The 55,298-nt window shown below is 35.7% G+C and overlaps 4 protein-coding genes and 1 long non-coding RNA gene across 6 annotated transcripts; 2 read left to right on the top strand and 3 right to left on the bottom strand.

Annotated features, from left to right (window-relative positions):
• Positions 1 to 7,928: 7,928 nt before the first annotated feature.
• LOC132627030 (photosynthetic NDH subunit of lumenal location 1, chloroplastic) lies at positions 7,929 to 9,702 on the top strand. Its single transcript, XM_060342081.1, has 7 exons — positions 7,929 to 8,194; positions 8,288 to 8,371; positions 8,702 to 8,775; positions 8,849 to 8,971; positions 9,087 to 9,158; positions 9,235 to 9,331; positions 9,406 to 9,702. Exons 1-7 carry the CDS (start codon positions 8,080 to 8,082, stop codon positions 9,507 to 9,509), a joined length of 669 nt encoding a protein of 222 aa, XP_060198064.1. The 5' UTR covers positions 7,929 to 8,079; the 3' UTR covers positions 9,510 to 9,702.
• A 3,242-nt stretch (positions 9,703 to 12,944) lies between these two features.
• LOC132627031 (uncharacterized) lies at positions 12,945 to 17,763 on the bottom strand. The gene is made up of 4 exons (XM_060342082.1): positions 17,608 to 17,763; positions 13,854 to 13,957; positions 13,616 to 13,763; positions 12,945 to 13,151 (listed from the first exon to the last, which is right to left on the bottom strand). Exons 1-4 carry the CDS (start codon positions 17,624 to 17,626, stop codon positions 13,117 to 13,119), a joined length of 306 nt encoding a protein of 101 aa, XP_060198065.1. The 5' UTR covers positions 17,627 to 17,763; the 3' UTR covers positions 12,945 to 13,116.
• Positions 17,764 to 22,278: 4,515 nt separating this feature from the next.
• On the top strand, positions 22,279 to 23,978 carry LOC132627032 (serine/threonine-protein kinase Nek4-like). 2 transcript variants are annotated; one of them, XR_009577748.1, is made up of 4 exons: positions 22,279 to 22,822; positions 22,929 to 22,995; positions 23,411 to 23,689; positions 23,820 to 23,978. XR_009577748.1 is itself a non-coding variant. In XM_060342083.1 (3 exons), the coding sequence occupies exons 1-3, from the start codon at positions 22,737 to 22,739 to the stop codon at positions 23,492 to 23,494; spliced, it is 237 nt and encodes a 78-aa protein (XP_060198066.1). In that variant the 5' UTR covers positions 22,283 to 22,736; the 3' UTR covers positions 23,495 to 23,978. The 2 variants fall into 2 exon arrangements, 1 of the variants encoding a protein (XP_060198066.1); XM_060342083.1 differs by having other exon boundaries at positions 22,283 to 22,822; positions 23,411 to 23,978.
• Positions 23,979 to 26,443: 2,465 nt separating this feature from the next.
• LOC132627033 (uncharacterized) lies at positions 26,444 to 28,689 on the bottom strand. The gene is made up of 4 exons (XR_009577749.1): positions 28,177 to 28,689; positions 27,895 to 28,054; positions 27,364 to 27,514; positions 26,444 to 26,675 (listed from the first exon to the last, which is right to left on the bottom strand). It is a non-coding gene; the product is annotated as an uncharacterized LOC132627033 (long non-coding RNA).
• A 727-nt stretch (positions 28,690 to 29,416) lies between these two features.
• On the bottom strand, positions 29,417 to 32,473 carry LOC132627029 (G-type lectin S-receptor-like serine/threonine-protein kinase At5g35370). The gene has a single exon (XM_060342080.1). The coding sequence runs from the start codon at positions 32,167 to 32,169 to the stop codon at positions 29,554 to 29,556; it is 2,616 nt and encodes an 871-aa protein (XP_060198063.1). The 5' UTR covers positions 32,170 to 32,473; the 3' UTR covers positions 29,417 to 29,553.
• Between the last annotated feature and the right edge of the window lie 22,825 nt (positions 32,474 to 55,298).

Genomic DNA, 55,298 nt, shown 5'->3' with positions numbered 1-55,298 from the left:
GAAGTCATACGCGGATAAACGGCGTCGACCGTTGGAGTTTCAGGTAGGCGATTGGGTATTCCTGAAGGTATCGCCTATGAAAGGCGTGATGCGGTTCGGCAGAAAGGGTAAGCTCAGTCCGCGTTATATTGGGCCTTATCAGATTGTTCGAAAAACTGGAAATGTCGCCTATGAGCTAGATTTGCCATCTGATTTGGAAGCGGTACATCCGGTATTTCATGTCTCTATGCTTCGTAAATGCGTCGGTGACCCTTCTAGAATATTTTCTGCTGATGATATTCAGGTGATGGAGCAACTATCGTACGAGGAGCAGCCCGTATCTATTTTGGATCGTCAGGTAAGGAGGCTTCGGAATAAAGATGTAGCCTCTGTTAAAGTACTGTGGCGGAACGATAATAGGGAGGAAATGACATGGGAGGCCGAAGAGGAAATGAAGAAGAAATATCCTCATTTGTTCTCTATACCCACAGGTAACCTTAAATCCATGCTTTAATTTATTCCAATATCAATCGTGTGTCATATGTGATGTCTGTAAACATGAACTCCCCCAAAGTATTTTCAAACCCTATGAGATTAATTTAACATTCGAGGACGAATGTTCTAAAGGGGGGGAGGATGTTATATCCCGTATTTTTGAACCTCGGAGCATCTGCTGGGGTGGGGCCCACATACCGAGATTTTTTTTTGGAACATCTGAAAAGTCATATGAATCACATATGTAAAGTTAAACATAACTCATGAAGTACCTTTGGACCAAATCAAAGTGGAAACCCTCCAAACGAATATTTTTAAGAAAACGTTTTCGGGTGACCTGACTTTGGGGGGCAAAAACTGTATTGTAAGTTTGGAATTTCGAAAATACCTTGAAATAGAAGTTGTAGATAATTGAATTAGCTTTCCATCCATAGGTCGTGGGTTCCCAGGTGACGTCGGTACAAGGAGATATGAACGTTTTAAGGTCGAAAGGTCAGTGGGCTAGGCCCAACTCGGGACCAACCGAGTTGGCCCAAAAAAATGAAAAAAAAAAAAATCAGGCCCAAGTGAGGAGCCATTCGGCCATGGTCCATAAAAAGGATCCAAGCCCATGGAATTAAGTCATGTGGTCAATGAATAAAAGACCACTTAAGCATCCAAATTCCATAGAACTTTCAAGAGAAAGAATAGGAGGAAAAACAAGAGAAAAACAAGAACAAAAAGAGGGCATTTCGGGTTTGGCCATAGAAAAATCACCCCTCAAAATCTTGCCTCTAAAATTATTTTCTTGTTGAATTCCTACTAAATTAAGTGTCCTCTACAACTTGGTGTAATTGTTTTGGAAGAAGGAGCACTTATTTCTTCAAGTTGACAACTTGTTCAAGTGAAGAAGTTTGTAGAAAAAGGTAAGAATCAATTCCTTTTTCTTATGTTATGAAGGTTTGTTTATGTTGTGGTATGTGGAAATGAGTAGAAATTATGGAAATAAGGAAGTTTGCAAAGTGGGTATGTATATATATATGTAGCCATGGGTGTATATATGTTGTATACATATATGAGTTGAATTTTATGTTGCATTCTAGTTGTGGTTATGATGGAAATTATATTGGGAATGAAAGTTGAATGAATTTTGGTTGAAGTTGGAATGTAGATGATTATGTCACTTTAGAATAATTTTGTGATATTATGGAAATGAAGTTGTTAAGATGTGAATTATGATTATGGTTGATGAATTTGGAAGTTGGAAACTTGTTATGAAGTTGTATGCCAAAGATTTGATGTTTTGCATAAGTTATGATTTTGGCGAAAGATTGTATATCATGTATATCGAGTGTATATCTTAAGGAAAACGATATGAAATGTTTCTAGAACTATATGGTGATGATCATGATGGTTGTTGAATATGAAATTATTGATCTTAGTTGAAAGTTGGGTTGAATTGAAGATTATGTCAACTTGTGAGAAAAATGACTAGTTGAAGGATATTTGTGTTTTTAATGTTCATTGTTGATATTGTTGTTGTCGTTTGGGTTGTTGTTGATGATTTATAGCCGAGTTGAATTCTCGGGGTGTCATATGTATAGGGGAAGTGCTGCCGAAATTTCGGTAGCCAAATATGCTTAAAGTTGAAATAATGGCATTAATAATTCACAATTGGTAAACTTGACCAATTGCAGTTTTTCGACGAAACGGGAAGTGAGTTTGGAAAGGCTTAAGGAGCGCGAAAGGTATGTAAAGCAACCCCAATTCTTCCCTTGGCATGCCCCTAGTGTGTTAGGGTCGGATCCGGGCCTCGAAGGACCTCTTGGCCCTCGGAATCCGCAAGACAAAATTTCAGTTTTTCCTTCAGTAGAATTGAACCATTTTGATACGCTTTTTCTGAAATTATGCAATTTTGCTCTAAATTATTCAGAAAGTCATAGAATGTTTGTATAACCTTTTTAGGTGATACTATATGCTTAGAGGGCACAATTTGAGCCCGCCGCCTTGTTTGTCCCAAGGCGGGCCCGCTATTTACGGTTTTGCCCCTAATGTGTTAAAGCTTCCTTTTTAAGCGATTTTTGAAAGAAATGTTTTAATTACCCTACTAATCGCTTAACGAATATTATTTTAAATATTCTGTTAAATATTATAAATTATTTTGACACTCGGAATGACTTCGGGAAAGTTATACTTCTGTAATTTATTATGATATCCGAAATACATTTATTATGATTCCGTCCGATCCCATTGGATTTGTTTGTCTTCGATACGCTTCATCGAGTCTTTGAAAACATTTATTATATTTTTAAATTGCATTAGTCTCTCACTACTCCACTCGTGGATGTCCCAATGTTTCCCACACTGAGCCCGGGCCAGGATATGTTGTCAAGCGTAATTCTCTGCATTGTTCGCCGCGTCCCGATGTGAGGGGGCAGGTATACGCGTACATGGGTCTGTGGAGTATGATGTGCCATGTCCGCCTATTCTGTTCTGATCTGTTATGGCCATTTTGATATGACATTATATGATACGGGGCCACGCCCCTTTTTCTGATTCCTCTGTATAGTGGCACCAGCGTCGGGAGGGTGGCCACATTCTGTCTGCCGAGTCTCGTGGCAGGGACCGGATATGATATGATATGACATGACATATGTTTCTGTACGCATTCTGTCTGTTTTGGAAATATGCATTTGACACTCTGGATTCTGTACTCATTTTCTGTAACCATTATGATTTGACTTCTGTGATTCCGCTTTACATATTCAGTACATATTTCGTACTGACCCCCTTTCTTCGGGGGCTGCGTTTTCATGCCGCGCAGGTACTGACGACAGGTTCGCTGATCCACACGTTTAGGATCCTATTTCTGCTATTTGGGGCGCTCTCTTCTACAAAGCCCATCTTTTGGTACAGTCTGTCACTGCTATCTGGATATGTACTTTGTTCAGGGTATGACGGGGCCCTGTCCCGTCTTATGATTATGATATGTTCTGTAGAGGTCTGTGGATACATCTGTGTGGGTTCTGTACATATGTTTGGGATATTCTGTTCTGTGATGGCCTTATCGGCCTATGTGTGCCAAGTCTGTTTTTCTGCTAAATTCTGTAGCGATCACTAATATTATTATTATATTATTATTCTGTTAATATGCTAATTTGGGGTATCGGGTACGTATAGGTGCCCAGCTCGGGCACTGGTCGCGGCCCACGGGGTTGGGTCGTGACAGAATAGGTCTCTTTATTTCTTTTCATGTTTTATGCCTTCGATTAATGAAAGTTCTTTCAATGTTAAATGAATTGTTATTGTTTTATGCCTTATACTTACTAATTTTGCAAAGCAATTGCACAAGACTAAGAATTGCACAACAACAACATTACAACCAACATTGCCAATTCATTCCACAAAATGCCAACACTAATAAGTTGTTTACAACACTAACAAGTGCAACCCCGCTAACAATATGCCAAAAGTACCAAAACTTACTACTACAAAATAACCCCTAACGACATGCCAAACTACAATAAGAGCTTAGGGCAACTTCATTGAAACACCTCTAAAAAAAGTTTTGAAATAGAAAACTTACTACTACAATACAAATACACAATAACGAAATCAAAAGAACTCTCTCCCTTTTCTTGGACTTAGCCAACTTGCTCTTCATTTTTTCTCTTTTTCCTTCATCTTCTTAATGTCTTCTCCAAAATTTTCTAGTTGAATTTCTATGTTGTTCATATCAATTTTGCTTTCCACGGAGTTTGTTGACGGAGAAGGCTTGTAATCATCTTTTACAAAAGCCTCTAATGATGCTTCAAGTTCATCAATTCTTCCCACCAATTTAAGAATAACAAATTTGGATCTTGGATCAATGTCAGCATCCTTCCAAAGATAAAAATCACATGATCTAGCACCCTAAAACGTAATAAAATCAATAAAACAATTCAGTCTTTTCAACTCTTCAAAGTTCAATATTTGAAAGGCAAATTCACTTCTTCAAAGTTCAATTTTTGAAATAAATTTCACTTACACCATAATATAGACAACTACAATATATTCTATCAGGGTTCCTTGGGGTCCAAGAAGTCAACAATGGCAAAAGAAATCCATATTTGCATCGCACATCCTTCAACTCATGACGACCATATTTGAAACCGCCGAAGGTGTTGACGACTGATGTGCCATGAAATTATGGCACCTCTAATGCTTTTTAACTCTAAGTTTTACTTGTTTTCGAGTAAGTTTGTGTTAGTTTGATGTGTTTAGTGTATTGTGCAGGTATTTCTAAGTTAGAATGCAAGGCAAGTGAAAATGAGGGATTTTTTATGTTCAGTACTGGTTTTGCACAAAGTACGGACTGTCTTCATGTCCTTGGTCCTTCTTCTTGATCGTCGATACGCAAGGAAAGTCCTGCAGCTCAAGAAGGTTGACGATATGCAGTGCTTACAGATTGACGGACCGTCAACGTGTTCGACGGTCCGTCGATTCACACCGTCAATATGCATTCTGCAGAAAAAGAGAGAAATGTCAGACCGTCAATATGCACCGTCAACATGTTCGACAGTCCATCGATGTACATTGACGATTGAGATTTTGTAGCTTGATTTGTGTCATCAGATCGTAAATATGCACCGTCAACATGTCGACGGTACCGTCAAAGTGCAAAGACGGTCCCTCGACTTGCAGGCTGACCTGAAACTAGATTGGGATTAATTATTCCGAATTTGACTTGTATAAATACCTGATAGAGTTTTATTTTTCAGACAAGTTGTTATTTTTAGACTTGTGTTGGGACAATATTGTTCTTAGAATTTTTCAAGGTTTTCCAGACAATCACATTCGTTTAACTTTCAGTTTTATTCGTAAGTTTCAATAACAAGTTCAATTATGCAATCTTCAATCTTTATTATTTATTCGTTACCATGAGTAACTAAACACCTTTACTAAGGTTGTGAACCCAAGGATGGGTGTTTTGTGATTGCGGATTATGATTGATATACGCATAATGAGTTGTTAAGGTTCATTCGTTCTTCGTTTTAATCATAGAGTTAGTCGTTGCAAACATTAGCTAACACCATAAACTTTGGTTTATTTGGGAATGGCGCCAAAAACTTGTTGCTCCCAAACACACACGTAAGTATACGTGGTCGTACAAGTAATATAGGATTGTTAAGTCCAGATATCGTACCCACAGGGACTTATGATTAGCTATTTACTAAATTAAACGATACTAATTATCTACACAAGAAGTAAAATCTCAAGATATAATTATTAACTAACTAAAAATAAAATAAAACAAATAATGAACTTCAACCAAGAAAGAGCGGATTTTTATCGGAGAATAGATAGTTTCTAGGGCTATGACCACTAACAATCCAGTTGAGTCTTCAAATCGTTCTACCAATGGGTTACTAGTTGACGTTTGATGTTAATTTTATGAGTATCTTCTGAGTTGCTTACAAGCCTGTAGATGCTACTATAACGCCTATATTCCTATGGTTGCCAGAGGTAACAAAAACGCATTTACTTCTCCGTATTCAACTAAGCAAGGCTAAAGGATTTATTCCTATCCTCATTCGCGAAACGATTAATCGAACAAACTCTATTTATCTTATTACTCATGCAAATTCCCTATCCCTAGTTCAATTTATACGCAACAGATAGTGTCTAACTATTTCGTCAAATAATCAAACAATTAAGATCAAGAATAAATAAATAACCCAAAGACGGAAAATCAATAGATATAAACGATAATCAAACGTCAACTTTCATGTTTGAGCCAAAACACTAGAACTAAAGAGTTTAGCTCCACATAGACATGGAGTAAAAACAACAATCATCCTAATAAAAACGTCAAAAACGAGTAATACAGAGAAGAGAAAGTAAAACTCTGTAACTCCGGTCTCCACGGACGGCTCTAAGCTCTCTCTAGGTCCAAAGTTCTGAACTAAGGGTTCAAGCTATCTAAAGTCATGTAAAAATTATAGCTTATGGAATATTTATAGATTCAGAAAAAAAACCAAACAAAATAACTGAATCCAAAAAGAATTGGGAGAGTTTTTTTTTTTTGTCCGAAATTTGTTCAGTGCGTAACTTCCCGGATTCACCGTTGCAGTGAAGAAAGTGTTGCTTCTTTTCCTTGGTTAATTGTCAATCATTTCACCCTAAATAGCCAATGATTAGGCATCATGATGTCTACCACTTGTCTCCATTCTTTTTCTCGTTTATTTTCAAATTCAGCACGTCTTTGTCCTCTTTACCTTTTTTCTTCAGCTTTTTATTGAATTTTGCTCCAAATTTTTTTTAATTTCACCTCACTTTATTCCTATATAATAAAAATATAATATTAAACACAAGTCAATATAATAATACTCAAACGACGATTAAAAATATTAAAATGTGAGGCAAATAATGGTTCAATATATGCATTTTTGGCTGAACATCAATGACGGCGACAGAAAATTACGGAGGGAAACGTATTGATTGCCGGCGGAGGGAGAAGAAGAAGATGACGACGGATTCTCAGTCAAGAACAAGGAGATGACGGCTTTTTCTCGCCGGAGAAGAAGAAGATGAGAGAGGGAAGCCGGCTGTGAGGGAGAAGAAAGCGGTGAGAGAGAAGAGAGAGGAAGAGATGAGAATTGAAATTCGTAATATAGCTACGAGCGGTAATATATATTTAGTTGTTGCTATGTATGGTAATATATTTAAAGTATAGTTATTATACTTAAATATCTCTTATACGTTAGCTACAGCATGTAAAAATTTCATATTTTATCTTGGGCACCCCATTGTTCAAGCTACAGAATCTGGCCCAAATTTAGCTCTAACATATGAAGCACAGTCTATTTTTTTATTTTTTTTTCTGTGAAAGAGAAATAGAAGCCCATTTGAACCTTGGCAAGAAAGGTCATCCTCTGGAAAAAATTGCACTTTTGTCTGGTCTTTAATTTTTGCTTTTCAAATGGGTTGGTATTTAGTTTTTGCTATGTAGCAATTGAACTTATGGCTAGCGGGGCATAAGTCTTTTATTGGGGCATAACTTGTGCAATATTATGATGCATAAATATAAACTTATGCCATGAGAAAAAGTTACTCCCTCCGTCCCAATTAATGTGATCTTTTATCTCTTTCCGAGAGTCAATTTGACTAAATTTTGAAAAATTGTATATTAGATTAACTCAATATTTTAAGATTAAAATTTATATATTTGAAAACTACATGAAAAGTACTACTTATAAGTTACACCTTTTTCCATATCAATTTGGTGAAAAAATACATCTAAAATTATCGACCAAAATTCGTACAATTTGAATCTCGAGAAGCAAAAAATATCATAGAAATTAGGACATATGGAGTATTAATGTTATGAGTGACAAAAATTAAAGATCAACAAAAAATAGGGGCATATATGCCCATCCTCTCGTTTAGTTTTCATCTTATCCTGTTGAGGAAACGAAAAGCAAGAAAAAAGAATCACACGTACGTGAAAAGTGATTCTATTAGGAGAAAAATAATCATGAGAAAACATCATGCGCTTAATTCTGGGCCAGTCAAAAGAGGGCATTATCTATATCCAACATAAACCTTTATGAGAAGCAAAAATAAACTGATTTTTTGTCTGCAAAAATGGCAGCTACTTCACTCTCACTGAGTCTTGGGCTTCCATCAGCAGCCAACAATTTGAATAGGCATGCTGCATTGAACATTATCACATGCGAAAGCACATCCCCTAATCAAGAGAGTAAGAAAATCGAAAATCCTATCTTTTGAGGTAAACTTTTCCCAACCGTACGTTAGTGTTGATTTAACAAAAAATTTCTAATATGTGTTACAGGAAGTTGCACGAGGAGACCATTTCTATTGGGAGCAGGAGCTCTTTCTTTGAGTTTATTACCCGCGAGTGCCCTTCTTGCACAAGGTACTCTCTTATTCTCTCCGTTCCAATTTATGTGATACACAAGAGTCAAAACTTCTTTATTTTGAAGGTGAACTCGGACATACAATATTTAAGTTTTTTGAAAAATAAGTTACCTAATAGAAACTACATAAAAAGTAATATAAGTTATAATAATTAACAATTTAAAAGATTTAAACGACATACGAATAAATAGCGATCAAAGATTTTCTTATTCGACTCTCAATAAACGAAAAATATCATATAAATTGTGACAGAAGGAGTATATATAATTTTGATTGTCCTTATCTTCTTGGAGAATGTCACTTTATAAAGTTCAGATGGTGTCTGCAGGGAAACCGGAGAACTATGAAATCTTTGTTGACAAACAAGATGGCTATTCATATTACTATCCGTCAGATTGGAGGGTATGTAAATGTAACGTTTCTAAGAATCGAATTTCTTGGAATGACACTTCTTTAACTTGGTTTGTTAGAACAGGAATTTGATTTCAGAGGTCATGATTCTGCATTTAAGGATAGATACCTACAACTTCAAAATGTGCGACTAAGTTTTATACCAACTGATAAATCAGATATCCATGATTTGGGGCCAATGGAAGAGGTAATTACTGGCTGCTATTCATCTATATAAATGTATATAGTTAATGAGGAGGAAAAAAAGAAAAAGACCTGTCTGCCAAATTTTCTTCTTTCTGATTTTCTCTTGATTCCAAAAGGTTGTGCCCAATCTTGTAAAACATGTGTACTCTGCACCAAATCAGGTGGCAAACATAATGGAAATGAAGGAGGTATCATCTTTCTCTACTATTTAGATACACAGCGTATGGAACTTTTCACGTTATTTTTTCAAACTAATTAATGTAGAGAACTACGGACGGGAAAAACTATTGCACCTTTGAGTATATATTGACATCTCCAAATTTTTCTCGGGCAGCATTCGCTACCATAGCAATTGCAAATGGTAAGCAGTCATCTGTCTCCTAGATTTACATCACGTACAATTTTACAGGATTTAAGATGTTCACTTTTGTACAGGGAGACACTACACACTAATCGTGGGAGCAAATGAAAGGCGATGGAGAAAATTCCGTAACAAACTTAAAGTGGTGGCTGACTCATTTCAGGTCCTGGACATTTAGAATTGCTCTCAAATGCTGCCAATCATACAGTCTTGTGAAACAGGCAGTCATGGATTGTCTATGTATGCTTTTGCAATTGAATAAATATATATACACGCACACTTGTCTAGGCAAAGGCGATCGAACTAAATTACAAAAATGTTTGCGGAACACAGGTCGCATAAGTAAATGAATTTCACTGGAATTATCAAAATGAAGCATGAGTGTTTGATGTTATTTTTTATTGCGCTATTCAACAAAAAACAACCTTTAACATGATCACCTTTTCTGCATATGTCAATAGTTTAGACGGTATCTAAATAGTATATAAGTAGCAGTGCTCTCTGAGGGTAAAGAATGTCCCACTTTGCAACATTTTCTTAATTCGTGTTCAACTTGGATAAGTTTGCTTCTAAATGCACCTAAATAGTATGTTCCATCGACCGAAAGAAGGCATGCTTTGTCAACCACACAATATCCCCGTCTCCCCCTCCAGTACTCCATCCCTCCATTTCATCCAGTTCTACCCTAAAAACTTTACGCGTGTCCCTTCATTCAATTAATGACCAGAATCAATTGGTTAACCAAATATAATAACTATAGTTACTTGTTTTTCCTCTTCCCTCCTTACCCATTTGTCCAGCAACGAAGACGATACAATAACACCAACATACAGATTGCAAATCAAAAAGCCACTCGTTCTTTCATTTTTTTCTCAGCACGATCAAGCAATAACACCTTTTCCCTTTAATTTTTTTTTTAAGAAAAAGAGGAGAACAAGATCCATAGGGTGCAATTGAAATATAAAATCTCAGAGATCCGAACAAGGAAAGTGAACTTCATATACTTAGAATTATAAGGGTCAAATCCAAAATCTAGGTTAGGCAGCAATTGGGTTCTAACAAGGCTTTGGGGTCTTCTTCATAATAGCAATGTTTTCAAATTGAGGTTTCCCACTTTCTCCAAATTAGAATTATAAGGGTCAAATCCAAAATCTAGGAAAGGCTCATGGATACTGGGGGGGGGGGGGGGGGGGGGGGGAAGGAAAAATGGTAGATGTACGATTTGTCTTTCTTATGAAATCCCTATGTTTCTTGGATTTTTCTTTTCCCCTTGTTGTAATGAAAATTGGGACCTTTGATCCCACTCTCTTTTTCCCTGTATTTATTTTTTCTTGAGATTCTCCCTATTCATATATGTTTCATTGTAAAATCTTCAGACTTCCAATAAAATTAATAAATTTTAGCTTTTAAGGATTTTAATCTACACACGTAAATTGTGATGTTGCATCTTGTTTTTTCTTAGACGGATTAGGAAGGACGAAGACAACCCTGCTGTAAACTAGCGGGTAAGGAGAAAAGAGAAAGAGCAAGGAACCATAGTTAATAACATTTGATTACTCAAATGAATCTGGTCCATGAAAGTCTAGGGTAGAACTGGATTAAATGGGAGGGATGGCGCACTGGAGGAGAGCCCCATCCCAATATCCTTGAGTGCATATTTTTGGAATGTATGTGAATAATATGAAACAGCTAATTTCAATTCATATAATGTTGGGCCCAGAGAGAAACTCTGGGAATTTTCTTTTGATTGATGAATATTAAAAAGTAAAACTTACTCAAATGACTACCTTATTGTAGTTTTCTACCGTTTATAGTTATCCTTTTAAATATTATCATTTATAGCTATATTTTAACAAAATAATGTATGCTTTCGCGTGTATTTGTTGCCAATAAATGCATAAGAACACAGTAAAAAAAAAAAATCCTTAATTTTAGCCTTTAACGGTGAAGCTATTAAATTAGATATTAATATATTTTTTGGATGTATTTTAGTAATTTTTTTTTTTTGCTTTGATTTATTTCAGTGATTTTTTATTTTTTTTGCTATAATGTATTTCCGTTTTTTTTTTTATGTATTTTACTGATTTTTTTTATTGTTGTTTTTGATGTATTTCAGTGTTTTTTTTTTTTTTTTTTTGATGTATTTCAAATACATTGTGTACATTCCAACTACATATGAAAGCCAAATATATTCAAATTTTCGTGTATTTGAACATTCAGATACAAAGACAAAAAATTCAAATACATGACAAATACATTAAAAAAAATAGTGTGTTTGGCTAACCCTCAGGTCTTGGCCTGGTGGTAATTGGCTTGAGCCTTAGGGTTTGCTCCCTTTCAAAGTCTCAAGTTCGAAACTCACTGGGTGCAAATAATTTCTGAAGGTCATCGGACTGGGGTAAAACCCTGAATTAGCCGTGGTGCACTTGCGGGAAACTCCTTGCCGAGGGCCTGTTCACCCCAGGGATTAGTCGGGGCTCAAAGAGATCCGGACACCCGGTGCTTAATAAAAAAAAAATGTGTTTGGCTATTAACAAAATACACTAAAAAAATACAAAGACAATATTCGAAAACAGTATATTTGTGAGATGTAGATTTTGAATGTATTTGTATTTGGCTTTTAACAAATACACACGGCCAGATTTGAGACACTACCACCACCAAAAACCCCAATCTCTCCACCACCACCAAAATCCTAATCTGAGACACCACCACCATAAAACCCCAAATCTGAGACACCACCACCACCAAAAAACCCTAATCTTTCCAAGACCAATAAAACCCTAATCTCTCCACCTCTACGTCATCTTCTCCGCCGCCATCTCAAAATCAGTGCCATCTCCGCTACCACCAACAATACACACGGCCATATCTGAGATACTACCACCACCAAAAACCTAATCTGAGACACCACCACCACAAAAACCTCAAATCTGAGACACCATCACCACAAAAAAAAAAACCCTAATTTTTCCATCACCAATAAAACCCTAATCTCTCCATCTCCGCGTCATCTTCTCCGCCACTATCTCAAAATCAGTGTCATCTCCGCTACCACCAACAATACACAGCCAGATCTGTGTCATCGGGTAGAGTGAAAAGAGAGAGAGAGAGGGGTGAGCATAGAGGGGGAGGGAGAAGAGAGAGGGTGACGGCGCGGCCATGGTGGTGATGGTTCAGAGAAGGAGAGAGAGATTTTTTAGCGTTTTGAAAAATGAAAAATCTAAAATGGATAATGATTGGGAAAAAAGAAAGATATATGTGTTTGGGTATGTATTTTTGATATAGCTCATTTATAATTTAAAAAAGTTAATTAGGTACTAAATATAATTAAATAAAAAGATAGTTAATATGAATAATTAAGTCTTAAAAAAAATTACAATGAGAAAAAATTCCTATTAACAACAGAAACTTGGCAACTTCATCCAGAATTTTAAGCAAGGTGATGAAAACAGTCATGTGCTTCTTTACAAAGTCCATTATTAGGCATCAACAAGAAGAAGGTGCTAAAATGGGAGAAAGCTCCAACAAGCTCAAAGCAACAGAAATATTCGGATGCAATATCCTTTTTTTAAGAAACTAAATATTAAAAAGAACAGCACGGAGACATAAATACAAAAAAGAGAAAAATATCTTGAGTTTAACTTTTAGGATGAAAGACACATAGAACACGCTTCCAAGTTTTGAATGCAAGCATAAGTGCAGAAATCTACATACAATTCACTACATATATTTATGGAATAAGATCCCAAACCATAGATTCTCAAAAGTGGCATAGGCAGCATTTATCCGCAGCAAGAACCACAGGCAGGAAGAGAGCCTGCAGTAGGAAAAATGGTCGGATTAAATAACAGCAGAAATTCTTTTAAACAAATAACTAGATGCAATCTTAGGAAGAAGTATAATGAAAGAATATTTCCGGAAACATTTGTGGAGAACATGTTCGGATAGTCGGTAACTTTTTGGAAGAATTGTTTAAGTTGTGCGTGAAAGAAGAGTTAACAACAACAACAACAACAACAACAACCCAGTGAAATCCCACATCTTGGGGTCTGGGGAGAGTAGAATGTACGCAGACCTTACTCCTACCAAGGTAGAATGGCTGTTTCCGAGAGACCCTCGGCTCAATAGAAGCGTGAAAGAAGAGTTCTTCTATGAAAAATACCCTAAAGCCCTTCTTCATGGGAAAACTTTTTTGGAAGTTTTGCCAAACGTTTCTCCAAAAGTTCAAAGAACATTTCAGTAAACAAACGCCAAAAAGATCGAAGAAAACAATTAACATACTGTGGTCGATGCCTCGGACATTATCCAATCCACGGGGTGGCCCACGTGGACCGCCACCATATGGACCACTTCCAGGACCTCCAGGACCGCCACCATACCACTTCTTGCTGGATCCTGAACCTTTTTTGTAGCCATCTGTTTTCTCCATCTGTGAAGGTATTAAAGTAATTAATACCGAGACTACAAAAGCATGATTCTAGCATATAGTGGTTCTTAACCAGGAACTGAACATCATTACCGAAAACATAGTTACAAAAAACACATTAATGAAGTTGATGATGGACCAAAAGAAATCAGTGATAGTCTTCAATCGCCATATAGAACGCTTGGATTTTACCACACCTGCAAAATGAGGTGCTTATATGATAAGAGATCTCTCACTACATAACAAGTTAGTATATGTATCCAAACATAAAACCTCATCTATTAAATGTTTCCCTATCAGAGACTACATTTATCTATAAGAAGACCAACTGGTAGAGACAGAACATGACATATGATTTCCTAACTGACTTGGATCCAGAGATAAATTTAAGTTTCTTCTAGCAAGAAGCCAAGGAAGGTCAACTGAATCAGCCAAAAGCTCAGAAACATTGTTGCTCTCAAACACCGTTATAAATGAATAAGTATAACCACACAATTGATCAACTTACTAGTCTCAATCCCAAATTAGTTAAGAGTAGACGATATTCATCCTCTATATCCATTTGGCTATATTTGAGCACATTTCAGTTCAAAATCATAGTAGTAAATAATTTACTTTTTAAAGGTTAGCAGTTTTCTATAACAAAAGTTTCTCTAAATTTTACATGTATCTTTTTTTATTTTGATGAAGTAATAAATTTTATCAATAATGTGGGCATGGGACGCCCCACATACAAGAAGTACACCAAAAGTAGAAAACCTATAAAAATATATGGTTTTCCACATATGAACGACACCCAATCATCTATAAAGCCTACCTGCCTCATACAAGGTAGAGGTAACATCTACGTACACCCCACCCTCCTCACACCCCACTCGTGGGATCAAACTGGGTATGTTCTTGTTGTTGTTGACACTCAAATCACCTATACAAAAAGGAAACTGACAGGTGCACCAAAAGGAAATAAGAGATAAGAGGCTATTCCTCAATTCTACAAAGTTCATCTCAGCATCTTCAAAAGCTCTCATGTCTCTTCCACTCCAAATGTCCCACATGAGAGCTAGTGGAGCAAACATTTCATGCGCTTCATCTTCTCCACCTACCGCAATTTCAACTGAACATTAATCTTACACAGTGCTTGGCATAACCCAAGATATTCTAAACTACCACAAGATTTCCCTCCACAATCTCGATGTTACCGACAATGAAGGAGAAGATGGTCAATATCTTCGACCAAGATCTTACACATAAAACACCAGATTCGAGTGTCGGATTCGGCAAGATCTAAATTTTAAGATTCGGGGGTGCGTATCCAGTTATGGATACGGGTGCGGGGATTCCGCTGTAAATATGAAAAAATACAAAAGGCATATGAAAAAAAAATACATTCCAAGAATAATGCGTTGTACAAAGGGGTCAATTTTATTATGTTCAACCAGTAAATATGTTCATGCTTTTGTTTAAAAATATAAATTAATTATCAAAAAATTGGCATGCTAATAATTATTTTAAAAATTATCCCTATATTGTATAAGAAAGAAACATTTATAAATAACATAATTAGGTGTCTTTCAATTTTGTGTCACAAGTAGCATATAATGGAAAATAAAGGGGATAAAAATAGCACATATAAAGAATAAAGGGGTTATTTTTGTACGTTAATACAATTAAGACTTTTAAGAGTCCTAATTCAGCTTGTGCACGACTACATGTCTCCTCCAGTTGTAAGCCGTCGTCTTCTTCATATTCCCCAAATTTCCTTTTCAAGCTTTTATAGAGCAAAGTTTTCAAGCCACTAGGTCGTCTCTTTCACAGTCTTTCATTCTTTCCTCAAGATAGAAAGAGAAAGCCATTCAAGGCCGAAAACAAACGCTCCATCTATATCACTGCTTCTCTCTGCCATCCGACCTCAACACAACCTTGTATTCTTGGTTTATCTAAAACATGAAGAACATGAGATAAAAGTACTATAATATTGAAGGTATATGTCATTTTCCTTATCTTAAATCTGTTTTATTTTTAATTTTGAGAAATCATAATCTCAAATTTTTCCCCCAAATTTGTCGACGAACTCCGGTCAAAGTATCCGTATGTAATTGACTGTATCCCAGACGTTTGCCGTCCCCGCACCCGACATATCCCGGGTGGGAACGGCACCCAAAATGGCAAGTCCGTGCAACTTAGCCCAAATGTACGGCCATCAAGATCACACTTATCCTTATTCAAACCTAATATGTGTCCAAAAACAACAACAACAACCAGCCATAATTCTTACTAGTTAATATAGTATAAGGGACTTTACTTCCATTGTATTGTACTGTTAGGTTAAGTTTGTATCAATATGGAGGGATTGCAGGTCTTTGAGAAAAATTCGATAGTGGTTTAATTTGACCTTGTCCCATTTTAAGCAACTTCAATCACCAGATTACGCACCCTCAGACTGCTACTTTTGAAAATCCACATACTGCAAGTCCAAAAACCATCTCATCTGGCATTCTTTCATATTATTCGCTATGCTACTATTTTCCCTTTCTGTCTAATGTTATCGTTTCTAATCTTGTGTACTGTATGACCTCACATCCATATCAGCATCCACATGTTTACAATCTTCATCTGGTGGATACGTCTCAATCCCTTACAATATTGCTAGTCTAACAACTGTTTTATAAAATCGTCTTTCACTTTGTTAAACATATTTCCTACTGCATAGCACTCTTGCGGAACTTCTTTCGTCTCAAACTTTCATCATATTACTTTGATTGAATGTGGTATATCCTCATCTATCATGTCTGGTAGATGAGCCTATTGAGACACTGCTCGCCTTATGGGGGCTAAGCTGTTTATATCTACTTATCCTAAAGGAGAAGTGGAAATAAAAATATACAAAACTCAGTATTTTGATCAATCCCTTTTACTAAAAACTTGATACAGTTAAATCTCTATGCATAACTAACAAGTTAACAACATTGATTGCACTTTTACAATGACCTAATGAAGTTTATTCCTAGGATTTATCAGCACAGTATGCTATCTGATATGTATATTGTTCTGGTTCACGGAATGGGAACGAGTTCACAACTTACTACTAGATCAAAAACAAAACTTCCTCAGACAGGTTTCTTTAGATTTGTTTAGATTATATGACAATACCCATTTAGAAACCTTAATTCTAACAATTCTCAAGTCAGAGAATTATTATTATTTTAATGACAGGGGAACCCGCAGCTGCTACCGTTCGGATGCGCACAGGGTAATCCCCGCTCCTGTGCAATAGCCCCAAAAACCACACAATTGACATAACCCGCACTAGGCAAGCCCCCGCGACGAGCTCGACTAAGATTATACCAAACCCATAAAACAAATAACAAATCGAAATAATAGATTCATCTCAGATGGTAAACCATTTAGAAATCAAGATTGTCTTTTTAATTTTTTTTTAGTTCAATATTGCAAAATTTCAATGGAAAAACAACATTAAGAATTTGGATTTTGTATCTAAAAAGGCCTAATTAAGCAAAAAGATCCTAACTTTAACTAAACTAATCATACTCATTAAATTACAACAATATCAAGAACCAACAAAAAGAAAATGAATAATAAAATATCAGACAACAGATGAAATCAACAAATGGGTATCAAAATTTACCCTCAATATGAAAAATTACGCAAATAATTTACTACCCCAGAATTTGTTTTACTTGATAACAAATCACCAAATCAAAAACTTTTGAAAAAAAAAGAAATCCTTAGCAATTCCAATCAACAAGTAAAGGGTTTACAAATAATAAGGAAAAAAGAGAAGGGGGCTTAAGGATGAAATTGAATAAATAAATAATCGCAATTTTACCTCTTTCAACGTAAGCCATGTTTTGTTGAAGCTCTTTCTTGCAAAATTCCAGAGTGTTGCCAACGTTGCTTAACTTTTATTATTTAAGTGGTACGTCTTTTTCTTTTCCTCGTGTTTTTCTCCGTTCTACGTTAGTTCAGCAAATAGTAGATTGACACGTCATCGAGTTTTCTGTCTTCGATCAAACTAGACAAAATGACAAAAATGGCCTCTAATATTTTGGAGTAGGTTTAAAATAGCGTCTAGAATATTGCTCGGAACAATTTTGATTTTTTAAGTTTTGTCAATACTCAATAGTTAACACTTTTTGTTTCCGTCATATATTTAACGAACTCTAGATTTGATGAAAATTTTGAAGAAAAGTCTCATCAAATCATCGAAATTGCGACACGAAAAACTGTACTTGACATAAAAAATAGACCAAAAGTAGCAACCCAAAAAAACTACACGGGAACTAATTCTTTTTCTTCCACAGTATTTGTCAAATTTAATCGTTAAATATTTGAAGGAGACAAAAAATATTAATTTTTAACAAACTTTTCTATTATATATAAGTGTGGAAGAGGAATCAACACAGCATTGACTGATTGTACCAAAAGCTTTATAAATTGTACACACAATGAATGTTTGTATCAAAAGCTATACAACTTATACACTTTAACCAACTATTTTTTTATCCCACGTGGACATATATCATAGTACTTAATATTTATTCTCTTCTCATGTATAGACGTATGCACTTCAATTTTAATTCTCTGACCCATTTATTTCCTCTTTGCACTTTTACTTGTTCACTTTTGACTTTTCACAATTTTGCTGAATATTTATTCTTTTCTCATGTATAGACGTATGCAGTTCAATTTTTATTCTCCTACAAATATTTGTTTCCTCCGTGCACTTTTACTTGTTCACTTTTGACTTTTTACTTTCTTTAAGAAATAATAAATCCTACATGGACATATGTCATAGTACTGAATATTTATTCTCTTCTCATGTATACACGTATGCACTTTAATTTTAATTCTCTGACACATATTTATTTCCTCCGTGCACTTTTATTTGTTCACTTTTGACTTTTCACGTTCTTGCTGAATATTTATTCTCTTCTCATGTATACATGTATGCACTTCAATTTTAATTCTCCGACACATATTTATTTCCTCCGTACACTTTTACTTGTTCACTTTTGAATTTTCACGTTTTTTAAGAATTAATAAATGAAGTACTCCCTTCGTCCCATATAACTTGGCCACATTACTTACTTTTCACGTTCTTTAAGAATTAATAAATGAAGTACTCCCTTCGTCCCATATTACTTGGCCATATTACTATACTTGACTTTTCACGTTCTTTAAGAATTAATAACTGAAGTACTTCTTTCGTCCCATATTACTAAAAATATATGTCTATTTTTCTATTTTCTATTTTTCTTATTTTATATATAACCGCCCAAGGTGGACGAACACAGCAACAATAAGTTGTACAAAAAATAACTGAGATTATACTCTAAGCCGAGACTAACATGTGTACATTTCAAAAGTTTAACATTAATACTACCTCTTGTGTGTTTACCTTTTAAATCCCCACATGTCCGCAGTGTCTCAATTGTCCTTTCATTTTCTTCATTTGACATATACTCCCTCTGTCTCAATTTAAGTTTCTATGTTTGACTAGACACGGAATTTAAGAAATAAAGATAGATTTTTGAATCTTGTGGTTCTAAATTAAAAATGTGTATAATATAATAAAATATCCTTTGAATCTTGTGATTATAAACTTGACATGTAGGATATTTGAATTGTCAACTTACTAAATATAAAAAGAGGCGGACATAACCAAAATAAGATAAATATTAACAACAATTGAGAAATTAAGGGGGAAAATAAGAGAAAAAAAAATATGGAGACTTACTAAGAAGAATCACAGTATCCTTTCCAAAATATACAAATCATAAAGATTAACCAAATTAATTATGTTGGACTCCGTGTATCGCACGAGCATAGTTTACTAGTAAAGGACTAAATTGTTTAGAAAATACTTTAGAGGCTATTTTAAACCTATTCTCAAATATAAGGGATCGAGCTAAGGAAAGCTGAAGGTGAAGCAAAGACTACATGGTATCGAATTAAGAAGACAGAGACCAATTTATGCAACAATTTTTTTTTTTAGTCAGTTCTAAAAAGTATGACATATTTTTATATTTAATAAGAATTTAACTACAAACTTCTTTGTTTCATAGCCACACATATCTATTGCTTGTTTTAGCCCACAAGTTAAAAAATCTTTCTTTCATTTAAAAAAAATTTGTGTCTAGTTAAATACCTTCACATAAATTGCGAAAGGAATATCAAAAGATAGGAGAATTTATAGCTTAATATTATCTACTGACACCCATGCTCTAAAAAGGCTAAATAGAATATTTGGTTGGATGCTAAATTATTTACCTAGAGACAGGAATCAATTCCTATTCAATACATTCTTTTTTCTTTAGCGATACACATATATTATAAAAATGCTGATCCGCTTCTGTCAAAAGAGGAAGCTAAGACATGTGCATAGGGATCAACATGAGGCGGTACAGAGTCTTAAGGGTAAAAGGGGTGAAACGTGTAAGAGTACATGAAAAACCTACAGAAAGACAGTCAAAGCAACATTTGTGAACAAGATAACATTGCGAGTTTATGCATAAACTAGCGAACTATGTCCGTGCGATGCACGAAATCCAACATAATTAATTAAATTACTCAATTTAGTTAATCTTTATGATTTGTATATTTTACAAAGGATACTGCGATTCTTCTTAGTGAGTCTCTATTTTTTTTCTTTTCCTCTTAATTTCTCAATTGTTATTAAAATTTATCTTATTTTGGTTAGGTCCGTCTCTTTTTATATTTAGTAAGTTGACAATTCAAATATCCTACATGTCAAATTTATAATCACAAGATTCAAATGATATTTTATTATGTTATACACATTAAAAAACTATCTTTATTTCTTAAACTCCGTGTCTAGTCAAACGTAGACGCATAAATTGAGATAGAGGGAGTGTATGCCAAATGAAGGAAATGAAAGGACAATTGAGACAATGAGGACACGTGGGGGCTTAAAAAGTAAACACACAAGAGGTAGTATTAATGTTAAACTTCTGAAATGTACACATGTTAGTCCCGGTTTAGAGTACAATTTCAGTTGCTTTTTGTACAACTTATTGTTGCCGTGTTCGTCTACCCCGGGCATTTGTTATTAAAAAAATTGTCTTTTTTTGGTTATATCCGCCTCTTTTCATATTTAGTAAGTTGACAATTTAAATATCCTACATGTCAAGTTTATAATCACAAGATTTAAAGGATATTTTTTTTTATATTATACACATTTTAAATTTAGAACCACAAGATTTGAAAGTCTATCTTTATTTCTTAAATTTCGTGTCTAGTCAAACATAGACACTTAAATTAAGACTGAGGGAGTATATGCCAAATGAAGAAAATGAAAGGATAATTAAGACACTGCAGACCCGTGGGGATTTAAAAAGTAAACACACAAAAGGTAGTATTAATGTTCAACTTCTGAAATGTACACATGTTAGTCCCTACTTAGAGTACAATTTCAGTTGCTTTTTGTACAACTTATTGTTGTTGTGTTCGTCCACCTTGGGCATTTATATATAATAAGAAAAATATAGAATAGAAAAATAGACATATATTTTTAGTAATGTAGTCAAATAATATGGGACGAAGGGAGTTCTTCATTTATTAATTCTTAAAGAACGTGAAAAGTCAAGTATAGTAATGTGGCTAAGTAATATAGGACGAAGGGAGTACTTCATTTATTAATTCTTAAAGAACGTGAAAAGTCAAGTAATGTGGCCAAGTAATATGCGACGGAGGGAGAACTTCATTTATTAATTCTTAAAGAACGTGAAAAGTCAAAAGTGAACAAGTAAAAGTGCATAGAGGAAATCAATATTTGTCATAGAATTAAAATTGAAGTGCATACATGTATACATGAAAAAAGAATAAATATTCAGTAAGAACGTGAAAAGTCAAAAGTGAACAAGTAAAAGTGCACGGAGGAAATAAATATATGTCAGAGAATTAAAATTGAAGTGCATACGTGTATACATGAGAAGAGAATAACTATTCAGTACTATAACATATGTCCGCGTGGGATTTATTAATTCTTAAAGAACGTGAAAAGTAAAAAATGAACAAGTAAAAGTGCACGGAGGAAATAAACTTGTGTAGGAGAATTAAAATTGAACTGCATACGTCTATACATGAGAAGAGAATAAATATTCAGCAAGAACGTGAAAAGTCAAAAGTGAACAAGTAAAAGTGCCCGGAGGAAATAAATGTGTCAGAGAATTAAAATTAAAGTGCATATGTTTATACATGAGAAGGGAATAAATATTAAGTACTATGACATATGTCCACGTGAGATAAAAAAGTAGTTGATTAAAGTGTACGAGTTATATAGCTTTTGATACAAGTATTCATTGCATGTATAATTTATAAAGCTTTTGATACAAAGCAGTCAATGTTGTGTTGGTTATTCTCCCATACTTATATTATTATTATTATTATTATTACTATATTAGAAACGGGAGTTGGGGTACGAACAAGGATGAACAAGGGCATATTTATGATTTCAGATATTTTAAAGGGCAAATTGGTGATTCATGCCTTCTAATCTAGGAGCTTCTGGTCATGCCCATTTTGTTTTCTTCCCTTTCTCTCTCTGTCGTCCTTCTCTCTCTTTTTCACTTCTCTGTTGAAGATTTTTGAAGTTGCTATGTCTTCAAAAAGGCGAAGAGGAGCTGAAGAGAATGGAAAAATAAGTGAAGAGAATGGGAAAATAAGTGATGGCGTTTCTTTTGACTATTTAGGGATTCAACCCCTTTTCTTCTTTCACCTAATGAAAATGTTCTCCTACATTTGATTTCTCAAATATCCAAAAGCCTATTCTTGAATAAAAAAGCAGTCTTTATGTGTTTGGTGCTTATGGGTACTCAAGAGTGTTTTTTTTTTTTTTTTTTGGACTGATAAAGAAAATGCTGTGACTGATTTTAAAATTTTTACATATTTTTTCTTGGATTTGTTTGAGTGTTTTAGTAAGTAATGGAATAAAAAATGGATCATTATGAGATCATGGAACAAATTGGGCGTGGAGCATTTGATGCTGCTATTTTAGTTAATCACAAGCAAGAAAGAAAGAAGTAAGTAATTTTTTTTTTTTTACTTGAATGCTTATAAGGATTTGAATTTGATGTAAGTTTTGATTTTGTTTCTTGAATTTCTTTGTCGGGTTTGTTGAATTAATAGGTATGTGTTAAAAAAGATTCGATTAGCTCGACAAACAGAACACTGCAGGAGATCTGCTCATCAAGAGGTAGTACATTGTGTTGTTTTTCAATTTTATTTTGGTTATTGTTTTGCCTTTATAGCCTGTTTCCTCGAGTTTTCGGGAAGTCAAAAATGTTTATTTTATAGAGTTAAGGTGTTTGATCAACCATTTAGGAAATTATGTTTAGAAATTTGTGCATTTCTTTTTTAGGCTTGCCCATGCTTCGGTTAACATTTTGATATTGGCAGCAAAATTTAGAACCCGTTTGGATGGACTTATTTTAAGTGGCTTTTAAACATGAGCCATAAGTTAAGGAATTATAGCTTTTTGCTTTTTAAAAACAAGTGCTTAAAAATACTTTTTTTTACTTTATCCAAACAGTCAACTATTCTTTAGAATAGGTAGGTAAATTTTCTCGAATCAATTTTTATTTTCTTTATGACCAAGTTTACTTTGGCAGATTGGATGTCCTCCTCTGTCGGAGAACTTTACAGTACTGTTTAGAAATTTTCTACTGCCTACTTGGAATGACTGGGTTATCTGAGATGTCTCGACCTTTAGAGATGGATGCAGTTCCGTGCTGTTTTAGGGATGTAGCTATGTCAATTCATTACTACCGACTCCCGGAGAAGTTAATTATCAGATTTTTTGTAGTTATTCTTGAAATTCCTGTGGCATTTGTTATTCTTTTAACCAATTCCGTACATGCATTGATTGAAGAAAAGGGGCTATAGAGAAAGTAAGTCTTCCATCTTGAACAACTACTTTGTTCTTTGCTTGCTCCTTCTTTGGGCCTTGGATTTTGGATTCATAGAATTTCTACATGTTGGTTCCCTTTTTGTTCTGAGCATTTTTCTTTAAAAATTTAGGGTAGTTTGATGCAGCAAAGATGTTTGACAATATACCTCAGGTACTGAATATCTTTTTTGATCTATCCTCCATCGATCCAAAGGTACCTTACTTACTTCTATTGGACTGTATTACTTAATAATCATATATTTGTTAAATGAACATTTGTTTTAAATGGATTTAATTAGCTCATATGACTATTGTCGTATCACTAGTGTTTATCTAAATAACAGAGAAAGTCATATTCAATCCAAACTGGCGCGGACTTCTTTCGTGGTTGTCATTTTGCTGCTTGGTATGTATTCATGATTGAATTAGCTCAACAACAATTACATGTTTTTATCATGTTTAAGAACCTCTTAAAGAGTTGCATAGTTATGATGCCTTTTTTGTTATTTAGGCTAAGTATGCTAAAATTCTAGTAACCGTGGAATAGGAATAGAATTGCCTAGAAAAAACAAGAGTAGCCTTATAATTTTTTTATAAAAGTCCTAAACATTCCACAACATCTTCCCAATCAGAATTACTTAACCACTCACTCATCTCCTCATTGTGATTGTTGTAAGTATTTTGTATGGGAACCCTACATTCATATGCTTGTTGCAACATGATGTAAGTGTAGTTCCACCTAGTATCAACGTCAACTTGAATTTTCTTAGGTGTAAGACCAACACTCACACATAGAATCTTAAAATCTCTAATTTTAGTCCTATTGGCATTACAAAAAAGAAAAGCAACCGCATCTATAACCTTTTGAATAGGATCATCAAATAACTTAAGACTAATCTTTAACAATCAAGTTTAAAATGTGATAGCTACATCTCACATGGATTTTTTTTTTTCTAGTAGGGGGTTTAATTCCTCTTTTATTAGGCCAACCGCTAATGCGTTGTTAGAAGCATTATCTAAAGCAATATAAAATGTTCTTTTATAAATGTTAAAAAAGTTTATTGTAGTTGTTATTCCTTTAGCTAAAAATTTACTGTCATGACGACCCTTCCCTTTATCATATATATAAGCTATAATTCTTTTTTGCATCACCCAACTCTCATCTATCCAATGATGTAATAGCAAAAAAATTTAACTTATTAACATTAAGATCAAGATCGGCGGTAAGGGAAACATTACAATTTAAACAATTAAGTACATGACGCAAATAAAATATATACTTTTTATATAAATCAATAATATCCGCTCTACAAATACTTCTAGAAATACATTCAAACATCAAATTATAAGTACGTTGAATATAAGTAACAAAATCCAGCCCCGAAGGAAAGGAAAATGATAAAACATCATAAGCTACCATTTTAGCTATCTCTACACGGTCTTTCTTATTGTTGTAACTAAAAGTTTTCCGGTATGTGGGTCTATTGTTTTTTAATACCTTCGAAACCCGTTCGCTTTCCCCACCTGATAGTGAACCCGTTCTCCCATCCTTATTGTTCCTACACTTGAATTGAAATGTTTTTGCATATATATTACATGTGACTATTTCTTTCTCCCTATCTTTAGTCATATAATTCTAAACTTTAGAGGTTGGCTTACGTATGAGTTTTGGCGGTGCATCTTGTGTTTATGATTGTTGTGCTTGTGTATCTCCTATCAGATGTTCCGGTGATTGTCTTTCATCATCATTGTCAACTTGATGAAAGGTTGGGCTAACTCGATGTTCCATTGCTTCGCTATCTAAAGTTGGATTATTTTCACTAATGACATAACCTATATTGGGTGTTTCACCCACAAATGTTTCATCCATGTTTCCCCTCCCCCTACCACCACTACTACTACCACCACCAAAGAAGCCCCGTCTCTTCATAATTAAATAGCAAGAAATTAAATCGCAAGCAAATAAATCGCAAGAAAATAAATTGTAAGAAATTAAATTGCGAAAGTTAAATTGCAAAAATTAAATTGTGGAAATTAAATTGCGGAAATTAAAGATAGAATTGGAACGAAGGAATCAAATTGTTGAAATAAATTCCGACAATACAAATGTTGAATTGAAGGCGGCTAGAATTGCAAATCCACCAAAGTTTTGAAGCTACTTCGGATTGTTGCAAAATCTCCAACTCCACCAACACTTTCTTTGTATAATTGCAAAATATAAAATTGAAACTTGAAGGAAACTTTATAGTGTATAATTGAGAGAAGTTGTAATTTTAAAGTGGCTAGTTGTTGCAAAATAGCTATAAATTGAGAGCAAGTGTAGAGAGAATTCATGTGGATGGAAATAAAATGGAGGGGTTAAAGTGTTAAAAATAAAAGTTTGGGGCAGGGGGAATCAAATTTTGGCAGTTGCCAACAACCATTTCTGCAAATTGGTCCATTGAGCAACGGCACAGTAACGGCTATATTTGGCTGAATTAAAAAAAAAAAATTCAGCCGGTTAACCGGTTCACTGGTTCACTGAATTTTATTTTGCCAACCCGTAACTGGCCCGTCTCAAACGGGTACCCGTCAATCGGGAACCGGTAATCCAGGTACAAGATCAGCTTAGTCGGTTCCGGTCACCCGTTACAACCGGTTCAACCGGCCCGTTTTGACAGGTTTAGTGCTAATTTGACAAAGCTGCACGCAATATTTGCACCATATCAATTAATGCAAGACATATGTTCATTATATAGACATTTGTCACTTAAATTATGCACTTCAGTGTTCGAAAGTTGAGAGAACGTTTACACGGAGGAACTTATGTTTGAAGTCCCTCCATTTGGGATCTTTTGGTGCTATCAAAAGGCCCAATTCTGAATTCTCCCGGGATCTTTTTGGAGTTCCTTGCTGAGCCCTTCGAATGATCTTTATGCATGAGGTCATTGCACCAATTTGTATATCACACAAATTGGTAATGAATTCCCTTCTTGTTGGTGTCATACCTGCAAATCAAATTTGTGGTAAGCTCGATCGATGGCTTATTATAACAATCTATGGTTATCCTGTTCTTCGACTCAATAAGCTCAGTAGCCAGGAAATAACCTCAACGACTATGAAAAAAGTAAATCGTTAGCAGAGAGTATTTAGGAGTGCGTTGCAGTAACATTTAAAAGTAGTTTTACAGTGTTGAGTAAATATCCGAAAACACTTTTACAAATCAAACTTTTTGATCCAAAATATTCAGTCACTAAAATGTTTTCCTTTCAACTTGGTACAAAATATTTTTAATATAAATTAAATCTAGAAGGAAAAAAAAGAAGACGACAAGAATAAAAACAGAAAAACAAGACATTTTTAACTAGTCTTTAAAAGGGTATACCAATGTTATTCTCTAAATAGAGTAACTAAGTCAAAATTTTAAGTACTACTATCAATTTAAATTTTCGGATGGGAGCACACACTCAGACAAGTGATTTACATATGAATGTAATTTTTATGTTTCGACCACCAAATAACACTGGCAAATATTCTTTTGTTACTCTCTAATGCACCTTTTGCAAAAGGACTGCCACCCAAGAAACTACGTTAGGACTGCCACACAAGAAACTACGTTAAACTAGCATGAGATAATCAAATCTGAAACATCAACCATGGCAGAATTAATAGAGAATGTTGAAAGAGATCTCTTACGTCTGATCATGAAAAGATGTTTCTTTTGATCTGAAACATCAACCATGACAGAAATCAATGCTTCCCCGATCGTTTTACGCCAGTTGCCCTTCTCTCCATGTCCTCTTTCACTTCGAATAACCCTCCGTCACACTGTGTTCATACCTGAATGCTAAATGATGAATTCACCAGAAACAAGACAAAGTAAATTATAAGGTAGTTCATTGAACCAACAAACTTGCTTGAAGAACTTATCGTTGGAGTTGTCAATGCTAGATAAGTATTAACTTCTAGGCTAATAACCATGTTTCGTAAGTTTTAGATGTTAAATGCTTTTCCGAGGGTTTCTAAAAGAGTAAAATGATCATGATAATAATCTCAAGTAATGGATGTAACTGAGGAATGATGGGCAAAGAAACTGACAAAGTTTGATCTTGTTACGGATTTGACAAAGATGATTCATCTCATTGAGTTTTGTAGAGGGAAAATGCACCGGCTCAATATTTAAGATCAGAACTGAAATGAGACTGGAAAAAAGAAATCTGGATTTACCTCTTGAGAAAAAGACGATATAATCAAGAACCCATCTGAATGATCTGAGCTTCCAGAATTAAATACGAGAGGTTGTTTTACAGCAATGCCTGCCACCTCGACATCAAGAGATCCAAATTCGACCATCCTTTTCAAAACTCTAGCTTGGAAGATCTTTCCTCTGAGGACATCACATCAAGGTTTATGTTTCCAGACAAGCAATAAATTGCAGAAGTACCCCCATAAGAAGAAGCTACGTCCAACAGGGAAACAGTAAGTTACAAGTTTCTATGAGCTACAAACCTGCTAGAGTCCCTGAATGGTGACCGCAGCTCTGGCGCTGGTATCATTGCTGCAAGCATAGCACATTCCCCCAAGCTAAGAAGGGATATGTGCTTCCCGAAATAAAACTTTGATGCAGATTGAATACCATAAATACCATGTCCCCAATATGTCTGTTCTGCCGTAGGCGCTGTTAGAATTCATGCATAACAAGAAAAAAAAACAAATAGATCACATGACTTGTCATGGAGGGACAAATATGAAATATATATCTAGTGAGCATGAGAATCATGTTAAATAACGGATGCTGTAAAAATGACATTTGGATCCTTTGGCTGGTACAGGTGGATTTCCTGCAAGTGCACCGGATGAGATTCAGAGAGGGCCAATCGGAAGGAAAGTACTCTGTGTTTAATAGAAAGGAAAAATGGAAATGCTCTTCGTACAACAAATCTAGGGGAAGCTCTTAGCAGCAGTAATCCATTTAGTCTTCATTTAAGTAAGAAATGGGATTATTGGATTCTTATCTTGATTGTTATAATTGTGAGGCATTTTCCATGGGATTATTGGATTCTTATCTGGATTGTTATAGTTGTGAGGCATTTTCCACATATAAATATATAGTATAATATAAATACTTCAGCATAAAGCAAGATCAGTTCCCATTTACTGGGGTTGGAGGGCGGGCGAAGGGAAAAAGGATGGTCATAGTGGAGGTGTCAGGATGAAACATACATTTCTACGTTGAATGAGGAAGTCATAAGAAGGTGCTAGCTAAGTAGCTATTTTCCAAAAGAAGAAATCAGAATATCATGAAGGTGATGCTCATCTCTTAGGGTCACCTTTCTCTCACTGCTAAAGAATTTCTAGGTCTCATTTTAATGGCTGTCAAGTTGTAGATGTTCCACACCCATCCCGTTGCTTCTTTTTTACCTAAACATACTCTGCAAGTCTAATAAACCTAATGACAAAACCAAGCTATTCTTATTTTTTGAGTGCTTAACATACCCAAGCATAGCATCCTCCATGCCGTTATATAAATGCTGCCACTGAAACATCTTGCTTTTAGTTTCATCCAAAAACATCTTGCTTTTAGTATAAGCAGTATTAGTTTTTCTAATTTGTTTTGCTTGCTTTTGTCCTTTTTGGATAGAAGGACCAAGACTTGGTAGTCCGACGTAGAGACTGGGGACTGCCTTGCACCATTTACTGGACACAGACATTAAACACAGTTGCTGTATCCAAACAAGCTGAAACAAGATTTAAGAATGGAATATATTCCCTTTTTAGAAATTCCATTTTCATGTTTCTTCATGAGTAACCTAATATACATTTGGACTACAATTTACAGATTATCTGCACTTCATTTCTATAGAATCAAGTGGCACCAGCTAGACTCTATCTTGGACCCGAGATCTGTTGGGACGAAATATAAGAGAAGTAAGCATTAGAGACGCTCCGAGAGGTTGTATGAGAAGTATTTGCTTGCGGATACAACATGACATCAGTCCGGCCGCCAGCTTCTTCCATGGTTGATGCCTCAGCAAAACGTCGCCCGTAGAAGCGTAAAAAGTTTAGAGATTCCATTCTTGGCTCAGTCGGTGGTATCTCGCCCTCCAACATGCTAACAACACTAACCATAGTTGGCCTGAGAGATGGCTCCTCATGGACACAGCACAATGCTACTCGCACAAACTTCTCAATATCTCCACCACTGACCCGCCCTTCAAGTTTTGGGTCAGCAAGTTCAAGGTACCTTCCTTGCTCATGCATCTCTAATGCAAATAAAGGGAAATAAACAAGTTCCCGTGCAGATGAAGATGATGAGTGATCTCCAGTGACAGTATCATCAAGGCTGTGACTTTGTGTTCTTGGAGAGCAGTTCTTCCTTCCACTTACAATTTCAAGGAGTACCATTCCAAAGCTATAGACATCAGTTTTGTCTGAGATTGAAGAACTTGTCAGCCATTCAGGAGCAAGGTAGCCACGAGTCCCCCTCATTGTTGTGATTAGACTGGACTGTTCTCGATTCAGCAGCTTGGAGAGGCCAAAATCAGATATTTTTGCCTGAAAATTATCGTGCAAGAGAATGTTCTCTGGCTTCACATCACAGTGGACAATCTTTTGTTCACAGCCACTGTGCAAGTATGCAAGTCCGCGGGCAGAACCAAGAGCGATCTCAACCCGTTCTTGCCATTCCAGGACAGGTATATTACCAAAAAGAGTGCGATCAAGCGATCCACGGTTCATATATTCATAAACCAATAGGCGTTGTCTCTCTTGAGCACAGAAACCTTTCAACTTGACCAAGTTTATGTGGTGAATACTACCAATGATTGCAATCTCAGTACAAAAATCTCTCTGCCCTTGAATGCTTAAACTTATTATCTTCTTTACGGCAACCAGAGTATTGTCAGGGAGCACGCCCTTATATACAGCACCAAAGCCTCCTGTCCCGATCTGAGTCTTGAAATTATCAGTTGCAGCCTGAAGATGTTTGTACTCGAACCTTACAGGTAATCCTGGGATGGAGAAGGCATCCAGGTCCTCTGAATAAGGAGAACTGGGTTGGCTATTTTTGGATTTTATCTTTTCGATTGTTTGGGGTCTAGATCTTCTCCACAAAATCAAAGCCAAACCCATCAGTAGGAAGATTCCTGTGAAAGGTAAGACCACTGTTGCAACTAAAGAAAAGTCTGCAGTTTCCTGATCAAAATCATCATTGTCCCTTAAGGTTGTTGAACCTCCAATCAGGATCTTAACAAATCCCAACAGATCATTATTTCTACCTGTCCTTAACATAATTGACCCTATTTCATCTTCAAGTTTGTAACAAGAACCAGATGAGTTTGCGTAGAATATCCCCAAGCATGAACAGTCTTCTGAGCAGAGATTTTGACACACGGATAAATTTGCCCCATACCTGAAGGGCTTGGTGAAATCAGTAGTGAAATAATCCATACCAAAGCCAAGTCTTATGTACAACATGGAGGAAGAATTTGACAGATTGCTGTATTTTGTGGAATTACAAGAAACTGGCAAAGAATAGGAACTGTCACTAGGCACACAGCTGCTTGAATTATGTGATCTAAGATTGAAGTTAGCAGGACAGGAACATTTAGGATTATCTGATAACGTGCCGGAGGTGCATACACCAAGCCCTCCACAAACATAAGGTACTCTACACCCATCCACTGGCCCAACAAAATCTTGTTTGATGTCAGGGGCAACAAAACTAATAACTATCAACTGACCTGAATCATCCAATTTGGCAATTCGAAAAGTGGATTTTAACAAGCTCACCATTATCACAACTACAGAACCATCTTGACCAAAAAGATACAGACCTGTTTGATTGACAGACATGTATTCCACTGCAGAATTTGAATTAGCATAAGCTTTGGTTTCCATGGACAATTTCCAGTATGTCAGACCTTGCCACTGTAACATAGCATCGGAAGCAGTCAAAGAAAGCCTGTAATGACCCTTTGACAAGTCAGCACCTGATATTGCACTTGAAAGCATCATGCCTACACGCAACTTCTGTCCAATTACAATTGTATCTGTCGGATGATTAAAGCTTTCCCAAAGAGTCCCATTAAGCTGATCAAGGAGAAGGAGATTTCCAGCCTCAGTTAGCTGCATCGCGTATACTGCTAACTTTAATGGTGGAGTTGACCACTTTAAACTGCCATCTTTTTCAGTAATATTGATACCATTATTGGTCAACCTCATAATTCCTGAATTCGAAACAGGTGCATCACCATTTGCAGACCAGATAATGGTATTGGATTCAACATGGATAACACAGAAATAGAAATTAACTTGTTCGGAACCGGGATTGAAGATAGCAGCTTTGAATGTTCCATTGTGAGAAACCAAGAAACTTCCAGTGCTATCGATAAATTGGAGATTGGACGCGGTAAAGTTGGGATAGACAAATTCTGTCAACGTAAAACCAAAGACAGGAATACTGAACAAAGATAAAATGAGAAAGAATAAGATGAACTCCATATAGAGTAATGATGAAAGAAAGAACAAAAAGAGCTTGGCTGGAAATTGTATAGATGAGGCTGGAATTGGTCTATTATTACTTTCTGCATTTGCTTTTTCATGCTTTCCTTCTAATGCTTAACGTTGACTACTGGATTAACTCTGTTTACACCAACTTGATATTGATTGGTGACCAAGTACAGATATGTGTCACATTAGGTGCTAGCAACAATTGAGCGCGTAAATTATAATATTTGCAGCGTCTACCTGGCATGAATGCCTGAATCCATGGTTATTAATGGTATAAGAATATTGAGCACTCATGAACCATGACCTCATATTATATTCTCTAAAGTCATTTATTCAAATAAAAGGTATCGTTTACTTCTAATTTTATATTCACTTGAGGTGACACAACCCATTTTTTTTAATTAATAAACAAGAGGGGTGGTTTTCCTACGACTCTAAAGAAATAGACACAAAGTGCGACATGTAATCCTTCTGACCAAAGACCACTTGCAGCTAGTCCTGTTAACCGGTTTGAACCGGACCAGACTGGTAACTGGTTAACAAACCGGCCGGTTTCCGGTTCAAAAATCGAAACCGGCCACGAGTTTCGATTTACCGGTTAAATAATCGAAACCGGATAGGTCCGGTTCAAAAGTGTCAAAATCTCTTCTTCTTTTTTTGTATATTATATATATATATATATATATATATTATAGTATTTATTAGCATATTATAGGTATATTTACATATGTTATATTTATTTATAAGTAAGGTTTATATATTTACTGACTAACAACAATACAGCATATACGTATTGTGTATATATATTAAGTTATATATTTATATAACTTAATATATATATATATGTGTGTGTGTGTTTAAGTTATATGTATACTATATAATACTTATATATTATAACTTAATTTTTTTCTAAGTTTATAAATTCGTAATTTACAAATTAAGTATATTTATATTATAAGTATATTCTTAGTATATTTTAGTTATTTTTCAAGTATATAACTTTCTAATTTTTAATTTAAGTAGATGTATATTATAAGTATATTCTTAGTATATTTTAGGTATATTCCTAACTTAATATAAGTAAAAATATGAACACAAGTAAAGAAAGCTCAACAAGCCATATATTTTATTCATTCTTGAATAATATTTATTTGCAAGTTGTAGTTTTTTTAACTTGCAAATAATGCATGAGTTATTTAAAGTGGCTAATTATTGCAAAGTAACTATAATTGAGAGATTGAGAAGAGTGAATTGGTGTGGATTAAAATGAAAATGGAGAGGGGTTTATATAGGGGTGGGGGATGGGTTAAGTGTTAAAAAAAAAAGTTTGGGGGGTTGGGGGGGCCAAAATATGGGTTTGGGACCGTTTGACAACGGCCATTTTTGCAAATGGACCGTTGGCCAATGGTCCAAATTAGCAGCCCAATGGCTACATTTAAAAAAAAAAATTTAATTCGACCGGTTTTACCGTCCGGTTTCGGTTCCAAAAAAATAGAAACCGGACCGGTAGTTAATATACGGTCAACCGGTTCCGATTTTACCGATCCGGTTACCTGTTTGAACCTGTTCGGCCGGTTAACCCGAACCGGTTGACGGTTTACTTGCAGCATACATGGAGTTATGGTCCAATGATTATTTTATTGAAGATAATTGTGCTGACAGCAACTGTTACCTGAATTAAGTCTTTAGTGAGACCCATCATACACTTGCACACATTTGTGGCTTATCTGGTCTACTGACAGCCCATTTTCTGTCTAAATATTCTACCATAAACACGCCACTCTACTTCTAAATTTTGCATGTCTAGCCTTAGCAACACCCCACTAATATATCTAAACTGATAAAAGAGCCATCCCCATAATAAAATAAATTTTATATAATAAAAATGAAAGTTGCACTGCTAAATTATTTTGCAGCTTTAGTTATCCTAGCCTCAACCCCCTTAAAAGTTGAAACCAAAATTTAAATAAAAGACAGAGTGCTCCCTTTCTCTTTTCTAAAGACAGAAGGAACTCTAAACCTTAATTTTTAACTGCAGCTAACGGCCAAAAATGAATATTATCAAGAGAGCTTATTATAGACGAAGGATCTCTGCAATACATAGTCATCCACCAAAATAATAGCTAACAGATGTATGTTCTTTGTCTATTAATTGTAGTAGGCAAAACATATATAAATTTTATACATAATTAATGTATATTGATTAGCCGCTGTAATTATTTTTAACCGAGCACCAAAAGCATAAAAATCCCTTAGAAGAATGACCTAAGTCAACGCCCAAAGTGATCTTGTGTTTGGGATTTGGGCCTGCTAGCCTCTGGGCCGTTATGACAGAGGAACAAGCCTGTGGGCCAGCTATCCTGGCCTGGTTCTTTAGACTCCATCAAGTATACAAAATTACACAGTTTTTATGACCAGTGTTTTAAAAGGCGCGGGCGTAAGGCGAGATGTTTTACATATGCCTCGCCCAGGCGTAAGCCCCATGGGTACTTAATTTTTAATATTTTCTAAATTAATAAAATAAAAATATAAGTAAAAAATATATTAAAATTATATAAATAAAAAAAAGATTAAGTATAAAAATGTATATATTTATTATTAACATGCTGACATATGCATGAACTATTAAAAAAATCTTGAAAAAGTGAATGTAAAGATGCATTACGCAATAACATGACTATGATGAAACATAATTAGAGTTGACAAAACGATACCCTGTCCTAATAATTCAAAGATAAAATTGACAATAATATAAAGTTATTATTTTAAAACTTAAAACTAGATACAAATTAATACTTATTATAATACAAATAGTCAAAGTAGAGTCTTCAAAACATTATCTAAACTAGAGTGATATCAAAAGAAATTCTAAAACTAAAAATTATCTTGAAAAAGATAAATTGAAGAATACTAAGAAAATCTTGAAGAAAATAAAGTATAAAGAAGGAAAATGCAAACATGGAAGATCGTAAGAATTAGAGGACAAAACTATTTGCTTTGCAGTTTACTTTGCATACAAAGGTGTAAAGTGTATATGTTACTCCGTAAACAACAATGAGAAAAGCTTATGAAATTAGGATAAACGATTAGAATTTTTTTTTTTTTTTGACTTTTTGAGATATTTAGTTTGAGAATTTACTATGAGTTAATTATTGGATATTTAACTTTTTTAATAAAAAATTATTAAGTAATTTTGGCTCAAATTTGTAAAAGTTTCCGGAGCTTACACCTAGGCGAACGCCCCGAAGGTTGAGGCTTACGCCCCAAGATACTTACGCCCCGCCTGTACGCCTCGGTGCATTTTTGATACGCTTTGCCCCAGGACTTGCCCCAAAAACGCATTTAAGAACACCGACTAATACTCCCTCCATTCCAATATAAATCAATTTTTGCACTTTTTTATAGTGCAAAATGAATGATTTTTTGAAAGTCTAAAGATGTATTAATTGAATTTTTCCAAAATTATCTTCTCTTTAATTAATGGGTCTTTTAAAAAGCCCAACATTATCTCTCAGTGTCAGGGGCGGATCTACGTATATCCCAGGGTGTTCATCCGAACCCCTTCAGTCGAAAAATTACACTGTTTATATAAGGCCAAATTTTTATTTTATGTGTATATATTTAATATTGAACCCCCTCAAAACAAACGAAAGGCACAGCTCAGTGGCGCAGGGGGTTCAGAGTTGCCCGTTACACGCGGGTTCGAACCCCAGCAGCCGTGCTTGCAATATTTTCCTGAACATTTTATTTCAGCTGTTTCATTAAACAAAACGACGTAGTTTAGTAACGTTATATTTACTTAAAATAAATGGACAAAACGACCTAGTTTTGTAGGGGACAAATCTGATTGGATTCAAATCCCTAAATAAGTCAAATATTGAACAAACCAAATGTTTTCTTTCTCTTCTCTTCCGTCACTGTCACCTCACCTAACACCTTTCTTTTTTTTTTTTTTTTGCTCAGTTTTTTTTTGTTGATTTGTTTGCCTCCGCCACTGCTCTCTGGTCTCCGTTCATGGCTTCTTCGGTAAGTTCTTAGATCCCTCCTTTCTCCATTTTTTTTTTATCTTTTCTAAAATTCTATATATTTGCTTTATTGCGAGAATAAAATACTGGGTATGTTGTTGTTGTTGTTGTTGTTGTTGTTGTTGTTATTTTGTATATTTGCTATAAATTTTAGCTCGACAGCTTCAAATTTGCCCGGAGTGACTGAGAATTGGTCAGTTGCAAAATTTTCTCTCTTGCTTTTTAGATTATACCCATGGAATCTTGGAGATATGATAGTCAACTTTCAGATGCAATTTTTCAGTTGTAATTTTAATATAAATGAATATATCTCAGTGTTCTCACTAATCGCAGCAAAAAGACAAATTAGGACATAAATTAACTTACAAATACCTTCTCTTTAACTTCAAATATTTTTTTTTATAACTTAAACCAAAGATGCTCAAACGCCTACTAAAGCTTCTCACTTCCTCCTCAAGTTGGTCAGTATTAAGTAGTACTTCATATTTTGGAGTCTCCACATTATCAGTACTTTTGTCTCTCAATATATATATGATTGCTAGTAAAAGAAGAGTTAGTCCATAATATGCATTTAGTATGAGCAGATAATCAAATCTATCACATCCACCCTCCAAATCTTATTAAAGACTGTCTCATATTTTTTGTATTTGGAGATATGATAGTTGAAAATGTCTTGTTGTGTTTAAATTACTTATTTTAGGAAGAGCAATTTATTCTAGGAAGAAGGAACTAAATGAGTAAAATTGTCTACATAATTGTTTATTTCTTTCAAGTTGCCTTTCTTAATGGAAACTTCTTACTTTATTAGCTTTTGCTTAGTTTATTACCTATATTGTGGGATTTTATTGTGATATTTTTCTTCATCATGAGCGGAGGTGCCTTCACCCAGCTTCGAGGTTTATGTACGCCTCAAGCAGGCCTTTGACAACACTATTCTTGCTTCGAGCATGATTTTTAGTATTGTCTGTGCAAGAGTGATGCTTGATTTATTATATAGGAATTAGTTCCTATGTGTAGTTCTACTTTGATTTCTAACAATTTGCTACATTGATGACATTGTCTCAGATATAGAAGCTCTTCCGAACCATTTACGGAGGAAGTAAGCCTTACTGCGTGATTTAGATAAAAGTGCAAGGTATTACTTATATTTCAAATTTTATATATTATTGGACTATTAAGGTTCTCTCGTGCAAGTTAGTTGCTTTTTGACTTTCCATTGCTATGTGCTTCGTTAAGCATACTTTATGTATTTAAGTTATTCCTGATCCGACCCGCTCATTTGCCAACACAAGAGTGCTTATTTTATTTTTTGAACCCCCTGAATTGAAATTCTGCCTCCGCCACTGCTCAGTGTAAGAAAAGTTTGGAAAGAAGCGAGAAGATACTCCCAACATTTCAATTTATGTGGCACATTTTGAATTTTCACTGTAATTTTTTCATGTATCTTTTAAATTTTTGAATTATTAATTATTGTGACTTATACTACTTTTTATATAATTTTCAAATATGTAAATTTTATTTTAGAAAACATAAAGATTTCATGCTCGAATTCACGATAAAATTAAACCGTCTTACCCTCAAAATCCGAACGATTTCTCATAAGTTGGGACAGAGTGAGTAATATTGATAAATTACCCTTTAGCTAATGTCTTTAATAACTTTCTTAACGAGCGTACCACATTCAAAAAATTCATTTATTTTAGAACGGAGGAAGTAATACGAATAAGAAACCATCTGAATGTTTTCATTGAGACATAACAACAAACATCCTATCTGCATACTTGGTACCTGTTGAGTAACAGTACTACCACCACCACGAGACGAAAGTGACAAAACAGCACGAGCAACACCAACTGGATCAACCCCAAAATGTCGAAAACAGCGTCTACCCTCGTACGCAACCACAGCTCGAATCAAATCCCGAGGACAACTATTCATCATCAGCTCCAACTCAGCTTGTTTAGAGAATGCAATGAGTTTCGTCCATCTTTGAGGAAATTCAGGAACAAGAATTGTGGAAACAATGCGAAGGGCAAAAAGAGTGAATGAGAATGTTATAAGAACGAAACATTTTGTCTAAAAAGAATGTGGTTTTTTGGAGTAGTGATGAGCTGTAGGAATGTTGTGAGAAGTAAAGTTGGAAATGTGAGTTATTATGGTTGTTGGAGAAAATACTCAAAATACCCCTAATGTATGACCAAAATTTCAACTACACACCTAACATTTGCGGGGGTCCTATTACCCTCCTGGACAAATTTTTTCAGTATCAAAATGCCCCTTTTTTGCTAATGTGGGAGTTCAATATGACAACCCCCAATTATTAACAGGCGCTTATCCACACGCACCTGGCCTACGTGCCACATCTTTAATTTCCCCCGATTTTTTTATTAATCTCCCCCCTTCCGCCATCCATCTACTCTTCTTCTTCTTCAAAAAAAAAAATATCTCAATTTTCCATACTCCATTTTTAGTAAGGATCCGAAAACCCATACCCAATTCTCCTTCATCTTCATCGACATTATCATGATCATCATCATCATCTTCTTCTTCTTCATTAGGAGTTGAAAAAAAAAAATCACACCAACTTCCTCAAATCTGATCCAAACAAACCCAAATGTGAAAGGAAGCTTCCTAACACCAAATAGAACAAAGTTCATCCATTAATTTGATCAAACAATCAAGAATTTAAAGAAACCCATTTGGTGTTCTTCATAGCTTTCTCCAAATTCCTAGCAATGGAGTTTAATTTTCTCCCAAAATCAACTCAAAGAATTAGTGCTTAAACAACTCCAACCAAACAACAAGTAGCAACTCCAAACAAGCAACTTCCAATCAGATTTTTTTTAACAAGATTAGATTTTTCAACCTTGTTTTTTTTTTTTTCCAGATTTTTCATTTTTTTTTCTTCAGATTTTTCGTTTTTTTTTCTTCAGATTAGATTTTCGTAGGGGGTATTATTTTTTATGTTATGAATTTATAATTGATATTATTTTGATAAAAAAAAATGGAGATGAGTATTAAATAGGGTGAAGAAGAAGATGAAGTAGCTTAAAAATGGAGGGAGTTCAAAATTAATCTATGTGGCAGCTGAGTTGGCGCTCCAAAACATGTCATATGCTATTTTTTAAAGGCTGTTACGCGCCACTGGGCTGTGCATTCACGCTCTTGTCCACATCAGCAAAAAAGGGCATTTTGATACTGAAAAAAATTGTCCAGGGGGGTAATAGGACCCCCGTAAAGGTTAGATGTGTAGTTGGGATTTTGGTCAAACGTTGAGGGGTATTTTGAGTATTTTCTCATGGTTGTTGTAAAGAGAGATTTTAGGAAAGTGGATTAATAATGGGTTGATTTTCTTGAATGCTATGACAAATTGTGCATTGAGGGTGAGTGTTTTTTGGTTGTTTTGTGGGATTATAACCCCCTGTTTGGATGGTGGTTTCCCGTGGTTCATTAATGTATGATTTTGTATGAAACTATGTTTGTTTCTATTATTCTTAAAATGATGTGGTATGGTGTTGTAAACCCGTGGTTTATCACATGGTTATATAACCATGAAAAGTTCCAATTTTTATAACCACGGATTTGGTGATTTTTCCGTGGTTACGTATTTTATTTCCCTATTATATCCCACCCTCCACCATCCATCCCACCCCACCCCCACGCTACCAACACACTCACCCCTACTCCACCATCCACCCCACCCCACCCTCCACCATCCACCCCACCCATCCCTACCCTATCACTCACCCCTACCCCAACTACCCCACTCATCTGTCACCTATCCCCATCCCATCCCCACCTCCACCCCCAACTACTCCACTCCTCTGCCACCTATCCCCACTACCCACTACCCCTCACCACTGCCCAACCCCACCCCACAACAACTCACCCCCACCCTACCACCCACCTCACACCACCCACCCCTCCACCACCCTCACCCACTACCCCTCACCACCACCCAACCCCACAACCACTCACCCCCACCCTACCACCCACTACCCCCACCCTCATCCCACAACCACCCACCTCACACCACCCACCCCCACCCACTACCTACTTATTTTTTAAAGTTCCTATTTTGTTTTATTAATATATTTAAATTAATTTCTAATTAAGAGTTAAGGGCATTTTAGTAAACTTGCAAGTTATTATACAGTACCATACAGTCAAACTAAACAATACAAATGTTATTAAACCACAACAAACGATACAGTCTTTCCAAACATTGTGTTCATTAATACAGTACAATATAATACAACACCATACTGTACCATACCATACTGTATATTAATGAACCACGGGAACCAACCATCCAAACAGAGGGTAAGTGATGCTTGATTGAGGAAGGCTACTGAAGTCATCTTCTAAGGGAGATTCAAAGTCTCATTTCACAAAGCAACTCTTGTTATTATAACGGCTAACTACGGAAGACTTGAATATACAATTTTTGCTAGGTGGCCTAAGTCTTTTAAATAGCATGAATCTCTTGTGTGATTTTTGTTCATTTTTTTTTTGTGCGGATTGTTCTTTTGGGGTGGTCTTTAATTTTTTGCCCCTCAAATTGTTAGTTTTTAATTTTTGTCCTTCGCTTAAAAAAGTGGACGAAAATATCTTTAGGTTTTGGGTTCGAATCCCGCTCAGTCAAAAAAAAAAAAAAATCACAAGACAATGTTTTGCAAAAGTCTGCCTTATGCGGCATAGGTTGGCTTAAGGCATAATTAAAGTTATTCCGAATCCGGCATAACTAAAGTTAAGACATAATTAAAAGCCTGCCTTATAAGGCAACCTATGCCCGAGGTTGCCTTGGCATAACTAAAAGTCTACCTTATAAGGCAACCTATGTCACATAAGGCAGGCTTTTCCAAAAGCCTTGCCTTGCGAATTTTTTTTATTTTTATACTTGAGCCGGGATTCGAACCCAGAGCCTCAAGGTATTCTAGGCTAAGGGCAAAAATTAAAGACTAGCAATTTGACGGGAAAAAATTAAAGACCACCCTTAATAAGGGACATTCTTGCAAATTGCCCATTTTTGTTTAAATTTTTTCCGTTCCTCCCTTTCTTTACCTTTTTTTCTCTTTTTCTTTTCTCTTAATTTTACCTCTCTCACATTTACCTTTGTAACACTAGCCTCCCCTCACATTTGTATTATTACGTTTACCTTCCTTATTTTAATCAACTTGTAACAATTATTTACTCTACTTATTAATGGAAAAATAAAACTTGACTGATATGCCTTGTCTAAGATTATGCTCTTTTAATTAATTAATTTTTATCGATACTTCCTTCCTTTATGAAATTCCTGTAAGTCGGAAACAAAATATGCCAACAGTGTTCCTCAGTTATTTATGAATTTGAATAGATTGAGGTCTTCAGAGACCGTTGTGATTAATTTTGGCATTTCAAGTGAAGATTTGTATTGTTCGATGCAAGTGAGACTTAACTCTTAAATTATTTGATTTTCATTAAAAACATATTTTATGTGTTGCATATATGCATCTACACGGTCTAGTTTGTATGTGGGGCTAAAGAAAATTAAAGACAAAATTCAGAAAGAAACAGTAAGTAAAAATGAAGGAGGAAATTGGGAAATTTCTGATGATTTCATTGCTTACACTGTATGTGTATTTATACAAAACTAGAGCTAAAAACTAAATGTAAAAGAAAATTAATTTTGTACATGTGTCTAATTTCTACAGCTCAACTTTGTAATAAACTCTGAATAATTTATCTATGTTATTTTGTATCCGTTGATTACTTCACATTTGTCCTTTATATGCATCAGATGGCCATAATTGTGCCACCACAATTTGGTCTCTTATTTGTATTGGGCTTCCTATTTGGTTGCAGACAAGTTTATTCATAATTGGGCTTTGGAGGAAATTTACTTTGGGCCCAATCTTGAAGTTGCTTTGTAGACTCCGCCTGTTTCTCTTTGGCTTTGACTTTGGCCGCCTCTTTCTCTTTCTCCCCCCCCCCCCCCCCCCCCAAAAAAAGTTGGAATGGATGGAAGAGAGTCCCAATTTGGCGAGTATGGTGTGATGTGAAGGACCAGAGAGAGCTTTTGTAAAAATATTAGCCACCTGAGATGCTGCCAGAACATATGAAAGAGAGATCAATACGGCAAGAAATTGTTGCTGGACAAAGTGGCAATCCAGCTCTGTGTGTTTGATCCGCTCGTGAAACATGGGATTACGTGCAATGTGGAGCGCCGGTTGACTGTCTGAGTGAATTGGAATTGTAAGTTCTGGTGGAGATCCCAAATCAAATAATAATCGATTCAATCATGTCAATTCCGCAACAACTCATCTCATGGAGCGATACTCAGCTTCTGCTGAGGATAGAGAGACCGAAGTCTGTTTCTTCGATTTCCACGAAATTGGAGAACCTCCAAGTGTGATAAAAAATCCACTGACTGAAGCCGAGAATCGACACAAGATCCCTAATCGGCATCGCAAAAAGCTACCAGTTGAAGTGAAGGATCAGCTTGAAAAAGCAGTCCTTGAGCTGGACTAGCTCTAACATATCGCAGAACTTGAATTGTAGCTGTATAATGAGGCAATCGAGGACTTGGCATAAACTGTGAAAGAAGCTGTACAGCATAAGAGATATCAGGCCGACTATGCGTAAGGTAATTAAGCTTACCAATAAGTCGTCTATAGCAAGTAGGATCATTTAATAATTTTCCTGAATCTGCTAATAATTTAGATGCAGGATCAAGTGGAGAAGATACAGTAGAGAGATGTGAACAATCATATTCTGATAGAAGCTCCAAAGTGTACTTCTGTTGGGTGATAATCATACCATGAGGTTCCTTGAGAATTTTAATACCTAAGAAATAATGTAAGCCCCTAGGGTCTTTAATTTTAAATTCATCATCAAGAAATTGCTTGATTTGATTGAGTTCTGTAATGTTGTTGCTTGTAACAATTGTGTCATCAACATATACTCCAAGAATTGAAATAGAATCCCCATCCTTTTTAAACAATAAGGAATAATCATTAAGAGAAGAAATGAACCTCTTATAGTTTAGACAGAAGTAAGCTTTGAATACCATTGTCGAGATGCTTGTCTAAGACCATAGAGTGACTTATTTAATTTGCAAACATGAGTTGATGTAGGAGGTTTCATACCAGAAGGAAACCTCATATAGACTTCCTCTTGTCAATCCCCATGCAAAAAGGCATTGTTCACATCTAATTGTGAAACTGCCCATCCTTTCTTTGACTGCAATAGCTAGAATACATCTAATTGTAGTCATTTTAACCACTGAGCAGAATGTCTCATTGAAATCTACTCCTTCTTTTTTAACGTCACCCCTTACAACAAATCTTGCCTTTAACCTTTGAAGACTTCCATCAGCTTTTTGCTTTACCTTATACACCCATTTATAGAGTAATGCTCTCATACCTTTAGGAAGCAAAACTACATCCCAGGTCTTGTTAGCTTCCAAAGCTTCAAATTCACATGCCATAGCTTGCTGCCATCCAGGGTGCATAGCAGCTCGTGCAAAGCTTGTAGGTTCACTAATTATTGAAATAGAGTTGATAACTTGTTGGTTAGTAGAAGAAAGAGCTGCAGAAAGGTAAATTTTAGTGGTAATAGGACAAGTAAAACAAGAAGAATTAAGATCATCTAGGGATACTACATTGCAGTCATAATCGGATAAATAAGAATGTCTTTTATGCATCCTAGTGGACTGTCTAGTAGGTGTCTTGTGAGAAGAAGAGGGTAAGGAATCATTAGTAGCAGGATGTGAAGAAGAATTAGGAACTAGAGAAGGAAGTTCAGGTGAAATAGAGTGAGTTGAGTCTTCAGGAATTGTACCAGCTGAATCCAAAGCCGCATGTGAATTTTCAGAAGGAAGAACAAGGCAAAAATCAGAATTAGGAACAGTAGGAAATTCTATACTAGAATTCTGATCAGGACTAGAAAAAATGGGAGAAGGACTGGAAGAATTAATGAAAGGGAAAATATCTTCATAAAAATGAACATCTCTTGACAAAAAAAATCTTTTTGGAAACAAGACTAAGAAACTTAAATCCCTTTTGTCCATGAGGATAACCTATAAAAACACATGCATTAGCCCTTGGTTCAAATTTAGATCTGTTAGTGATAGTGTAGAAACATGGCAAAGACATCCAAAACTTTTTAGATTATGATAACTAGGAGAGTGTTTAAAAACAATATCATAAGGGTTCTTTCCATTTAAAACTCTAGATGGAAACCTATTAATGAGAAAAGAGGCAGTTAGCACACATTCACCCCAAAAAGAAATAGGAAGACCTGATTGAAATAAAAGAGCCCTGAAGGTTTCAAAAAGGTGTCTATGCTTCCTTTCAACTATCCCATTTTGTTGTGGGGTTTCAACACAAGAAGTTTGGTGTATGATCCCTTTAGAATTGAGAAAAACTGATGCAATAGTACTTTTTTCTAACTCAAATGCATTGTTAGATCTTATCTTTTTAACTGGAACATTAAATTGTCTCTCTGTCATGGCAAAAAAATATTGCAACATGGGGAATGCATTGCTCTTAGTTTTCAAAAGATATGTCCAAGGGCTCTACTAAAATCATCCACTATAGTTAAGAAATATTTGAATCCATTGTAAGTAGAAGATTTATAGAGACCCCATGTATCAATGTGTATAAGTTCAAATATATTTTTTGTTCTGATTTCACTAAGTGGGAAGGGCAATCTTGACTGTCTAGCCGAAGGACAAATATCAGAAGAATAATTTGAGACAGATTGAAAATTAAAAGATCTGATATTTCTTATTACTGGTATGGACAAATGCCCTAATCTCTTGTGCCAAAGCTTTACATCAGACTCATTTTTGATAGCTATAGAACTAGAAATAGAAGTACAAACTGGCAGACTAATAGAAATAGGTAATAAATTAGTCTTCAAGACTTTCTTAGAAGGTAAATTTGCAGAATTCAGCTGATACAATCCTTCTCTAACTTCACCAAGAACCATTGGATTCCTCATTGAAGGGTCCTATAAGATAAAAATAGTAGAAGAAAAAGTAATGAGACACTCAAGTTGTTGACGTAATTTGCTAACAGATAAGAGGTTTATCCTGAATGATGTCACAAAGAGAACATTATGAACAACTAGATTTACAGAGTAAGATACTTCCTATATATGTTGCTTTTACTTTTGCAGAATTAGGTAAATTCACATCAACAGGTACAAGCAGAGGTGTAAAATTAATAAGCAGACTAGAATCAAAACAAAGGTGTTCAGTAAAGTTGATGGATATGAGATAGGATATAGACTTTTGTGAACCTTTACCAGCACAATTTGCATTAACATCTGAAATTGAAGACTTTAGTTGACTAGCCTTGGCCTAGTTAAGTAGTTGAACCAACTGTGAGAACTGATCTTGAGACAACACCACCCTCTATGGTAGAATGATTTTCTCCAATGTTTTCTCTAGCTGTGAAAACAACATTACTTCTCACATTTGACTGTGGCCTTTTTGTTCTAGTAAATTTAAAATCAGGTGGAAAACCAATGACCCTGTAGCATTTGTCCACTGTGTGTCCAACTTTCTTACAGTTTGAACAAACCAAATTGATTTTCTTTCCTTTAAAATCATTCTGAGCCACATTGTTATAGGTGGATACCATGAAAGCAGTAGAGTTTCCTGGAAACTGTGAATTCACGAATACTTCTCTTTGCTTTTCATCTTGCATAACCAGAGAATAAACAAGGCTAACAGATGGGAGAGGAGAAATCATCAAGATATTGCTCCTAGCAGGTGAGTAAGCATTATTTAATCCCATCAAAAACTTGATCAACCTTTCATTTTGAAGTGATTTGTTAGATTTATCTTTACCACCACAAGAACAAGTGCAGCTACAACAGTTTTTAACACTCAAAATGTCAAGTTCATCCCATAGACTCTTAAGTTTAGTATATTATGATGCTATCTCATTAGAACCTTGTACTAAGTCACTTAATTCTTTTTCCAGGTGATACAATTTAGCCCTATTAAGCTGGCCAAACCTATCCTCAAGATTTTTCCACAAATCTTCAGAAGTTTTGGAGTAAATAACAGATTCAGCTATATCTTTAGAGGGTGAATTGAGTAACCAAGAGATTACCATATCATTACATCTATTCCAAAGTTTGAAATCTGGAGAATCGGAATCAGGAGCTTTACAGCCTCCATCAACAAAACCAGTTTTATTTTTGGCTGATAATAAGATAAGGATGGATCTCTTCCAACCAATATAACCTCTTCCCTCAAATATGGAATTCACAAGTGACATTTCTGGGGAATCAAAGGGGTAAAGAAAATAAGGGTTACTGGTATCCATTGTTTTGGATCCAGTCACCTCAGAGGATAGAGCAACATTAGTTCCCATTAATTAGGAATCTTAGTGCTCTGATACCATAAAGAAAATTAAAGACAAAATTCAGAAAGAAACAGTAAGTAAAAATGAAGGAGGAAATTGGGAAATTTCTAATGATTTCATTGCTTCCATTATACGTCTATTTATACAAAACTAGAGATAAAAAAATAAATGTAAAAGAAAATTAATTTTGTACCTGTGTCTAATTTCTACTGCTCAACTTTGTAACAAACTCTGAATAATTTATCTATGCTATTTTGTATCCGTTGATTACTTCACAACTATCCTTTATTTCCATCACAGCTGTCCGTTATATACATTAAGTGGCCATAATTGTGCCACCAGTATTTGGTCTCTTATTTGTATTGGGCTTTCTATTTGGTTGAAGACAAGTGCATTCATAATTGGGCTTTGGAGGCAATTTACTTTGGGCCCAATCTTGAAGTTTCTTTGTAGAATCCGCCTGTTTCTCTTTGGCTTTGACTTTGGCCGCCTCTTTCTCTTTGACTTTATTCATCATCGTTTCAGTTGAAATTAGTTGATCGGAGGGAGTAATTACACCATTTTCAACAAGGGCACGCATGAGATAAATTAGTTAGATTTAAAGTATCAAACATAGACCATGAGGGTCCTAGTATATGTATTTACTATGTTTTGATACTTTCATCAATTTCATTATATGTTTGTGATATCTATTGGAGTAGTTCTTTAGCATATTTTATCACTCCAATTAACATCAAACACTATCTATGTAGTAGGCATGATGTGTCACTTGATCAGCCAATAGTTCTATATCATTAACTCATAATAGAAAAGATAGTTGATGCACCGTGTGTCACGCCCCAAAATGGGTTGCGGCGTGACCGGCACCCGGTGCCTACAAACTTACACCAAGCGAACCATTATGACATAATAAGTAACCCCAACTCATTTTCACCTAACTAACTTAATAAAAATATGAGAAAAAATAAAATAACTCCCTTCACGATCAAAGTACATCAAAACGTAAAGTAAACATAAGTAGAAATGTCATTCGCTATGGCATATGAGTACCCACTGCCCAAAATGATACAAAGTCTCTATGGAACCTCTATGATGCTTCGAATGAAATAATAAAGTTATGGGGTCATCCCGCACTATACAATAGCGTACAACTAAAATAGATGACCCACGAGTGCAAAAGTGGGCCCACCAAAAGCACAAAGCTGCAGGAACTCTAACTCGCACGTTGACTGCCCTGCACCTGACCGCCTGCTAAACCTGACATCATTTAACACAAACGACTCTTGAGTATTGGAATACTCAGCTATGCGTCATAACCGTCACTCGTGGTGTGGTAAGAGTTAGGCAATATAAATGCAGGAAATAACAAGTGCATGAAAGACAAATCAAATAAACAATATAATTCACTAGAGTATGTAATGAAACACCAGTTACTTTATAAAATATTTAGGATTTTTAAAACATCTCCAGTGTCATAGTTCTGATCCATATTTCGAGTCTCAAAATCATATGTGATATATAAACTCGGGACGCCATCCGCGAGGCTTGACGTACTCTCCCAGCCAGATAGGCTATGATAAACAGGGGTACAGAACGCACAGGCCCAATCATCCCCTCGACCGGGTGAGCAATGGTACACCGAAGTGTAGAACCCAAAGGTCCAATCATCCCTTCGACTGGATGAGCAAATAAATATCAAAGTCCTTAGAGTTGGTCATATCTATTTCATTAATCAAACTAGAGTAAATCAAATCGATTCAAGTATTAGAGTAGATTTTAAAACATAAAAGTAACTAGAAGCTCGACATACCTTGAAGTCTCCTTAATTAAGCTAAGAGTCGTTCCAAGTGGTTCAAATGGTTCTAACAACTTCAATCTACATAAACGAACTCGTATTCATCAACAACGTATCACAACTATGCCAATTAACCAACTGAGTGTCCAACACTAAATTTTCAACAATTCAATATTCATATGATGTCTTGGTTAATCACCCTAATTAATTCCATCAATCGCGTTGATACATTCATTCAAGCCGTATAAGTCTACGATTTACCCCCATCGACACTATCCATCATCTCTTTCACTAATTTCATACCCTTTATCACTATCAAGCTAGGGTTTTGTATTTAAGGTCACTCCAACCACCACCAACTCAAATAATACCTTTCACCACCATAGATACTCAAAACTCCATTCATGTACCTGATAATATTTTTCTTACCCTTCGTCATAGCTTACCCACACAAAACGATATTATCAACCTTATCAGCGAGCTTTAAGTATTAAACTAAATTTGAAATTTTCCGAGGCGCTACAATAAAACCTTACGAAACTTTCAGAGTCACTACAATCTCCCCCACTTAGGACTATTCATCCTCGAATGAAGTTCGTAGCTTAGTTTCATCTTCACAAGTCATCCTTAACTTTTTACACAACACCTCTCTTAATCTCCCATTTTCACCTTCGACTCATAAGGCCTCAAAATTTGACCAACTCTCTAAATTTCCAAAAATTTCGATAGAGTTTCCTTTGTTTGCAGGCCTATCCAAAATTTTCAACCTATCACCTTACCACAAGAATACAATAAAATTGGCCCCACATGGCTCTACACATCAGAAATATATCATACATGCCTCCACATGCCTCAATTCCCCAAATATCACTAAATTTCCCTTCTAGACATCAACACGATAAAATACACGGCAATGAGATAAATATAGTCACCAGAGACAATAATGAATCAATTATGATACTGAAAAGAATAAATTTCTATCCATTAGCAAGCTAAACAAAGTTACTTACTCGCCTTACGGAAATAAACATGATATTTATCAAACTTTGAAATTCTAGGAAGTAGTCATACCTGTAGATGTGAACAAATGTGGGTATCAAATTTTTATTTCTTTCTCGGCCTCCCAAGTACCCTCGTCGACATCATGATTGCGCCACAAAAATTTAACCGAAGCTATATCTTTAGTTCTCAATCTACGGACTTGCCTATTAAGAATCTCAACTGGTTTTTCCTCATAAGTCAAGCCATCATTTATTTCTACTACTTCCGGAGAGTTGATGTGAGAAGGGTCGGGCTTGTACCCACGTAGAATTGATACATGAAAAACAAGATGAATTGCATTCAACGATACAGGTAACTCTAGCTCGTAGGCTACTTCACCCATCTTCTTCAAGACTCAATACGGGCCAATGAATCTAGGACTTAACTTTCCCTTCTTCACAAATCTCATAACACCCTTCATCGGCGACACCTTCAAGAATACTTGATCACCCTCTTTGAACTCCAAGGCACGTTGTCGTACATCAGTGTAACACTTTTGTCGGCTCTGAGCGGTCTTCAGCCGCTCTTGTATCAAGGTTACCTTTTCTACGGCATCATGAACAAGATCGAGACCAAGTAGTCTTACCTCCGTCGAATCAAACCACCCAATGGGTGATCTACAACATCTCCCATACAAGGCTTCATAAGGAGCCATTTGGATACTTGCTTGATAGCTATTATTGTAGGCAAATTCAATAAGAGGCAAGTGCTCGTCCCAATTTCTGCCAAAATCAACGACACATGCTCTTAACATATCCTCGAGCGTTTGAATAGTCCTCTCAGCCTTTCGATCAGTTTGAGGGTGGAAAGCGGTACTCAAGTTGGCATGAATGCCCAAATCTTCTTGAAAGGACCACCAAAAGTGAGCGGTGAACTGTGCCCCTTAGTTAGATATGATGGAAACTGGAATTTCGTGAAGTCTGACAATTTATTTCAAGTACAACTTGGCATATTATGGCGTTGTGTCAGTCGTCTTCACTGTAAGAAATGTGCCAACTTCGTAAGTCGATCTATAATCACCCAATTGGAGTCATGCTTTAGACGGGTGCGAGGTAAGCCAACTACAAAATCCATATTAATCATTTCCCACATCCATAGTGGAATTTCAATATTCTAATCCAATCCACCGGCTCTTTGATGTTTATCTTTCACCTATTGATAATTTAAACATCTCGACACAAAGTTAAAAACATTCTCTTTCATATTGTTCCACCAATAAATCTGTCGCAAGTCTTTGTACATCTTTGTGGACCCCGAATGTACAGAATACCTCGAAGTGCGTGCCTCTATCATAATCTCATCACGAAGCCTATCAACGTTTGGTACACACAAATGACCATTCATTTTTAGCACCCTATCATCATCAAGAGTAAAAGAAAGAATATTCTGTGACTGCACACCATTTCGGATGTTCACGATGTTCGGATCCTCAAATTGCTTAGCCTTGACACGCTCAATAAGAGAGGAACGTGCTAAAGCGTAAGCTGTAAGATTTCCATCATCTGTTTCATCAAGTCTAATTGTTACACCGCGGAGATTTCGGATTTGTTGCATCATGAATAGACTACGCGAGCTTAAGATGAATATGAAGTCCTTACAATATTAAAGAGAGTATTAAATATCTTAAAGTGCGTACCATAAGATTTCGAAGTCATATGGAATGCCAGACTAAGTTTGTTGAAGGAAGTGGAAATGTAAGTCATGTTTGGAAGGGTTTTCCCGATGGTTAAATCGATTCATATTTAGTAATGTCTTGAGGAGCTGCTATATGACCTATTGCATGGTTAATGAAGTGTTATATAAGTGACAAGAAGGTTCCATGAGGATTGGAAGTCAAACGAATCACCAAGAGCAACTTCGAAAATTATGGGTTATACGACCACTCATACGCTCTGTATAACTTTATATAGTCCGTATAAAGGGGTCCATTTAACATAACCCTTCTAGAGAAGGGTATTTTCATGGTGGTATTATACGGTCCGCTTATACGAACCGTATAATGTTATAAGGACCGTATGAGTCCATCGGGCAGATTTTTAATTTTTGTATAAATAGATGACCCTTGTTTTTTTATTTCATTTTCCACATTTACTCAAGTCTTGAGAGCTCCAAACCCTTCTCCAAATATATTAAACTCAAAGCCAAGAGAAAACAAAGATCAAATAGCAATATTTAAGGTGTTCATGTGTTGGAAGGCTCATTAGGGTTAATAGACTTCAAGAACAACTTGAGTATTGAAGCTAGGCTTTTCACTCAAGGTGGTATCTTGCTCTAAATCCCATTCTTATGAGATAAAAAGTTAGTTTTCATGCTTATTTTATGTTATCATGAATGCTTGGTTGTTGAACAACTTGGGTAGAAGAAGAAAGTAGAAAATGAGATCTACATGTAGCTTTTATGATGTTTTTGAATAGTAAGCTAACTTGAGTCATGATTCTTAGTATGATATGGGTGTAATCTTGTTATAGGAGGTAACAATGATGATGAGGAAGTGTTGCATGAAATTGTGAAATGGGTTGGTGTGAAGTTGTTGAGATAAGTTGAATATGAGAATGAATTTTTTAGACTTAATGGAATATGACTACTTGATTATGATATTGTGAATGTTATTGTAGTTGTTTGGGAGTTGTTTGGCGATATGGTGGAATTCGATGAAATAGGGGAAATGCTGCCTAATTTTCATTAACTCATGAATTATTCTAGTTTGAGTTTAATAGTATCATTAAGGCTTGGCAATATGGTGGAAGTCGATGAAATAGGGGAAACGCTGCCCAATTTTCATTAACTCATGAATTATTCTAGTTTGAATTTAATAGTATCATTAAGGCTTAACTATGGTATGAATCCTTCTAAATGTAGATTTTCTAAGCTTCGACGGTGAACGTTAAGTAGCTAAGAAGACAAAGAGGTATGTAAGGCTAACCCTTCTTTCTAAAGGCATGTTTTCCTCATTTTGCGTCTATACGAGATATTCATGCTATTCCTACTCCTATAAATAATGTAAGCTCATGACCCTCGATATTCTCTTGATATTGTTGACAATGTTTCTTGTGATGATAATGATAACGATTGTGATGACAAGATAAATTCTAGGGATGCCATCTAAGATATTCGAAACGTCCTATTCTTAGAAATGCTAGAATGTTCATGACTTTAGATATTTTTGAGATACCTTCGGTGAAAGTTCTTCAAAGTGATGATGATAATAACGATGATGATAATAGTAATAATGACAAGGATAATGATGATGATGTTGACGTGACTTAAGCACACCTATGTGTGTGTGTGTGTGTGTGTGTGTATATATATATATATATATATATATATATATATATATATATATATATATATATATATATATATGGCTATTATGTAACACCGAGCTTATATGGCTGGGTACGACATCTACCGCGCACACACCACTGCATTTGGGTACGAATAGCACTGAGCGTTGGTAGGGCTAGGTACGGATAACACTGAGCGTTGGTAGGGCCAGGTACGTATAACACTGAGCCTTGGTAGGGCCAGGTACGTATTACATCGAGCCTTGTCATGGCCAGGTACGTGAAACACCAAACCTTTTATGGTCGGGTACGGTACTAATATATAAGTAAGCATTGAAACTGGAAGGTTCCTATTAGGAAAAAAAGTGAGAAAATATGATGATTGTCGCTAGAGGTACAAATGGCTCTATCATCCCATGACTTTTCTATTTTATGTTATTTCTTATGCTTCCCTTATGATGTTGATTATTCTTTACATACTCAGTACGATATTCGTACTGACGTCTTTTTATTTGTGGACGTTGTGTCATGCCCACAGGTAGACAGAGAGATAGACTCGATTCGTAGATTACTTGTTCAGATATTGCATTAGAGGAGCTCCATTTGATCCGGAGCTGCAGCTGTTGGTATTATTCTTTGGTGTATATGCCTATGGGCATGGCGGGGTCTTGTCCCGTCTATACGATGTTATATACTCTCTTTAGAGGCTCGTAGATAGTTGTGTATAGTTAGATGTCTTTTAGCCTTGCCGGCTCATATTTTGTATATTATTTTGTTTTCCTCGTCGGCTTGTGTATGTATATATATAGGCATAGTTTTTGATGTTGAAATAGAAGTGTCTTTGCCCAATGACATCCGTATTATTGATGTATATAAATCATGAGTAAGCCGTGTGTCTCACCTAGATGTGAATGTGAATGTACGATGAAAGATGCCCCGGCGAGTTAGCTCTGGGTGCCCGTCATGACCCTCCGGTTGGGTCGTGACACTAATTCCTTAGTTTGCCACCCCTCAAATCTCTTGAACTATCGATAAGTGTGCGAAAGTACCTACCGACCTCCGGCTCAATTCATCGGCCACTACATTTGCTTTCCCCGAGTGGTAAAGAATGCATAAATCATAATCTTTCAATAACTCTAACCATCTTCTTTGCCTCAAATTTAATTCCCTTTGCTTGAAAATGTATTGCAAGCTTTTATGATCAGTATACACTTCACAACGCTCACCATACAAGTAAGGACGCCAAATCTTCAAGGCAAACACCACGGCGGCAAGCTCTAAGTCATGGGTCGGATAATTCTTTTTGTGAATATTTAACTGTCTAGAAGCATAAGCAATAACTTTACCGTTCTGCATCAAGACACAACCAAACCCAACTCTAGAAGCATCACAGTAAACCACAAAGTCACCTAAACCTGTCGGTTAGGTCAATACGGGTGCCGTGGTCAATCTAGCCTTCAACTCTTGGAAACTTTTCTCACAAGCATCGAACCACTGAAACTTGGTCATTTTTTGAGTCAGCTTAGTCAATGTCAATGCAAGAGTGGAGAACCCCTGAACGAATCTCCGATAATAACTAGCCAAACCCAAGAAACTTCGAATTTTTATCGGCGTCATCAGCCTCAGCCAACTTTTTACAGCTTCGATCTTCGCGGGATCAACTTTAATACCCTCACTTAAGATCACGTGCCCCAAAAATGCAACTGACTGTAGCCAAAATTCACATTTGAATTTTTTTGCATAAAGCTTATTTTCCGTAAGTGTCTGCAAAGTTGCTCTCAAATGATTGGCATGCTCCTCTTGACTTCATGAATACACCAAGATATCATCAATAAAAATAATCACGAATGTGTCAAGGAAAGGCTTGAAAACTCGATTCATTAAATCCATAACGGCCGCAGGAGCATTTGTCAACCCAAAGGACATCACTAAGATGCCTATAGCGAGTCCTAAAGGCCGTTTTTGGAATCTCCTTCTCTTTAATTTTTAGTTGATGATATCCTGACCATAAATCAATCTTTGAAAAGTACCGAGCACCCTGCAACTGGTCGAATAAATCATCTATCCGTGAAAATGGATATTTGTTCTTAATTGTCACTTTGTTGAGTTGAAGCTAGTCAATGCACATCCTAAGAGAACCGTCCTTCTTCCTGACAAATGGCACTGGTGCACCCCACGGTGACGTACTCGGTCGAATAAAACCCTTTTTAAGTATGTCTTTTAATTGTTCCTTTAACTCTTGCAGCTCCACCGGAACCATACGATAAGGTGGACTGGATATGGGCTGAATGTTTGTCAGCACATCTATCCCAAAATCAATAACTCAATCTGGCGGTATACCGGGAAGCTCTTCTGGGAAAACCTCTAGGAACTCATTTATAATTGGTACCAATTTAAGAGTTGGTATCTCGACATTCGTGTCTGTAACCGTCACCAAATGATAGAAACACCCCTTTGTGATCATTTTCTTCGATAGGAAATAAACCTACCTCGAGGCTCGACAATATTTGCCCTTCCATTCACGAACTGGTTCATTTGGAAATTCAAATTTGACTATCTTAGCATGACAATTAAGATTGGCATAACACTTGGATAACCAATCCATTCCCAT

Source organism: Lycium barbarum, chromosome 2 (assembly GCF_019175385.1).
Source record: "Lycium barbarum isolate Lr01 chromosome 2, ASM1917538v2, whole genome shotgun sequence".
Taxonomy (NCBI): domain Eukaryota; kingdom Viridiplantae; phylum Streptophyta; class Magnoliopsida; order Solanales; family Solanaceae; genus Lycium; species Lycium barbarum.
Note: the sequence above shows the minus strand (reverse complement) of the source record. Positions and strands in the feature narration are given on the sequence as shown.

Bases quoted from the DNA above. Each gene is read 5' to 3' on its own strand.
- LOC132627030 (XM_060342081.1), top strand. From the start codon at position 8,080: ATGGCAGCTACTTCACTCTCACTGAGTCTTGGGCTTCCATCAGCAGCC. The intron at 8,372-8,701 runs GTACTCTCTTAT...TGGTGTCTGCAG, and splicing joins GAGTGCCCTTCTTGCACAAG to GGAAACCGGAGAACTATGAA. The intron at 8,972-9,086 runs GTAATTACTGGC...TGATTCCAAAAG, and splicing joins ATTTGGGGCCAATGGAAGAG to GTTGTGCCCAATCTTGTAAA.
- LOC132627031 (XM_060342082.1), bottom strand. The intron at 13,764-13,853 runs GTAATGATGTTC...ATACCTTCACAG, and splicing joins TTTTTGTAACTATGTTTTCG to ATGGAGAAAACAGATGGCTA. The intron at 13,152-13,615 runs GTATGTTAATTG...TTCCTACTGCAG, and splicing joins TGTCCGAGGCATCGACCACA to GCTCTCTTCCTGCCTGTGGT.
- LOC132627032 (XM_060342083.1), top strand. From the start codon at position 22,737: ATGGATCATTATGAGATCATGGAACAAATTGGGCGTGGAGCATTTGAT. The intron at 22,823-22,928 runs GTAAGTAATTTT...TTGAATTAATAG, and splicing joins CACAAGCAAGAAAGAAAGAA to GTATGTGTTAAAAAAGATTC. The intron at 22,996-23,410 runs GTAGTACATTGT...TTACTTTGGCAG, and splicing joins GGAGATCTGCTCATCAAGAG to ATTGGATGTCCTCCTCTGTC.
- LOC132627029 (XM_060342080.1), bottom strand. From the start codon at position 32,169: ATGGAGTTCATCTTATTCTTTCTCATTTTATCTTTGTTCAGTATTCCT.